The sequence below is a fragment of the Sceloporus occidentalis genome, unplaced genomic scaffold (genome assembly GCF_023333645.1).
Source record: "Sceloporus occidentalis isolate IW3139 unplaced genomic scaffold, rSceOcc1.0.p SCAF_465, whole genome shotgun sequence".
NCBI classification, from domain to species: Eukaryota; Metazoa; Chordata; class Lepidosauria; order Squamata; family Phrynosomatidae; genus Sceloporus; species Sceloporus occidentalis.
The window spans coordinates 159,186-230,908 of record NW_028317445.1 but is presented as its reverse complement, the minus strand read 5'-3'; the positions used below and the strand labels follow the sequence as shown (position 1 = coordinate 230,908).

The window sequence follows — 71,723 nt, the reverse complement described above, 5'->3', positions numbered from 1 at the left end:
AGTTACTCACCGATAGAAATTGAGCCGTTGGCTTTGTAACAAGAATCAAAGTCTTCTTGGCACGTCACCCTCTCTGCCTTCTGTACGGAGCAACCTGACTCTGTCGTGCTGATACAAGAGTAACACTCCAATGCGTTGGTTGAGCCATTCATAGCTAAAAAAAGAAATCAAACATTTCTGGGCAAAACAAGGGCAAAAAAGGAACGAGGTTCCCCGGAGGACGTACGTGTTCACCGTGACTCATAGATTTTATGGGGCGTCTTTGACAATAAATTTGTTACGGTCAGTTTTACAACTTACATACGTGCACTTCCTGAACCTTGCCTCATTAAGGATATCTGGGAACTACTTTAGTTCATTTGTTTTTCACTCTTTTGGAGCCAGGGTAAGAATTAATTTGAACAATAGAAGTAGTTGGTTTGCAGTAGACTTGCAAGAAATTGGTCATTTGTTATACCTGGAGCAGCTAGGAAAACCCTACAGGTAGGCAAACCTCATACCTCTGAGGATCAACCAAACCAAAACTGACCCCTAGCTTCTGAAAAACGTACAAACATTTAAATCAAATTTTCACCCAGGTCCTCATGTCTCATAGAGAGAGAGAGGTGGAACTTCACATTTAATGAGGAACCAAACCAAACTGTTGACTTCAACCAAACTCTAGCCAGTAGTGGTTTGCCCAGCAACCGTTCCCACCTAGATGCATCAGTGGTTCTGTTATACTGGCCACCCATAGGGTCCCTTGGAACTATATAGAATTAAGCACCTTTTCTAAAAAAATACGGACTCCTTACCAATCAAAACCTTCAGTGGACCCAGTGGTGTTATTGGACCATTTCGAACCAGAGGACCTCTCGTCCATATTAGAATATATGCTATGCCCTGTGATCCTGTCTACCTTAAGAGAGTTAATGTTTAAACCTTACAAGCATTATCTGTGGTCTTCATGGAGGAGATATTGATGCTGGAGTTATTTTGGTTGCACAGGGAAGTGTTGCAGCCCAATTTATATGAACGAGAAGCGAGACCTTCCAAAGACGTTTGAGAGACGACAAAAGTGGCCTTTCCTACTCCACAACCTTTACTCCTCACCGTCACAGACATGTTCCCTAGAGAAATAAAGAAACAAAAAGAAGGAGCATAATATAGACTTTATACATTTTAGATGTTTTATATTCAATTTATTTATCAGGTCACGTAACCTAAAAAACATAAATAAATTGTGGATGTATTAAAAATCTAAATTGTTGACATTTTTAATAATTACTCCGAATTGAATGAAGAAGGGATCTAATGAGGTTTTGAAAGCTTATATGATTCGACAGCTTATTATAGGGTTAGAACATGGATGTCTGCGGCAGTGGGATGTAGCGTTGGAAAAACATTTTTCTAATAAAAATAATTTTTCTGCAGACCTGGATGCCAATATGTTGATATTATGTGATGACATTCCCTCTTCAAACCCCAAATTAATATAGTTTATGACGAAGCTAATGTGAGTCCGCTGAAGACCTTTAAGTAATTTATCCAGTTGTCCCAACGGTCCCATAGGGTGACTAAGACCGGGGCATTCTATTTTTTACCACAAAGTAGCATGATAAGTATGGAAAGAGACAATACATATGCATATCTATCTGTAACACAAATATTAGATTCACTTATTTACCTGTACTCATAATGACAATAACTTCTGTACAGATATTCATAGGCGTTTCGCAATTCACAATGGTTTCATCGACGTATCCAGTTTTAGCACTTCCATGACTGCTGTAGCAATCCAAGCCATAGGTACCTAATATATAGATGAAGAGGACATTCCAAAAACTCTAGCAAATAATATAAGTTTCATATTTTAGGCTTGTGCAAACATCATTTACCTCCTCTTAGTACTAGAGAGGAACAATTGATGGGATTTTAATTAAAACCATTAAAATAGTTTTTATCATCATAACATCTTCTAAAAACAGCCAATGACCTGCCAATCGATCTGGATGTATGTGTATTTGACATCATTCCTACTAAAATAAAGAAGATGTGGACACCACTAAAGAGAAGACCTGGAGATCTAGATCCCAGGCTAGGGAGAAAAAACATGGGAATTGCTTTAGAGAGCCCTGAATGTAAAGTTCTTCATTTGCAATTTTTGATTCCAAAAAAATGACATCACTCCCCTTAGAATATTTTGTCACCTGTTAGAAGAAAGAATCCCACGCAAAAATAAAATAAAAGTGTAGAATATTCAATCGTCTTCATCTCTTTGCAGGTCCTGGAGCTCGCCAAAGGCTTTGCCTTAGATGGGTCTTGAAGAGTTAGGAGACTCTTGCCAGGTGGACAGTCTCCGCAGACTGAAGTGTTGACCTGTTTTGTCATAAAGGGAAGGGTTTTAAAAGAGTTGGTTACCCTTTCCATAAACATCGTAAAGTAGGAGGTTGTCTGTTGTTAAGCTGACACCTTACTGGGTGAAATGTATCATCTACCAATGTTTTATTATTCTATCCCATAACCCACGTAAGGATCAGAACTACAATACCATACAACACAACATTTTTGGTGAGTTCATCTCAAACTTTTGTTGGGATTTCACTGTTCAGGCATCTCTTAGGGGCCCACCCCATGTAAATGTTTGGGTCCAGACGTGGACCTCCTTGCTCTCTTATACCTAGACAGATACCAACTGGGCCCTACTGAAGAGGCCCATGAAGGCCGAAACGTACATCTGGTGTTTTTTCTTATGTAATGGCTCAAGTTTGAGATGTTCCCAAGTGAGGACACACCATAGGACAGACAGATGAAGTGGCTGTCCATTCTTGGGAAGCATCTCAAACTTGTTTTATGTGTTAGAACTATAATATCTTAACTAAGATGCCTGGGAGTGATAACAGAATTTCGGGTACATTTCCATAAATCATCCCCAATAAATAATTTCGTTTTACATGAAAGGTTTCTCAATTCATGATATTTCATTAAGTGGTCTTCTGCTTGGCAACTTGAAGGTTCCCTTCGTATGTAACACAGAATGTTCTCCTTTACTAATCTACGCTGTTTAGCTACTGACCTGTGTATCAAACAGTGGCGGCTCCTTGGGGATCAGAGGGGGCCATGGCCCCCCTACATAATATCATGCCCCCATGTGCACCCCCTAACTGAAATGTCGCTGGTGGCACCAAGCCATGGATGAGCAGGGCCAGTTGGGGAGATCATAGATCTCCTTCTAACTGCCCCAAAATAAAGGGAGCGGAAACAGAGGGACCTCATCCTGAAAATGCTGGAAATAAAGAAATCAGATTTTCGTTAACATTTTCTGCTAGTTTTCTATGATTAGATCTTCAGAGGAAAAACAAAATGACATATCTGCTAAGATACACATACTGTGTGTCTTATCTCATATATAGTACCTGGATTTGTTGTGAGACCTTGAAATTATTCATCATACTCAACGTGAATTTATTTTTGTTAAAATTCAATGTTATTTTTTTGATAGAGCAAAGTACTTTCTGATCAGTGTAATAATTCTGATAAAATGGCCTGCAAAATGAAATGACAAAGGGAGGAGCAGACAGGCTCGTTAGTTTATTGCCCTTTTCTGTTCACCTTCTGGGGTAACGTTCCAGCTGGGTTTAATTGGCTTTTACTGGTCCAGGCTGATAAAAACCTTTTTCCTCTGAATCATCGTACGTGGACAATAACTCGTTCTACAACCCACAAAAGCTGTAAAACGCATGCTCTGTATTTAATTTCACTGCTGCTTTTCGGGCTGAAGAGTCGGTCATTTCAAATCCATGACTGGATCCATTATGACGTGACCTGAGTATATCCATAAAGGGCTGAGTATAGTTAAAGCGAGCAGATTTCTTGAAAGTCCCCTCACTGACGTACCTATTTTTCCACAGGAGAAGCTCATTGGGATTTAGCCCTTCTTAATGCCTGATAAATCCTTCATGTGAGCTAATTTTATTAGTTAATTTACCTATTATTCTCTAATTTCATGAATAAACGTTGAGCTGAGCTGTATGGATCATTTCACATGATCTTTGATCCACATTCAGAATGTTGGTTATAGTTTATAACTTGGATTTAGCAAACATTGTTAATCTACTGTTTTTGCCAAAAAGAAGACCATAAAAGTTTAATGACATATGATCAGATCCACAATATGGCAAAACGTGTTTCCTTTTCTCACATCTTCTAAAATTAACCAGATTATTTCAATTCTATCTAATTCACCGATAGTTTTGTCGTTCATAGAAGGAGCGTGACGACCAAACAGGACACTAATGGTCAAAGCCATAAAACCTTTTGGAAACGGCAATCCTAAATTATCTTCAGAAGTTGGTCAGAGTTCAGCAAGCTTCGAGTTAAATAAGAATTAAGAAATGTTCTTCTATGTTTTGTTAACAAATGAAGAATAGAACACCTGTACGTATTGTGTATGGTTGCGGATAATGTCGGATAGATTGAATTACGAGAAGTTTGTTTTTCGCCCACTTGAGATGCACAAAAGAAAAAATCGAGCAAAAAGAAAAAAAAATTGGGGGGGATAAATGAGTATGGAAGACAGGCATGGACTGGCCATCTGGCACACTGGGCAAACACTCAATGGGCCACTATTTGAAAGCGCCCCATACTCACCCGATCCAGTGGAGATTGGGTGCTGCAGTGTGTGGCCAATAGGTGGATATGCCCACCCTATCATCACCAGTCGGGCCCTGATTGAAGGTCTATAGCGTGCTAGTGATAGTAAGAAGTCATGGTGGCTCTTGCATAGTTACCAATGTTCCTCTGGCCAGCTGTCCAAATTACCCCCCCCATGACGTATGCCATGTGGGCTGGAAGCAAAATGAACATGTACAAAGCAGGGTCATCCGTTGATGAAGCAGAACTGGTCTACTTTATACACATATGAGTCCAGTTACACCATGACGATACCCTAGATGACCAATTACCGGTTAGCTTCCGCTACTGGTCTTTAGCCATTGACTAACACATCTTATAACAGAGCAGGTTCAGTAAGCAGTGTCATTGGCGAAGGGCATTGGACTATGGTGCTTGACTATAAGTCTGAGTCTCTTTCTATTTCTAAGGAAGACTTCTTGTTGGTCAGTCGTCCAAATTAAAAAAGGAAGGAGCTAAAGGTTTTTGTCTCTTCTAGCGACAATGTCAAGTATTCTGAAGTATTCCTAAGAAAACAATGTCATGATGTCAGATTATGCTTAAATATACTGCATTCATTTTAATTCTAAACTAGCATCTCTTCCAAACCTCTCCCCACCTTGATCTTCAACCCCAACATAGATAAAAGATTAAATCCACAGTCTGATTTTTAATACTTAATATGATACTTTTATTGTCAATATTGAAGTGGACCGGCCACCACCATACTTTGTTATTCAACTGAGATCACACGGCTATTACATGCTTTCATTCTTCTATTATCTCATTATGCGTTTATATAGATGACATAATCTAATCGACTGGAACAGTATTTTTGGTCAATACATGAAGTTTAACATAGATTTCTCACCTTGGATATGGATACAAAATTTGAAGACCATGTAACTAACCAAAACATTTATTGGAGAATCATGAACAATTTACAGGTTTGATGTATAATAATTTAAAAAAAAATGTTTTTGAAGTTTACAGCAATGGCATACAAACTTGCCGAAAAACCCCTCTTCCTTATATAATACATTAATATCCAAAAGCAATGACATTTATTATATTCTGCTAAGTATGTTGACCAACATGGCACATGCAAGAATGGTGAAGCTGGCAGCAGAGAGTCCGGGGGTGTTACTTTGAGTGTTGACCGTGGTAAGTCCTGGGATGGAGCCGGTAGAACCCCCACCAGTGGTCATGTTGTTGTTTGAGCCTCCCAAAGTGGAACCATTATTGCTGACGATCCCATTGTTCCAAGAGCCATCAGTGTTGCTTCCATTTCCATTAGCAGATCCATTACCGCTTCCGCCAGGGGCAGACAGGTTTGGGTTACTGGCATTGCTGACTCCCCATGCGCTGTCAGAGCTGCTTCCATTGCCAGCATTGGTGTTGTTGGTTGATGACCCATTACCCCCAGGAACATTGTTGTAGCTGCCTAATAAAGTGTTGTTGCTTGTATTTGACCCATTATTGTTTAAAACACCGCCATTCCCAGTAGTGGAGTTAGGGCTTCCAGATCCGTTGTTGGAACCTGGCACGCTCCCATTATAATTACTGCTGTTGAATCCTGAGCTATAAATGGCACTGTTGTTTCCAGAACTGGAATTCCCTGATGAGTAAGGGGGTGAGTTGGCTCCATTACCAGTACTATTACTGCTGTTACCTGCATTATTGTATCCGGTAGAGGAGTTGGCACCTCCAGATCCATTGGTGTGACCTGGTAAAGCAAAGCTTGGATTATAAACATTACTAGAATTTCCTGAATTATTAATTACACTGCCATTGCCAGAAGAACCAGGGGGCACACTATAGACACTGGAATTATTTCCATTGGTAATAATTTCACTGCCATTCCAACCAGTGGATGAGTTGCCAGTGACAGAGCCATTGATGTGCCCTGGGAAAGTCAAGTTTGAATTGGTATTGTTATAGATTGAGTTATAACTAGAGCTGCCATTGTTTGAAGCCGGGTTCCCAGCTGTGCCAGGGGGCATGATATATATACCAGAATTGCTACTGTTTCGAATAATGTCACTGCCATTCCCAGGCATGTTATAACCAGTGGATGAGTTGCCGGTGACAGAGCCATTGGTATAGCCCGGTAAAGTCCCGTTTGGATTTGAAACAGAATTGTTATGGGCTGTGTTATAACTGGCACTGGTATTACCAGGACCAGAGGTCACATTATGAGCACTGGAACCATTACTACCCAGGCCAGTACCATTTCCTGGCAAGTAGTAGCCAGTGGATGAGCTGCCGGTAACAGAACCATTGGTATAGCCTGGTGATGACATGTTTGGGTTAGAAACAGAATTGTTATAACTTGTGTTATGATAATTGGTGCCATTTCCAGAAGCCGGGTACCCAGCTGTGCCAGGGGGCATGATATATATACCAGAATTGCTACTGTTTCGAATAATGTCACTGCCATTCCCATGCATGTTATAACCAGTGGATGAGTTGCCGGTAACAGAGCCATTGGTATAACCTGGTAAAGTCCCGTTTGGATTTGAAACAGAATTGTTATGGGCTGTGTTATAACTGGCACTGCTATTACCAGGACCAGAGGTCACATTATGAGCACTGGAACCATTACTACCCACACCAGTACCATTTCCTGGCAAGTAGTAGCCAGTGGATGAGCTGCCGGTAACAGAACCATTGGTATAGCCTGGTGATGACATATTTGGGTTAGAAACAGAATTGTTATAACTTGTGTTATGATAATTGGTGCCATTTCCAGAAGCCGGGTACCCAGCTGCTCCAGGGGGCATGTAATATACCCCAGAATTGCTACTGTTTCGAATAATGTCACTGCCGTTCCCAGGCATGTTATAACCAGTGGATGAGTTGCCGGTAACAGAGCCGTTGGTATAATCTGGCAAATACATGTTTGAGTTAGAAACAGAATTGTTATAGCTTGTGTTATAAATGTTGCTGCTGTTTCCAGAAGCCGGGTACCCTGATGGCCCAGGGGGGAAGCTATAGACACTGGAACCATTAGTAATGACACCACTGCCATTCCCGGGCAAATTGTAACCGGTTAAAGAGCCGTTCATGGAACCCGGTGCAGAAACATTTGGGTTCAAAATATTGCTGTAATTTCCTGAGTTATAACTGGCACTGCCGTTACCAGAACCAGGATAACCTAGGAAGCCAGGGGGGACATTATAGGCACTGGAATTATTTCCATTAGTTATATTAACATTGCTATTCCCCGGTATGTGGTATCCAGAAGACGAATTGCCATAACTATGACCAGAGGTTACATTATAAGCACTAGAGCCATTAATGCCATGGCCAGTACTGTTTCCTGGCAAGTTGTAGCCAATAGATGAGTTGCCGGTAACAGAGCCGTTGGTATAACCTGGCAAATACATGTTTGAGTTAGAAACAGAATTGTTATAGCTTGTGTTATAAATGTTGCTGCCGTTTCCAGAAGCCGGGTACCCTGATGGCCCAGGGGGGATGCTATAGACACTGGAACCATTAGTAATGACACCACTGCCATTCCCGGGCAAATTGTAACCGGTTAGAGAGCCGTTCATGGAACCCAGAGCAGAGTTATAACTGGCACTACCATTACTGGAACCAGAATAAGGGGGGACACTATAGATGCTGGAATTATTTCCATTAGTAGTAACGGCACTCCCATTCCCAGGGATGTGGTAACCAGTGGATGAATTTCCGGTCACAGAGCCATGGGTATAACCTGGTAAAGTCACGTTTGGATTGGAAACAGAATTGTTGTAGCTGTGTGAGCTATGAGCGGAGCTGCCATTGCCAGAAGATGGGTACCCGGCTATGCCAGGGGGCATATAATATACACCAGAATTGCTACTGTTACTAATGATGTTACTGTTGTTCCCAGATATGTTGTACCCAGTGGTGGAGCTGCCAGAGACGTTATAATTTGTTGAACCCGGTAAAGCCGAATTATTGTTATTGTTGGAGCTACCGTTTCCAAAACTTTGGTACCCAGGAGAGCCAGGGGGTAAATTATAGGCACTGGAGCTGTTTCCATAATTCTGGTGCCCAGGAGAGCCAGGAGGAACATTATAAACACTGGAACCATTGGTGATAGTATAATTTCCATTCCCTGGCACGCCGTAGCCAAAAGGTGGGGTTGCAGTTGTAGAACCATTGGTGAAACCTGGTAAAGGCACGTTTTGGTAGGAAACAGTATTGTTGTAGACTGTGCTACCATTTCCAAAATTTTGATATATTGGCGAGCCAGAGTTTGCACTATAGGTGATGTTATTGCTTCCATTGCTGGCATGGCCAGCGTGGTTTCCTGGCTTGTTATAGCCATTATATGAACTGCCAGACATAGAGCCATTGTTAGTATTTGGATTAGAAATCGAATTTTGATTGTATTGACTAGAACTATCATTGACACAGCCACCACCGGAGCCAGGGGGTATATTATAGTCAATGGATGAGCCCACAGTATTAATGTTATTGTTGAAATATTCTGAAGAAGGTGTGGAAGCACCATCATTTTCATAACTTTGACTGTTCTGCCAATTGTATTGCGTTTTAATCGACTGATCAGAATACCCTCCCTTTGGGAGTTCTACTTGGTTCCCACCATAAGATGCTTCATAAGAACCACCTCTGAATGTACCTGAGGCGGGTACTCCACTTCCTGGTGGGAGGTAGCCATCCAGGTTGACATCAGCTTCGGTAAGTTTATTGTTGCACAAGCTTCCATTGCAGCACTGTATGGTCGCGTTGGCCAACATTTGCAAGAGCGGAAGGACATTGCTGTGACACATGGTGGGAGTGGCACAACCTTTAATCACAGAAGGTTTTGGAGTTCCATCTGGGTAAAGACAAAGTGGAAGTTGAGACAGGAATAATAGGTATTAACTAAATACAAATTCACATCATCCATGAGAAGAAGAAAAACCAATGATAACACCGTGAAAAATGGTGAAACCCAAGCTAGTCTACCTAAATCAAACGTTTAATTTGTTATACCTTCCTGCATTAAAATTCTATAGATTTCCATTTAATTTTTTAAGCATTAATATAAAATTATATAAAAAAAAAAAAAGATGGGTTGAACATTGTGTGGGGATTACCTTTTATACTGATGCCTGTCATCTCCAGACATGAAGTCAAAGGTCCATAGCATTTGGTTTTGTCGACGTCTTCAGAGCAGCTGCTGCCCTCTGCTGAGTTGCAACTGTAGCACTCAATGTCATTGGGAGTTTTATCTATTTGTACACCCTCTGCAAAGAAGAAGAAGAAAATGTTATTGACCCAACACAATTAGAACACTAACTCAACTAAAGATCTAGAATGTGGTTGGAGTCCTCAATTTCAACGCACTTCATCTATAAATGAGATGATTTTCCATAAACCAAATGAAATGAAAGAAAGAATGGAGTTCTATGTTGTATCTCGTTGTTCCTCTTACCTATACCGATGTTGCAGAAGTTTTCATTACAGCATGTTACGGCCATCGAGCTTGTCTCACTGGAGAAGGCCAAATTTCCAGAACAACCTGGGATTGCCCCACATCCTTTTAGATTGACTTCTGTCCTACCAGTTGCTGCAAGATAGAAGAGAACATTGTTAGTCATTCATTATCTTCATGTTTCTTGTTTCTCTATCTTGACTTTTATGTTGAGCTAGAAGTTTGGAAAGTCTTTTTTGTTCTTGTCTGCCATTGCCAATTTTTAAAAGATCCTTAAAAACCTATGGCTTCAGAACGTCATTGATGCACCCAAGTTCACCCTGTTCACCCTATTAAAAATCCTTTATGTGCGACATTTTGATAGTCTTACCAAACATTCCGGTGACTTTCATGTCCACGCATTGCCTCTGGTTGCCTTTACATTGCATTTGTCTCATCAGTTCGCTGTCACAATTTTTTCCAGGTGACACACACCCTTGACAGTAAAGATCATTGTTTCCTGCCTCAGGAGCTGAAAAAAAGAATTTGTTACATTATACGAAATATTTGTAAATAGTAGAGTTAACTGTCTACTCATAAAATTAGTCCTAAATACTAATCATATTTACTAAAATAATTGCCTAAAAAGAAAGTTTGAAGCACTTCTGGCCAGAAGGAACAGTTATTGTATCTATTGGCCTTCTAGGACCTAGTGCTGGTCCCATGTACCATTATCCTACTATGCAGGTCTTTTTTTCCTTATGTTTTTTTTAACATCATTTGATGTCCAAACGGCTACAACATCCATGTGGGGCACCTGAGAAGTTACTTGCCCACCTGTCTCAACTCTATGCCACCTATACAAATTGCTAAGATATTAACCCAGTCTTTGTCCTTCACCAGTACGTGTTTTAACTCCAGTACTAAGATTTAAATAATCTCATTATATTTTCTAATTACCATATATGGAGTGATGACATAGTAGGATGAGCTCACAGCTACTAATAACATCTTAAATGTGGCTAATTATGCAATAGTTGACATAGAATTCATAAAAAAAAAGCAAAGTAATGACTTACTGGAGTTGGACTGGCTGTTGCAGAGATCAGTATTGCATACAGTTTCCTCGAGAGAGAGTTGGAACAATGCGTTCGGGGAGAAGGAAGTCGTCTCCGAGACAGCGTTACTACTTAAGCAGCTCTTCGAAATACTCTCTTGCGCAAGTAAAACTGTGATCAGAAAACATAAGGATAGATTAAGACTTTATGGGACTCTACTTTATCTACTTTAACCTTCTATTATTGTACCCAGTTTTATTTCCTTTTTTTCGATTCAAACCTTGACCTTGACCAAGTATGGTCAAATTATCCTAATGGTAAAGATTTTCGAATTTATGTTTAATGCTTATTTGCCCCCCCCCCCTCTATTCATATAAATAAAATACTTTCCTTAAATTAAAGATGCTTGGATAAGAATGTCTAGCAGCACAACGTTACTATTTAAATACTCACCAGAGGAGATTTTCATGACTGACGTTCTGCACTTGCTGCCTTGGCCGGGGCAATCCACCTCTTTTTGCGTGCAGTTTCTTTTACCCAAACATTTATAGCATCGAAGAGACACAGCTTAACAGAGAAAAAAAATACATGTTTAATATGTTATCCATAGTTGTCTTATCATATCAGTGCTTCTAAACCAAAATTCCCAAGACCAGGTTACAAGTTTATCGCTGCTTGAGCATAGGTGAATAATCCCAATGGAGGGCTAGCCCATTGTGTATCTGGTGGTGGAAGCCTCTGACCGTACGAGTCTTTCTTCACACAATTGTCATGGCAATCAGGGGGCATTGACGTCATGAGTTAGTCTATTGGACGTCCATCAACAGGGGGAAAAAGAACAATGAGGGGAAAAAAGCTATCGGGAATTTGTATTGGCAGTGAGATCACTTTGGAATCGGCCAATCAGAGAACAGTCACACTGTATCCTTTTAGCAATACATGGGGCTGAGAGTAGAGCTCTCAAAGATCTTTTCTGAACAATGTTATCTAATTATATGTTAAAGCTGCGACTCTTTATCCAAAGTGTTGTTGAATATATTTGGATAAGACTAATTAAAATGTCTTTGTCGGAACTCGCCCTTTTCAAGGTGATTTCAACATACTTGGAACAAAATTAGACTTTTATTAGGAGTGGCCGCCTCAGTACTGAAAGAGTTTATTTATTATTTAAGAAAACCTAGACCAGCCCAACATACACCTAGCAATAACATTAATTATGTTCCGAGATAATGATCACTTTCCCTTTTTCAAAAAAAGTGCTGCTTTTTTAGGAGGACGCCTAGCCCTGAACACTTCTTGAGTTCCATAGTTGGCACCCAATGTCTTCATAACCCATCCTTTTTATTAGAGATTTTACAATCATATGAATTACATTAATTATTAGTTGGCACCGATATCTGAGTGCAATGGGTTGGCACCGTCAGTAGAGTTGGGTTTACTTAAATATTGCATATATTAGGAAAAAATGCAAACTTTTTTTTATGTGGGCAAATAAAACTTTTTGTTTTTTGAATATTTAGAAATAAGTTGCATGTAGTTTTCTACGCAGGTTAAAATGTTGGAGGAGATTATCGTCTATCTTCAGGGCACAGTGCCAGATGCCTACAAGGGACAACTTGGTCTACACAGATACTTTTGTTGCAAGCCAAAGAAAACCACCAAACTGATGAAAAGCCACGAAAACAACGCCGAGCAAAGAGACAGACATAAGAGTGCTGGTAACTTTCTTTAGGAAACTCTCCCCTGAAAATCCCACTAGTGTCGCGATGATCTCTTTACCCTGAAGATACATGTTTTCACTCTTGACACCTTCGATTAGTCCTTTGATGACTACCTGGTGTAGAGTGATCACCCAAACAGGATTCGATACGATCTCTAATAAACATTGTTTAACTTCTTCTGCGGTTTCCTTTAAGAACCTGACATACCTCACCATTCCGTACAAGTAGAAATCGATAAACCTTTAATTGCCTAGGTACTGTTGACATCTAATAAGCCTTAAACAAGGTTCTCCGTTCTGAAGGCGGAGGTTAACAGGCTTCAACACCTAACGATTACAGCAAAGGAACGGTGAATATAAGAATTAAGATCCCTTATTCTTTGCACTTTCAAGTCCATTGCTTTGACTTAAGACGAGGACTACCTAAATCATCTAATCTAGAGCCGCTCAATGGTTCAATGCTGAAGGAAAGTCCATCACAAGCAACTGGATTACAATAAAATTAGATTAAATAATCAGTGATTTTATCTCAGATAATAAACTTTGGTCAACATATCTGTTTTTTTTAAATTCTTCTTTATTTAGCCCAAAACCAATCAAATATAATCAAATTCCATCATATTACCAAAGATGTCTCCTAGTGCCCAGTAGATACCAGACCATTCATGTTTCCGTTCCCTTCTCAGCTCTACTATTCTACCGATTCTACCAATTTTTATAATTGACCTATTTTACAACTTGACCTTCTTGTATATAAACTTTGCAAAAAAACAAAAAGTCCTCCCTTACCTGGCACAATGCAAACCAGCAGACACAACAGCAAGATGGTCTTCTCCATCTTTAATGGAGAGTTCGTCTAGAATACTGGCTCACTCACTTACTAGACTCTAAAATATATAGCTTTACGCCCATAATTTCCCACTCCCTTTTTCTTCCGATGAGTAACACTTGCAGAAAATAGCACAAGTGATAATTAATATTTGGATAACTATCTACAAGAGAGAAAGGGGGGGGGGCTTGTCTGATAAACTGTTTCCAAAATATTAAGGAAATTCCTTAGGAGCCACGCATTGTGCTTAATTATCACTTATTGCCGAGACTCTGATATGAGGAAACTTTTTAACCGTAACCTTTTTTTTTTCTTTAAACTTTTTTTGGTGTAATTTTAGGTTTTTGGAGAATAAATCTAAAATAAAATCTGTCTAGGGTTAGAACAGGCAGGTGTCGTAATAAGATAAAAACGTATTATTAACAGAATTCAAGGAGAAATCGTATGTGCTGTGGTTGGCGCAAAGCAACCGTTTCTGCCTGCTTCCACGTTTGGGAGGACTGGTGCAAAAGTAGACAGAAAATGCTACTTTTTGCCCCGAAATAGAGACGGCATTTATGTGTTAACGCCTAAGGACATGTTTTAGCAATGGCTGAAAGCAGACGTCGTATCCCAGTGCTCAGTGACTTAAAGACCCCAACTCTGGACAGCCTCCATCATGTACATGGGCCGTTGGGGAGCCCAAGAGAGTGATCTCAGCGGAGGGACTGCCTTCCATCAATTTCTCATGTTTTGACCTTGACCTTTCCATAATACGAGCATTTTTATAGCAGATACCTTACAGCGCGTAGAACTCTCCTTCAATGTTCCACCACAATATTACCCTATCACACACTATTACTCTAAGACCTCATACAATATTTTTGTATGCATAAGTTGGGGAACAAAGAGAATTTTAGGGACATTATGAACAGTAACATTTTTAATGGATATATTGAAGGCATCCCCAGGAAATCATGGCCCAACAGAGCTCTAGGATGGATCCTGACAGGTTTTTCTGCGGACCAATGGGTCCAAGAACCCAAAGGACCTTTGATATCTCCCCATCGGCAATTAAATCTTCTGAGTAACAGAAACCAGTAGGAATTCCCCCCGGTGAGAATGTGAAATCTTAAGATTTATGACTAATTATCCTGCAGGGAAAAAGATACTAGATTTGCTACCTTGCATTCGGTCTAACGTTGGGCGTGACGATGCCAATCCACATCCATCTCAACTAACGTTGGGCGTGACGGTATTCCAATCCTGTGTTAGCAACAGAGTCCCGAAGTTACGAGATCCATAGATTTGTTTTGTTGTGTTGCTTAGAGTAACTCTTCATGGGAACGAGACTATTATTCACTTTGAACGTTTATTTCCATCATGGGTTGCCCCGGATGTACATCCGTCTAACCACCAAACTGAAATAAGTTCTGGCTCAGAATGTTAAAATCTGAATCGGCCGTTATATAGAAGGTGCAGAAAGTTGAAAATGACCGAAATTACTCAAAACTCACAAAATTAAGCAGGCCAGCTAGTATTTGGCTAATCTTAAAAAATGTGGCCTTTAATGCAAATATTTAAAGGAACACTCCAGCCATCATGATGCATATGATAGTTGAGAGGTCCCATTAAATTTTCATGGTGTCTCTTTTGTAAATGCATGGGGGGGATTCTGCCCCTTTCCCCACCCCCGGAGAAAAATGTGGTGCATGTCCTGGCTTATGAACACCGTACGTGAGGGTCTCAGACCCCCCTCAACATGTGTGGAAAGTGCTCCAATCCATCTCAATAGGAGCACTTTCCTGCCATTGGCTGCTTGAAGCAAGCAATCAGTGCTTACATGTTTTTTAGAAGAATGCATATGAAAGTACTTATGGGGGGGGGTTAGGGCACTTTAATACTCATTCATCTATAGTGGGGTTGTCAGGGACATTAAACTGGAAGAGAGGACACGGTGAAACCCTAGACTGGCGCTGATGGGTCTCATAATACTTGCTTTTATCTTTCCCACCCTGCGTGGTTAAACATGGCATTTAAACTCTCACACACTCACACACCACCCTGACATAACAAGTATGCGCACGTCTTTCTACATTCCTCATGTCTATTTCTCCAACAATGGTTTCCCCATCTTGAATTCTTTTTAATTCGTTAATTCTATGTTTAATCTGGGTTCGAAATTTCTAATGGTATCGTGTCGAGCGCCGTATGAGATCTATAAAATAATAATAGCCATGATTACAGGTTGCGGGCTACGCGTTGACTCATAGATCCGAGGGAACCTATAATAGCTAGCTGCCTATGACGAGAGTCACACCCTGAGTATCAGAAGCGCTGGACCTGTGATTAACTGAAAACGAAAGATGGGTTCTGACATTTAGAATACATCTAGATCCAGTAAAAGGTATCACTCCACAACCTTCACCATCTCACAAGGCGAGAGGGTGGTAATAAGTGGAACAGCCTCCCTGAGAAGTGATAGAGATGGTGAGGGAATATAAACATGCATGGGATGGGCATATGGCTCCTAAATCTAAGACGAGACCAACGACTGATTAAGGTTTGAGTCTTTACGGCAGGAGAAACGGGCAGACTAGACAGGGGCCGAATTGGGCCGATCTGCTGGCAGATTCTAGGTTTGCAACAGATCTTGTCTTCTCAATTATAACGCCATCTTAGAAAAACCAATCCTCTTGTATTCGCGAAGTCTCCAGCTAATACCACATCTATCACCACATTCTCCACAAGATATATGGTTAGAATCCAGAGGATTTATCTCTTAGATGCAACAGAGCCAGAAAAAAATTTATTGATCATCTACGGAGTCATTGATCCCCGGACCAACTGGTAGACTGTTGACTGCCCATCTGTTGACGTTGGTTGGGGCCCAAGCAGTTGTCCTGTTTGCCCAGTGGAATAAATTATCGCACCCATGAAATATTAACTATTTGCAATCACCGCAACTGGAACATTCTAATGAAGTCTACAACTGATAGTTCCCAATAGCTTTTGGGTCTTTTCTTTCGACTACCCCGTCCCCGGGGCCATTTATCTGCAGCCATATCGAAGGCAATAGCTTCCTACCTCGGAAGAGCTCAGCATAAACTATAGATAAACAGCTCATATATGGCAATTAGGCAACCGTGTAATACATATAATGTAATACTTGTTAACCAATTTATTTAATAACTTTATAATTACCAGCAACACATGACCAATACCGAAGGTTCTAGCGCAATTATGAGGCGCATATATAAGTCGTAGGTAATTACGCTTGGTCTGTACAAACTTTAGAGGAGGAACGCTAATGTCCAAGCAGCAAAAAGTTTAATGCGTTTGGGGAGCCAAAATGTGAGAGTGGAGCAAAGTAACTTTCTTTTGGTTGCTATGACAACCGCTCCACATTCAAGAGACTGCCTTAGAATTAACCTTCATACATAACCCTTATATTTTTAACATGGGGTATATAGAAAGGGGCCTTTTAAATACATGTATTATTTTTTTTTTTAAATGCTATTAAGTATCTAATTTAAGAGAATCAAGGTTTTTTTCACGTTTGTATAAATGCATTTGATAAAAAAATGTGCAGAAACAAAAGGGGTGGAATTAATTAAATGTAGGGGTCTACTGTATAAGAGTTTATTAAATATTATAATAACTGGGAGGAATTATTTGATCCAAGATGTCATGTTGAAATCATAATTATCGTGTTGTGGATTTAATCATGACGAACCTTGCTATGATGTCATATCGTGGCGTTAGCGTTAATTTCCATGGGTACAAATGCTTTGACCTCCAGAACATTTATAAATCTCTTAGAAATAATAAAAAAAAATATAGACAATATACATAAATTGTAAGCTCCTAAGATCAGCCCCCTTCTCCTTCTGTAATAAAATGTTTTATTATATCGTGTGTTTAATTTCAGGCTGAAACATCTCCACCCAATTTTTATTTGCCACATAGTGTTACATCATAGCCATCACAAGGTCAAGACATACGATACAAACTAACCTTAAGCAACTACAATTACATATTCTCTTCTCTAGCTATATATACAGCCAGCCACACCTCATCATCTATGAGAGTACAGAGTACGTAATGTTCCGACCACATGACGATAATATAATTTATGATATAGAACCTTCATCTTAAGTCTCTGATCACCCAATGGCAAGCTGCTTCTTAGATTTTATTATTTTATTAAATATTTAATATTTTTAATTGGATAATTTAATACAATTTCCTTAGTTTGGTCACTGACCAATATTGTATGTATTGTATGGTTGGGAATGTCAGTATCAATGAGAAGACCAACGTGTGAGGCTGGAGGTTCGCTACACTAAATATATGAATTGTGACTTTGTTAGCTGACTGCTGATCATTGCATTTTGGGATCAAATTTTGCGAAATTCTTATCTACTAGTTACAAGAGAAAGTCAAATTAGAGAAAAACAAGACCGTGATTTTAGAACCGATGTTTTATGAGTCACATAGTTTGCACCAAAACAATTTAAGTACAAGACATTCTTCTATCAAGGTCGTACTACTTGCAAAAGAAGGCACGTGATGGCCCATCATGGAGACCTCGTCCATTCGTCCCATGGAGCTGTTGGTGGCTTAAAGGGAGCGTAGACCTCAGAAGTAACTTGGTTGATATTTTTGGTGGTTATACAAATGTACAAAGGATATAGATTTTTAGTGATATAGAATGTGGAAGAAAGGATATAATAAAGATAGACAGGGAGAAGTGGCAGCCAGTGTCACTGTGTGTGATGAGTCAGGACAGAGCCCTGACTTGGCTTGATGAGCTTTCTGTAAGAGGGACCTACGGGGGTTAGGTGGCCAGATGGTATCTAAGGAGACCTCATTATTACATTACATGTATTTTTATAGCGCCAGCAGATTCTGTAGAGTTGTTACAATCCTAGGAAAACATTAAAGTCACACACAATAACAAACTGGAACAGAAGGAGAAAAGGGCCCTGATCTTGTGAGCTGACAATCTAGTCAGTGGTTGAGGGGGAAGTGAAACAGTAGGAGAGGAACGGCTTGGATGGGGATGAGTTCATAGGCTCTGGATGATCTGTTAAGGCTGTTGATTGTTCAGATGGTTTCATTACGATGTTGGCTGAGAGTGTTTGGTGAGAAAGTTGTACGCTTCTTGAAAAAAGTGGGTTTTGAGAGATCTTTTGAAAGTTACGTATGGAGGAGGAAGTCTGACGGAACGGGGAAGGGAATCCCAGAGAAGGGGTGCAGCACCTGAATACGGGAGTGAGAAGAGGCAATGATGGAAGAAGAGGGACGCAGGTCATGAGAGGAACGCAGAGCGCGGTTAGGGGTGGATTTGGATAGGAGGGTAGAGGTATAGGGGGTGCAGAGTCAATAAAGACGCTCTGACCACCCTTTGTGATTATTGTGCTTCAGGCTCTTCTGTCAACGCTCCAACCTTTAATCACACTATTGCAACATAATATCAGTGCACAGTTTATTATGGTTTGCGATGAATCACACAAAGGACATCACCACGCAGTGTTTGTGATATCTCACCGAGGTGCCGTAGCAAGCCTCATAAAAGACGGCACCGTCGAAACTGGGAGACGAAGAACTAGGTCAATTTCACTCTTGCTCATCTCTTTCTTGCTCTCCGACACCTCAGGGCTTTAACGCAGATCGGTGCAGTAAGTTATACATCAACAAAAGGGCTTCATTAACCCACTTACTTAAAAGATTTGAGGTCTCTCTGACGGCAAACAGATCACTTAAGAGAGCATATAGTCTCTACGACTTTAGAATCAAAAACATTCCAGTATTAAAATCATCTCATTTTATTATTACTTAAGGTTTAAACCCCTGATCTTGGCTCCTTATTAGCCAAGGATGACTGTAAGAAAAATGTATCATGCTGGGTAATAAACATTTCTGGCATCAACATTTTCCATTAGAGTCCTTAAGACAAAATGGTAGTCCCACCAGCAAGGTGGTGACCATTGATGAATAGTTCGAGGTCTACACACTGTCATTGAAAAGGCTTTGGATCTAACATATAGAGAAGTATATTTTTAGCTTGGTTTTGACTCGGTTTTGACTCTTTGTGCCACAACGTTACCTGTTGACCTTCTTCTGTTTTTATTCCAATGATGATTGCAGGTCAACGACCTCACTTCATGGCTCCAATTCTGTAGAGGTTCTACACAGATGTTCCAGAGTCAGGAGATCATTCATAAAGTGCAGCAAATATCTACTAACTTTGCTTATAAAATGTTTGCCTACTTTACCTACTCATCTGTATAAACTCCCTTCCTCCAACTTGGTGTTCTTGAAGGTCATTTTCATCCATTATGGAATGATCCTCAATATACAAAAATTTAGGCAAAAATGCTGAAACTTGAAGATAGAATGAACAACCACCTATGGGCCCCGATGTGGAAAAACCCAATTTTTTTGTTGATCCCCCTCATGTAAACCAAAGACGATAAGTCATCGGATCAATTAACTCGTTTCCCTACCTCTCTTCTTTGAAAATCGCTTGTATTCACTTACTGCTTGTATCTCTGTCCATCACCGGGCAAGATATACTTCTTCAAGCATCTAAATCATTGATTGCATCGATCTCAAAAACCAAACACGGCATCTTTTATATACATTGTTTATTGCTACATAATGAGAGGGTTTTAATGGCACATGGGCTATAGATTTTCTTATAGACATATTTATTTATTTTTAAACAGGTTAGTAAAAGAATGTGAGTCTATTGTGTTTATATATGATGGAACCTACATTTTATTTGGTGCTATGACCTGCAAAATATTCTATCTTTCAGGACCCTTTTATTCGCATAATGAAAGGCGTTGAGTTTTAGAGAGCAGAATACAAAAGGAGCGTATGTGTTCCATACGCACACAGCAGAAAGTGTTGGGAGCACGATGTTTAGAGATATAATTCCTTTTTGGTGAGTGGTCAAAGTGGACGGTACGGGAGGCACATAGGGAGAGAAGCATCTTATGTTGAAAAGAGCTAACGTAATAGAGTATGACCTATGGTGGGCTATAACCTAACTTCTGCAGTGCACGGGGAAGGAAGGTGCTCTGATGGCAGCTTCCTTTATTGGCGCATATATGGCTAGTCGACTTCTTCAATAGTTGGTCCAGAAGAGCCACCAGCACCACTACCGCCCGCTCCAGGGAAGCCCCCAGGCATCCCTCCTGGCATTCCTGCCCCTCCTGCCCCCTGGTACAGCTTGGTAATGATGGGATTGCACAAGTTCTGCAGCTCCTTCTGTTGGTGTTCATATTCTTCCTTTTCGGCCATCTAACGAGACAAAAAAAGACACAAGGAGATTAGTAAATGGGCAATGACGATACAGACATGGGGCAGATGCAAAAGGTTTTAGATCCCGGATGAACTGCATCGATAGATTTAATGAGGATTAGTAAAAGAACACTGTTTAAAGTATTTATTAAAACATTTTTGAGATATTTTAACAACAGGAAATTCAAAACTTGGTCATCACATTTGTTGTAGGCTAGACTTCCTTCTCAGACGGAACAGTTTAAATAACAATGAGGAAAGCAACAATGGATGCAACAGTGGATCCCATTACCTGGTTCCTATCGAGCCACGCTATGACCTCATTGCACTTGTCTAAGATCTTCTGTGTATCCTCTGGGCTTATCTTGTCCTTCAACTTCTCATCCTCAACCGTGCTCTTCATATTAAAAGCCAACGATTCAAGGGAGTTCTTGGCCGTGATCTTCTCCCTCTGAGACTCATCTTCCGCCTTGTATCTGTCGGCCTCTTGTACCATGCGCTCAATCTCTTCCTTGCTCAGACGGCCTTTAAGAAGAAGAAAAAAAGAAATGAGTGTGGAGCAAGTTCCGGGTGGAAATATCATACATTTACACTATGGTTCTTATTTACAGTAGCATCGTTTGTGGGGTTGGGTGGAAAGTTTTTTAGGTCTTATTGGCCTCCACTAGACCACCGAGGACATCTGCCCCACAAGTAATGGCAAGAGAGAAGGGAATTAACAGTACTTACATATGCCGCTTGTTACTAAACAGTTATTAACCCGCTACAAGAATAAATAAACAAAAATACATCTCTTCCTCATTAAAGTTGTAACCAGGAAGTTTAAGGAAGACTTGAGTAAGCAGTAGCCAATTATACCTGACCTCATATTTATACACTTTAATAAGGAAATAAGATGTAGTCTAAGGTGCCTCAATTAATTTGAAAGTCAAAGAATTCCTATCTTTGTAAAGTCTCCTGGAATGGTCACGTTTGGTGGATGTCGGTTCCTGCACTCACCCTTGTCATTGGTAATAGTGATCTTATTTTCCTTTCCGGTGCTTTTGTCCACAGCAGACACGTTCATGATTCCGTTGGCGTCAATGTCGAAGGTCACCTCGATCTGGGGGACGCCACGAGGAGCCGGTGGGATGCCCGTCAGCTCAAATTTGCCAAGTAGATTATTGTCCTTAGTCATGGCTCTTTCACCCTCAAATACCTACGAGCAAATCCAAAAGTTCTATCGTATTGTTAAGTATATTAAAATGTCTCAGTAAATAATCTGTCTGTGTAAAGTGTCCTCCTGTACCTGGATAAGGACTCCTGGTTGATTGTCGGAGTACGTGGTAAAGGTCTGAGTCTGCTTGGTGGGGATGGTGGTGTTGCGTTTGATGAGAACAGTCATGACGCCTCCAGCGGTCTCTATGCCTAATGACAGTGGGGTCACGTCAAGCAGTAGAAGGTCCTGAACATTTTCAGATTTATCTCCGGACAAGATTGCAGCCTGAACAGCTGGAAGAAAGGAAGTTCTAATTTAGGTTTGAGTTTTTGGGTACATTTACCCACAGTAATGCTCCCAAGGAGTGATTTTTTTTTAAGATGGGTGGCACTAGGCCCAAATATCCCATATGTTCTCTTCCTATGCAATGCGTATATTGATGGAAACCTTTACATTTATCAATGTCAAAATGAAGGCAAATCCCAGATTACCAACATTCTCTTTTTTATTACTCTAAAGTTAAATTACCCAACATTTAACCATCTACCAAACTGAACCTTGAGGTTATGAGCAAGCATTCTGAATGGTGGTGGAGTAAAAAAAACTCAAATTAAGGTCAGAATTTTACCCCATTTCACATATGGCTAAACCCTTTATCCACAAACACATACACACACTAACCTTCAGTCGCACCACCAAAATACTAGGCCTACTGGGTCAATTTTGCTATCTGTTTTATGTCCACTAACCTGCCCCATAGGCCACAGCCTCATCAGGGTTAATACTTTTGTTTAGTTCTCTCCCATTGAAAAAGTCCTGGAGGAGCTTCTGGATCTTGGGAATACGTGTGGATCCACCAACCAGAACAATATCGTGGACCTGTGCCTTATCCAGCTTGGCGTCCCGTAGGGCTTTCTCAACTGGCTCCAGGGTTCCACGGAAGAGATCCGCATTGAGCTCCTCGAAGCGCGCTCTAGTTAACGAAGTATAGAAGTCAATGCCCTCATAGAGGGAGTCTATTTCAATGCTGGCCTGCGTGCTGGAGGACAAGGTACGTTTAGCTCGTTCACATGCCGTACGTAGCCGTCGGATGGCACGTTTGTTCTCTGTGATGTCTTTTTTGTGCTTGCGCTTGAACTCTCCGACAAAATGGTTGACCATGCGATTGTCAAAGTCCTCTCCACCAAGGTGGGTGTCACCAGCTGTGGATTTCACTTCAAATATACCATCTTCAATAGTAAGAATAGACACATCAAAGGTTCCTCCACCAAGATCAAAAATTAAGACATTCCTCTCACTACCCACCTAGACGAGTTGCATGGAAACAAAGAAGTAAGAGGAATACGTCATCTGCACTTTCTCTAGCCTGTCACCAAAGTTTACATACGTTTATGTTCAACATTGTTTTCTTTGCAGACATATACCATAATTCTCTGCTTGACTCTTGCACTTACCTTCTTGTCCAACCCATATGCTATGGCGGCCGCAGTCGGTTCATTAATGATACGCAAGACATTAAGTCCTGATATAGTGCCGGCATCTTTAGTAGCCTGTCTCTGAGAATCATTGAAATATGCGGGGACCGTGATCACTGCGTTATTGATCGGCTAAAACGTCAGGAGAAGAAGAAAAACAATTTAGTTAATGCTCCTGTATCTCTATCTTTAGAGTCACTGGACAACTTCTTCTGCATTAAGGTCTTTGTTACTAGCTGCTCTATATCTGATGCGTATATGTATTTGTTATTCAAACGATTGCTATCTCACATTTAATATAAAGGTTCTTTTAACCTATTTGATTTCCTCTCCCATCTCACCTTTCCTAAGTAAGCTTCGGAGATCTCCTTCATCTTGGTGAGGACCATGGATGATATTTCTTCTGGATAGAATGTCTTAGTCTCTCCTTTGTAGTCAACCTGAACCTTGGGCCTCCCGCCATCATTAATGACGGTGAAAGGCCAGTGCTTCATGTCTGACTGCACAACATGGTCATCGAATCGTCGACCAATCAGACGCTTAGCATCTGCAGTAAGAAAATATTAGGTTATGCGAGGTATCTCAAGTCTCAAAAGAGGGGTATCTTCCAAAACAAGGTACGTTTAGCTCGTTCACATGCATGCTGTATTGTGCATTAAAGGGATTTTATGACTTCTGTAACTCAACTTGGGGAAAACTTGAAGGGCAAGTTGGATATTAGTTTCGTCCCTCAAAGTGGAGCTAATTCTCTCCACGTTTCACAGCATTTACTGCAGCATTTGTAATCTTTAACGTTGGTAGCATCAACTATTTGAGCTTAAGTCGGGTCCAGGAGTATTTAAGTATATAATTATTGGGTTTTACTTGAAAATAAAAACATATCTGACCGGTTTGAGGTCTAGTAGATAAGTTCCATGGTTTATGTAGAAAACACCTCTTGGACAGGGTTAATTCTCACCAAAAACTGTGTTGGTCGGATTCATGGCCACCTGGTTCTTCGCAGCATCGCCGATGAGTCTCTCGGTGTCGGTGAAGGCCACATAACTGGGTGTTGTGCGGTTTCCTTGGTCATTAGCAATTATCTCTACCTTGCCGTGCTGGAAGACACCCACGCATGAGTATGTGGTGCCCAGGTCAATGCCAACTGCTGGACCCTTGGACATTTTGCCTGTTGGGTACAAAATCCGAAACACAATCTCATTTTATCTGTTTTCATACCATTTAGACGCGTTTCTAAGCACATTTTTGCAAGCCCTGGGTGGAAGGGCTGGACAAGTGACCTGGTCGACTTGCTGGGTAGTTTCAAGATAAAAACTTGTTGGTATTTTTTTAATTAATAAATTAAAATCTACCTGGCTTGACCTAGAAGGTAACTAAATAATTCCCAAAGCAGACAATCTGCATCGAGAAGGCTTTCCACTTTCTTCCGCAAGGCTTGAGACTCGACTCTACTTTAATTCAGTTTTGTTTTTATTTTTTTTCTTGGTAAGGAACTACAAATTAGAATGTATTGCTAAATCTTAACATGATGACACGTATCTATAGAAAAAGAACAAAGGCAACTCAACCCATAACACATTTGGAAAATTCTGTCGTAATGAAAATATTATTATGTCCAAATCATGGGTTCATATGTGGTCACGTTCTGACTGACTCGACATCCATCGGCTTTGTAATGTTACAAACTCCACAGCCAACCACCCCCCCAAAAAATAGACCAATGAAATGTCTCCGTTGAAACTTTTTGGGACATCGCCACGCTCCTTTATTCATGTGACTTATTGCAAATACTGCCTGATACAATATTGTTTAACAGATCTCCTGTTCTGGATCTTTCTCTTGGTAGAACAAACATTAATCTGGCAGGGGAGGCAATAAAAAAGAGAACCTGCTGGGGTATTTGGCCTGAAGGGGCAGTTTACATTTGGCTGAGTTCCACGTCATGAGGAATAGGACAGAGCGAGCTCCAACGTTCTAGAAAGAGCGATTGTTTGGCTGTTATTCAAAGGGTAGGGCTGGGAGCGGGGCCGATCTGATGGGAGAGGAGGTACAGGAAGGACGGTAAGTTTCGTAACTGCAAAGGCTCCCAGCCGTGTTACGTTTTGGGGGGGAAAAAAAAAGTATTATGGTGACAGCTAGAGGCAGAATTAAAAAGTCACCAACTTTTGGCCCCAGAGTCCATTTGTCCTCGGGCAGCCTCACTCATACGTTTTGTAATATAGTCTTATATAAATATACTGAAAGGGATAGTAAAAGGCTTAGAAGATTAGCCGCTAATTTTGAGTCCAAAAATCACTTTTTTTTGTCTGTAATACTTTCCTTTCTCATGTAATAAGGATTTGCCCTTCTGGATGAAAAAGCCACCCAAATTATTCAGTATGCATGATCTTGTAAGCTTTTTTTTTGGTATTGTAGTAAATTACATAGAGCCCTATTTTTTCGGGGCTCTCATGAACTGGCTGGGGTGGTCTAAAGTCCAGAGTTGGGTTTGAAAGTTAGATAAACGTCATCACAGGCCCTTTAGGACCTTCCACCAAATAAATGGTCCTACAGATCCATGCACAGCTGTAGGACAGGTTGGGGGGGCATTACCGATGACGTAAGGGTAAGCCTTACAACCTGCGGGTGGGCTTCAGACATGTTAAGGACTTTATTGACCGGCTCGGGGGATACCGGCCACCACAGTTATGGTGGTCCTGTCCTGGTGAGTCTTTAAAGCGGGAAGAACGGGCAGGCTGGATGTGCCAAATGAGTCTGATCTACGCATGCCCATGTCTCTACTCAACAATCAGGTGGGTCCACTAAGAAGGCTTGCAACCCGGTGGCAAAGATTAACCCTCTGCGGACCCCCTTGCGATTTGTGTTATGATGTATGCAGTTAATACAGCCGTTCCCTGCCTATGCCAGTGCCGGCTTGTCAACTCCGTTCCCTCTAACCAAATGGGTTAGGTATCCACCCCCTTCGACTCTCGCCCACAAAGTTCTAGAAGGTGACACATTAACCCCTCGTCTGCCAGCGCCCCACAGTCATTTCAAAATTTTCCAGATGCCAAGATGCACCCCCCCCAAAACAGGACATTGATGGTGATGTCATAATTTAAAATAAACAGGAAATCTCTCGATTGGCAATTAAGCTTACGTGTTATTATTGTTAACCACTCTAATAGCCTCATATCAACCCAAAACCCGTGTCTAATCCTCATAGCTGCAAGTCCGTCAACGAGTTATGGTTTTTGATGCATCCATTAAATGGTTAACCTTGTAACATATTACAGAACCGTTCGGCAGGTCTTAACCCTTCCAGCGCCAGATTACAGGGAGGACGATGCAATAGTTAAAACAAAAAGCGGAACCCCATACATCGACTTCTCAACCTATTTACAACCAAGTTGCATATTATTCTATATTCTGTTGATGCTTAAAGAATATAAAATGTAGCAATAATCATTAATAATAATCATCATATTAATAACTTCTAACCAAGTAGCCCTTGTCTTAACATTTTAATCAAGAAATGTCAAGGAGCAAATAGCATTAACTTCTCAAATGTGAAAGATATTTATCACCGTCCCGAACAAAATCAAGCACAACAGGTTAAACGCCGTGGTCTCCGTTATTTTGGAAGGGCGCATGCACTGTTACTAAGTATTCTCGCCAGATTCTCTGCAGGTCTCTGTCTTTCTCACCTGTGTGAGCTGCCTCAGAGTACGCTCTCTCTCTCTTTTCTGGATTCTCTCTCTATCCCTCAACCCACTCTGACTCTCTAAATACGCTCTCTCTCTCTCATAGCCCTGCACAGCCGTGACGCTGTCAGAACGTTCTGGACTTCCCTGCGTTACTCCCAACCCTCCCCTTTCTCCCCCCCTAAATGGTTGGCAGCTACGCAGGCACAGAGAGACAGAGATAGAGGGAGGGAAGGGGAGGCCGAGAGACGGCGGGGTAGAGAGACGTAAGGCCTGAGGTAGATGTTTTAACCCTCTGGATCTTGATAGAAACACAAACGACCTGGTACGCCAACGGCTATAGTCTAAAAACATCAACAGTCTTGGGACTCTCATGCCCGATCCATTCAGTACTCAGACACAGTACTACGTGTACCAGTTGAATACAATGTATCATGCAGTAACAAAAATGCATGCGTGTCATCGGAGGACGCCCATCGATGTCCAGCGACGTTGGCTCGGGAACGTTGAGGAACGTTATCCTCTGCCCGGCTCCTACATTTAAAACTAATTTCATGGTGAAGTAACCGCGTCAGTAATAGCGACATAGAATTTGGAAGTCCACCTCGTGTTCAACCATCCCCGAAATTGCAAAGGGTCCGCAGAATCGGTTACTTAATACAAACCAGGGTTAGTGGATTGTATAAAGCAATGGTTCTAAATGTAGTCCTCAAGCCACTCCAGTGGTCCAGGTATTTTAAATCGCCCTATTGGAACAGAATGGGGCAATTACTAAATCTTGCCCCGTGTCTTGAGGACTGGGTCAGAAGCCGCTGGTATAAAGTGAAATTCACCAGGCCATGAACAGCTCAGATTTTCTTTACATTAGAACTGGCTTTTTCTCTTGTCCCAATGGAGCAGCGTAGCTGTCACTCTGCGCCATCTACAATGTTTTGCCTAGAGGTGAATGAATGAAAACTACGGCATGAATTGGCCAAGTCATTCGTTCGTAAATGCGGCGGGTTTATGGTTAACTGGTTTGTTGCTGTAGTTTCCTTTGAATCTCCCAAACTGAATGAGTGAAACAAATGTAAGAGCATGTAGGAAGCATGTAGAAGTAGCGGTCCGTTATCTTATAGGCGTTGTTATCTTATGATCGCTTTACTCTGCCCGGCTTAGTGCTTCAGCTGCTCCGTGTATCATGTTTACAGCGTCTCTTCGATGCCCTTGATGGGGGGTTTTCTTAAGTGGGAAACGACTCCTTCGACCCAGTTGGCCACTTAATCCATGCATAGGGGCCGCCGTCAAGAAGGAAATCAGTGTCCTATCCCTTTCTGGGGAAGGTGGTCCTAGTATTAGGTAAGAACATCAGTCAGTTCCACACTCAGTCCTTTTGGCGAGGAGGGATTGTTTTTTTTTATTCTTAAAAATGATTTTTATTCTTAGAAAAGGCAACCACATTTTAACTCCAGTTTACATGCTTTAGAGGACGTTTGTCCCTAAAAACAAGGGTGTTGGTTTGGAGCTTACTGAGCAACAAGAAGTCCTTAAACCCCAGGACATCCTCCCAGGACATATCTTCAACTATACAATAAAGGTCTCTTCTTAAGGTCCATGCCAGGGCTTTTCTTAGCTCCCTTTGCCCAGGTATGGGCGCTGGTAAGAGTAGTCGGCCAAACTGGTATATCTACATGGTGCGAATCAGCTGATACGATGTATCTTGATCTTGGATTTACATGGTCAGAGTCGGCTCCAAGTATGATGCAGAGTTTAATTTAGGAGGCTGACGGTATCGGAAGGAGCCTGTACTTTACATGTAGCTAAATGTCAAAGTTCAGAAGGAAACGTCTTGAGGACCGCATGAGGGATTCCTTAATCCTATGATCTGAGTGTCTGTTGTAACTCTAATACAACTGCACTTAGTTACGGTCTCTTTTCTGGATCTCTCGCATTGCTTCTCTTGGCCAATAATTAACCTTGAGTTGCTGTCACACAGCCGCTGAGTCGCAAAAGGCGAGTTCAAGTTCCGACATGACAATATCAACATACGCCATGATAAAGCCTTGTAGTAAGTGTTAAAGGGGTCTTGTAGTAAGTGTTAAAGGGGTCACCAGAACCCCCTAAAAAAGGAGCAGGGGTTGGCTCTTAGCTCATTTCCCACTCGCTAAAAGTCAGATTTGAGTATTGATCAGCCTTTGGTTCCAGAGATCAGGACCAGGGTTGGGATTGCCTGCTTTTGGGACTATACCAATTATAAAATGGCAGATGGCAACTATGACTTACCATGAAAAGCGAACAAAACTTAAATTAATTCAGAATTTCTATGAGGCCCAAAGCTGGAAGAAAATCTTGAGATATTCATATTTAACACACCATTTTTAAAAGGGAACCCAAACCTACTGCCCATTTTTCCCTCCCCTGACGTTTCTAGGGCCAGAATTATCCAATCCACATCCTTTGCCGTAGTTCTCTCCCTTCTGCTCCCCCCATCCTTACAAAGACTCCCTGAAGCAATCAACAACAATCAGCAACTTTTCCTCCCCATTAAGATAACTTCCCTGCCGTATTCATGTAGGGCGGACTTCTAATCCACATATTTTGCCTATTTTATTTTAATGCATAGAACTGAACTGTCTTTTTATTAAATGAATATATTTTGCTTAATTCTTGATATACAGAAAGAAAACCACCAGCAACATACATACAAGTTATTATTTATTATTATTATTTCTTTTTTTATGAAATTAAACATATACATACTTCCAAATTTTCACGAGAACGTTGACAATAAAACAAAAATTGTTCTTGTACGCGAGAACTGCAGCATTAGCCTATGGCTGTACTGGTCCATATCCAGCGGTAGCTGTGGCTGCGTCACATTATAGCGGACAGAGATTCACAGCATCCCCGATGTTCCTCTTCAATAACCAAACTCCATTGAGGTTGGAGTCTTCTGCAAAGCATCGCCTAAACAGGCCACCTGAGATCTCCTGATATTGTAGGGGGGATGCGGACCGCCACAACATCTGGATTCCTGCTTCCTCTTGTCCTCATTCCATCCCTGCCGGCCTTCGATGGCCGATCTCGGTCCATACGCCCCTAGACCACGGTAGATATCCCCACGTACGCCACACATTAACCAAGTAATCTGCTGTACTCAGACAGCGCCGATGACTTTTTCACCGCATCCCAAATCCGAGCCGCGTAGTGGAACCTGGAACAAAAAAATAAAACGAGCTTGAGTGTAAGAATGAAAGAAAGGAGAGGTGGAGACATGTTAGTGAATGGGGTAAAGTCAACACAAAAAGCAGTGTAGTTATGAATAAGGTTCCCACCAGTTTTTTTCAGTCAGGATAGTGTGTGAAAGCTGAGGTCGGGACATGGACGTGATCTGGCTTCGGAGTCGGCTGATTAGGGAGTGGAAACTGGGGTGTCCTTTGTAACCCGGAAGCAGAGAAAAGAGGGGATTCCCTCCTGAGCCTGTAAGACACACGGAACAGAAGATATGGTTACATATTTCAAATAACAAAGGGTGTCTGTCTTCTGATTAGATCCCTCAAGCAAGAAAAATTGGGGAGACACAAATGCTCAAGGGACTTCTTGCTCAATATGACTGGGGTTCTACAAGGATATGGACATGTTATCACTACCGTATCGTAACCATCATGTTTATATGTTACAGACATATAACGCTGAGGATTCTCATGGCCTTAGCAACGGTGGTAGACTGCAGAAGGTGTCAAGACTCCAAGGACCAACAGAAGCAGAAAATGGCTACACTTCTTGGCCCAAAGCAGAAGGTCGCAACCCTTAATGGACCAACAGAAGCAGAACATGGAAACACTCCATGGATATATATATATATATATATATATATATATATATATATATATATATATATATTCCCATAGCTCAACCACCAGTTGAAGGTAAACGCTCATCAGGGACATCGAGGTAGTCTGTCTATATCACCTGTGCTTCCTTGGCAGATTTCCTTGGGGCATTGGATTTAGCCAGGCGTCAAAAGTTTCCTTTCTGCTTGACGTTCATTTTAAGATCCACATTTTCAGTAACTGCACAAGTCACTTTCTGAAACCCCCTGCTGCGTTTAGCTCCATTCGTGGGCCTAGTAGAAGACAAGTACCTGCTCTGGTGATGTCATCGGTATCGGTATCCATTGTCGGAATGAGAAATAAATTAACTTCGGATTCCAGGAAGTCATAAGGAAGGCCAGGGAAGATGTTGCAGTCCACCATGGAGAGCGCGCCTGGAAAGTGCAAAAGCAAACTGTAACACATACCCTATGCTTCCTCATTGCTCCTTTTCTTAACAGAATTATCCCTAAAATATTTGGAAACCATGTTTTATTGCCGGCATTGCTATTCCTCTCGCTTTTATCATGGCATGAGTGACTGTAAACTATTAAATATGCAGCATCCCGGGCACATTACTGTGCGGTTTCCCAATTATATGGTTAGGTAATCATTCCCTTATTGTTATAAATTGTTATAAACGTACCTTTGTATCGAAGCCTGGAATGCATCATGATTTTGTCTATCACCGTGTGCATTTGCTTGAGGTTGAGGGGGCAGAAATCTTCCCGCTTGGACTTATTCTGCAAAAAAACTTCATAGACAAAGGGCGATATATGTTATTCATAGCGCTGGATGATGATAAACATGCATATTGTCTGATAATTGATCCCTATGGCTGTAAACCTTCAGATGGACGACTGAAGAGCGGGGGGTGCTTCTACTTACCCACGTGGGGGTAATACTCGATCCCTTCATCAGACCCACAGGAGCTGCCGGACTCGTGGCTGGGCGATGGAGTCGATGGTTTAAGCATTTCGGCTGTCTGAAGAAACCTGATAGGAAGCTCGTGTTAGAAAAGTCTAACAGACTTGAGGCTATATGGTTTTCAGTTTTAGGAAACACGTTGGACGTGTAGCTGCCGGTACCGGCGGTTCTTTCTTAACGATGCCACGGGAAAAAAATTAGACCGACAGAGTTCATCCACAATCCCTCCCCATTTAGCAGCGTTATTGGAGAGATTGCCTACATTTATATACCAGACTCACACAACACCAACTCACCGGTATAAATTGAAGTCGGTGAACCAGTCCTGGACAACGATGACTACATGACAAACCGTGAAGAGGAAAGCAGCGATCTGCAGGGACTACGCGCAAAGGAGACGAGAGAGAGACGGTAAAACAAAATTTCCAGACTCCTATTGGTATAAGACACGGCCATAAAATGATCGTGTCTTACGACGACACGTCTGGTAGATTGCCCCATACGCTTCCACTCGTAAGTAGTAAGGCAGCCGGGACAGGGACCTAATTCCCAAAGCTTGACGCTAAGAGGCCAACATCCAAGCGACTGATTTCATGTGATTTAAAGGGATAATAAGAATTCCTTTTTTTTTTTAGGATGTGGGTAAAACTTTTAGTTTTTGTATCATGCCTGTAAGCCCAACACTTGCTTAATTCTCTTTCATACAACCAGGACCTGCCTGACCAAGCCGGGATGGGAATATGAATGGAAAACCACATGACATAATAAAACAATTATTTACAAGCAGAAATTGTACGTAAAAGGGACTGGTTTATTTTTCCACCCCGGCTTTTTAATTAAAACAGTAAAGAGGAGCCGTATTTTCCGGAATCAGAAAGTGGGGCGAAACTTATCTCTGTACTGAAGTCTCACGTGCCTCGAGTACGTCTATATTAGTGGAAAGCTCATGTCTAACACCGGACGTGTCTGTTCTCCGGGCCGATCTCATACCTGCATCTCCACGTAAGTATGGGGAAGGTTATATTCCGGAGGGAGCTTCCTGTCATTATTAATCAAATGATCCAGTATCGCTGGACTAAGAATAGGCTGAAAACAGGAGAAAAAAAATCTATATTATCAATAGTAATAAATATATTAGCATGGAAAGTTTATGCCATAGTATCGTATAATGTACAAAAAGTTAAACCAAAAGGGTGGTACGGGTGGGCTGGGGGTGAATAATATAATTAGAATAAATACCTGTGTATCCAGGAAAATGATTCGCTCCTGACTGATGAAGAAGTCGATGCCGCTTGTCTGGTTCCCGGCTCTCTCCCTCACTTCCTGACTTTGCATCCTGAACACAAACGACCTGGAACCCAAGGGATGGAAATTAATAATTAATCAATCTCTAATAAAACAATAAAAGAAAAGCCCGAGGTCTGTACTACAGCAGGGGTGTCAAATCAGTCTGTAATTCTTACAAAGGGGAAAAACCAGTCACTCAAGTTTGAAAATAGCATTTGTAGGGATTTCCAGGCCCCCTACCAGCTGATCATGCGACTGGGACATCATCAGCATGCGCCAACAGCCCCTTTCCAGCTGATCAGACTGATATGAAATCACAAACATGGGCCAACAGCTTGCTTTGCTTCTTACCAACTCATCAGGGAGTATGGACAATACAAGCGAAAGCCTTATGCGCAGGCAGAACATACAAGCAATCATGAAGGTTGCCATAAACCCGAAATCGAACAAACTCTAGGGCGCCATAGATAAGCAATCCAAGCATCTCACAGGTACCTTTGGTCATCATCTGGCGAGTTGGAAGAAAGAAGAGACATCACTGTGGACTTCCCGGTGCCTTGTAACCCAAGGACGCCAACAACAAGAACGTCTGTCTGATCCAAGAGGAACTGGAACAAGGGTAGTTAAAGCACATTAGATTACTACCCAAAACTGGTTTATTTGGGGAGAGGAACATGCTTCATGATTAATGTATACATCTCTTTTAATATACCTTTTATATGTTTTTTATTTGCAATATATTTTATCTGTGAAGGAAAAGCACGGGTGACTACTTTACCTCGATGGCGCTGTCACACCAGTTCATGTACTCATCCACCAGCTTGATGCAGTGCTTCATCTTCTGAGGTGGCATCAACTTTGCCTGACCCACCACAGCTGCCAGGAAAGAAGAAATGGGGTGAGACCTACTGCTAGCAAAACTCAACTTACCCCAATGGATTGTAAGCCTGCAAGGGCCGGTCGCTCTCCCCCTTCTGTACCATATGTCACTGGATATTGTCCGTTTTAACTCATTTAAGTTGTTTTTATAATTTGACTCTCCTCTATTTATAAAACGCCATGTGCCTTTCAAGACTTACGGTCCACGCTGCCGCTGGCCGCCGAGCCCATGCCTCTGTTCTGGATCTGATATACCGGTTGAGTGGGGCGCTGTCCTTCCTTCTCCACCTTTGCTGCAGCAGCGGCTGGCGGTAGAGAGGGGCTCTCCGTGGTGGCTGAAGCTTTACCTTCTTCTCTGGCCTTCATCAGGACAATAGGCTTTTCTATGGCAGCAGGGGCTGGTGCAGGAGCCGGCTTCCCCTTAATAGAGCAAATATATATATATATATTATACACACACATAGATCATAAAAACTATTACTTTATTCTGGATTAAGATAAAAAAGTAAAATAGAACATTTAGCTGAAGGAGAAGATGCAGATGTTAAAAAAAAATGTGCTAAGGGGGGCCGTTCACTTACACGCTCGGTGGTCGGCTTGGCCAGGATGATGGGAGTTTTCTGCATAGTGTAGCCACTGCTTTCTTCATTCCCGTCCTGAAGGAGGAATAACACACGAGATGTCAAACTTCAAAAAGACTCCGGCTGCATCAGTGGATATACGGGAACCGTCCGCTCCATACTGGTCGCTTCATACCAAATAACAGAAAAAAACAAAAACAAAGGGGCAGCAAACAACCCCCCCCCCCAAATTTCACTATAAAATCAACCACTTTTTTAACACATGCTAATCTCGTGGGACGTCTGACGACACAAGATTTGCTACCACTTGTTTTTTTATATACTTAAAACATGAGGGGTGCAAGGTCTCAGATGGAACCCATGTGCCGCGGCTGCCCCTATCTTTCCCCTTTCTCATTATTTTCCCCTCTTTCTTTCTATCTCTTCATTCTCTTACTCTCTCTCCTCTTTCTCCCCACATCTTACCTTGCTGAATTTCTGTAGTGGGAGCTCAAGGTCTGCTCCTTGAGTCCTCTGTTTCAGTACTCCATGAAGGTGAGCACGGCTTTTTAGTCATTGTGAGAATTTACTCACCCATCTGTCTTGATCGCGGTCGCGCAGAACGGGGTCTCTATCCCGCCCCGGCTCCGAGAGATTGAGATTCCCGGCGGGGCCCTGGTCCATCCACCTTCGTCTCCTGTTCCGCCCTGGGATATACGTGCTGGGCTGGCTGTGTCCGGAGTCAGACATGGTTCTGTTGGGCGAAAGTCAAATCAAATAAAGAATCTATTATATTTTCAACTAAGATTTCAAGTCAATAACAACAAATCCCGTTTCACGCTCAGGAGACGCTCTGGTTTGTTTTTTTTTAATCTTATTATTGCTGGGACAGAACGGGCACCTACCCCTGTGTGGCATACAAATGCCACATACCCCTGCCAGGCACACACACGCCATATACCCCTCCGAGTCTCATATATGCCATGTATCCCTGTCTATCACACAGCTGACATGTAACCCTCTATTATAGATGCCACGTTTGCCACATATACCCCTGTCTGGCACATGTATGCCATATACCCCTGCCAGAAACATGTATGTCATACACCCCTGCCTGGCACATGTATGCCATATACCCCTGTCTGGCACATGTATGCCATATACCCCTGTCTGGCATACTGCTGTCATGTATCCCTGCCTAGCACAAATATGCTGCCATGTACACCCCAGGGTCTCCCCTCTGCCCTTTACCCCAGGTGGGTGCCCACTCACCCGCTCTGTTCTGATTCCCTTCCCTTCTGCCAGCTTAAACTACCTCAGTCCGTCACTAAAACACAGCCGCCTACTGGCAGAAACCGACGAGTGTAGAATGGTTCCGGGGGAGGTGAGTTCCTACCCCTGGAAAAGCAGTAACAGTGATAAGAGGGGGGGGGGCAACGAGAAAAAAAAGAATGCGGCATTACTGATTAGAAAATGAATGAAAGGATGAAGCTGTGTGTATATATGTGTATAATAATAATAATAATAATGCTTTATAAATAAATATGAATATCTAATCCCAGTTACTGTATGGGTATAAAATGCTGCACATGACATGCGCTTTCCCTTTAAATAACTTCACCCCTTCCTCGTTTGCATGCCGGGTACTGTAGTGTTACCGCTATCCGTCCTTAAATCCATAACTACGATTCCCAGCATGCTGTGCGGTGCTTGTTATTACTTCCTGTCATATCTGCAGCCTGGTTCCTTCCAGGAAGGAGCTTGATACATTGTATACAAAGTTTGAGAGGCTTTCTTTTTTGGGGGGGGGGGGACGACGACATTAATCTGCTCTGTGATTGGCCTATTTGCTGAGCACCTGGGTCACATGATCACCATAGAAGGTTCCCTGACTATAAAAAGGTGAACGCTTAATTATATATTGATACAGATTTAGAAGGTCAGAGAAGGTGATTCAGTTTGTCCTTAGAATTATCATTTCAAGCTGAAAGTTATACCCAATTAGGAGTAAATAATATTCTAGAATTATTATATAATATAATGATGTAATTAATCATTTAAGCAACGCTAGCCGATCAGTAGAGGATTGGAAATCTAGGAAGTATGGGAATTTTTAGATGTCTTTCGAGAGTCTTTGGGAATCCCGGGGGCCGATCATCGCATGGAGTAAAAATACTCTTACTTACTGTACTTCTAAGGGAATCCCGAAAGGACAGGTTACTAAAAGTGACCTTTATGGGGTTTTTTTTGTTACAGGTGATCGGAATTCCTGATTTCTAGGTATGGACGCCACCCTTGGCTTTGAAGTTGGTGCTGAAATCGAACTCAAGGAGGGTGTTCTGGAGGAGCCCTCACCGTTGAAAGTGGTGTGTACAGATCGCCGGTCCCTCAGACTGCATATATATATATATATATATACCGAACAATATAAATTTCAAAGGGAAGGTCCTAGTGAAAAGATTTACTTTTACATATTAAACACTACATGGGACAGGGCAGGGCATTGTAGGTTTCAGAGGATATCATGTTTTCATGAGCATGAAAGCATTACATGGACCAGTAGAATTACCCCCCCCCATGTAAGTAGTCATGACATATTCGAGACCTGACTCTTCTTTCTGTTCTGGATCTTCAACTAGGAGAATACGCCGAACCTGTCAGGTTGGCACGATATGCATTTCCTGGACGAATTGAGTAGCGATGATGATTTGGAACAGAAGCCTGTTCTTATCTCTGTTGGTGGAAGTGAAAACATGAAGTCATACCAGTCTTCATCCACTGAAGCTATGATCCAGAACGATGAAAGAAGACAAGTAAACAGGGAGATTGACATGTTTTCAGTATCTGGTGGTCTACCCAGTGGGTTACATTTATACAGAGCCCAATTAGATGGTCAACCTGGGCTCTGGAATACCCCATACAACAATGTTTCTCGTAGACAGATGAAGGCCTATGTATTCCAGAACTCAGCCTTGGACCAGGTGCCTTCAAACTTGTGCAGTGGCTTTCCAGAAATGAACTGGCCGCAGGAGATGAAGAACTTGTTTGCTCCGAACTTCAGTTATTACAATGTCAACACCAATTTTAGAGGCTGCGTAAGGCCCTCAGTGGGAAGTCACACGTGTTCGCGATGTGGACGTCATTTCCGACGCTTGTGCAACCTAGAGAAACACTTGTGTTTGAAGAGAGCCATGGGCTTCCATTCGAAAATGGGGAAGACTCTTGTGCAAGTTACCCCTAGTGCTAAAAGCAAAATGGAAGTCAGTGGGCAACAAAAGAGTCATGAATCCAGCAATGATATCCCGGAACAAATGCATGTCCAGGCTCAGAAGGACTTTCAAGCAATACAACAGTTTTACATCACTAGACCCCAACAGGTGCCTAACATTCAACCAGTATACACCATTTTAAATACTGAACCACCGCCAGTCACTCTACTGAGGACTCAGCAGTTCCATGCTGTCTCTACGAAGTATGAACCATGGAGACTAAGAAAACCATGTAAACCCCCCAACCCTCTCCGCTTCAAATGTGACAAATGCGAGCGTTTGTTTAGACGCAAGTACAACCTAGACATACACATTTGCTTTTATAAAGACCCTAAATTCTCTATGCTAAAGACTCTAGGTGCCTCTTGTGACCCAGACAGAACAACTCAGCTGGCACCTTCCGTGAAACGAGGTCAAGATGGAAAGCAAGCAGAAGGCTGTGTTTCAATTAGGTTAGGCCAGCGATCCTGCCCAGGATTAAAACAAGGTACAAATGCGCGTAAGATGACGGCAAAAGGAACGTTGTCAAGTGGTAGTGAAGTTTGCACCAAAATGCCAATGTTATGTACCCTTGGAAGAGAAAGTGCTGCGACAGGGGCAATAGAAGAGACTAAGGATCCTTCACAGATGGAGAAATCACAAAGTAGTCATACTGAAGGAAAGAGCGATGGAAGGAGGTTCCACTCTTGCGAAGAGTGTGGCCGTACATTTCGTCTTACGGACGCTCTCATGCGACATCAAAATGGTCACAAGAAGAAGACGTTTTTCTTCAGAAGCAAGGAAGAAAAAAACGATGAAGGTTCTAAGAATAAAACCTTGTACCATCTAGATATTGCAGAGTCAGAGAGTTCAGTGGTGGCAAAGAAAGCTGAAGTCAATGCCAAAGTAGAAGGACAGTTAGGTCAACATACTTTACCTAAAGGTGATTGGGATGGTCAACTCTGTGATACGAAGAGCAAGCTTTCCGTCCGTCTCCCATTGTCCATGTCACACGCATTTTTGGAACGTGTCTCCAGACGATCGCAACTGTCGAGTTGTTGTCGAGATTGTGGTGCTTATTTCACACGATCCTGGCAGCTTAAACGGCACCAGCGCAAGAAGAAGAGCGCGCACCAAGGTGGGACATTAAAAAAGTATAAATGCAACTGCGGTCGAAACCTCATTGGACCTTTGCACTTCCTTCGCCATCAGTTACAGCACTTATGCGACACGGCATTCATATGTTCTGTGTGCGGACGCGCTCTTCGTGGTTACCGTCAGCTCCGCGCCCACAGCTGGCGTCATCCACTTGTATCACGTTTCAAGTGCAAATGTGGAGCAGCGTTCACCCGGCTACCTCGATATCTGTGGCATTCATTGGTGAACGGCAAAGCTAACAGAGCAAAAAGACTGGAAGCTTAAGCTTTTAGGTCCCTTGGATAGATGTGTGTGAAAGAGTTAAATCTGAGCACTAAAGAGCGATTCCTTTCCATTTTTATCATGGAACAGTAGAGGGCACCATATACAAGGTTTACACGATGACACAACTGGAAAACTGTTCTCTGGACACAAATTACCTTCTAGAATTTTTCTGGAATTGGATGTGAGCTATTGACGAAATAACCCAGAAAATCATAATAGCGTGTGTGGCCTTAGAACAAAAGCCCGAGGCCAGCGTTGTGGTGTGACTTGGTGCTCCTGCATGTACGGTATGGTCTGTTCTTTTTCTGTAGGATGGACGTATTTAAGCTACCGGGTATCATCATCAAACACAATTGTAAAAGTAATAAAGGATCTGGTTACTATTTCTTGAGTGTACAGTCCTGTAAATTTCAAAGGGTCCGTTTACAGAAGTAAAAAAATGGAAGGAAAAATAACACCTGATATTTCTCCTCGTTAATGGAAATGCCTAAAAAAATGTGATAAATGTTTTTATTTTTTTTATCACAATCCAAATTACAGCGTTGAAGAAAACTCTTTAGATGGTAAATACAGCGACGTGACTTGTTTTGTTAATAAATATTGTTTCCACCCTGTGTTATCTTACAATGCCCCAGCCCGGCTGCAGCACTGGCGTAATTGGGCAGTCACTGGCCTTAAAGTGGCCCTGCCGAGTTGCGGATACCGAGGATCTTCCCTGTAACTGACCCATTGAGTAGCAGGCCACCGAAAACGTCTGTCTCCCCCATGGACCTGCCACCCTTGGTCGGCATAAGCCAGGATGCCTATACGTCATGATTTGCCCATGCCAGTGGCGGATATACCCGTGTTAGCCACAAGCTCGGCACTAGATGGCAACAGTAAGACGCTTTATACTGATACAAGTCCTTTTGTAGTTCAGTATGTCACCCCCCCCCCACCTCCCCAGGACTCAAAGTGAGAAATATAAGTGCCAGTGAGACTTGTCTGTGTTTGGAAAAGTTAGAAGAAAAAAGACCACAGAAAACATTCATCATCGTCTAAGTTTTATTCTTACAAAATATACAAATTTATGTTATGTACAAAAGAGATTGTTTACAAAAGCTCTTTATTGTAGCAGTAATAAGGCACAAAAATTGGAATCACTGGCTTGTAAACTATTATCCCTAAGAAACCAAACAATCCAAAGTAAAAACCAAAAGTGGAATGGCGGAAATTGGCACCGATACTACACCCGTCCAGCCAAACCATGGCATTATTAATATTAAAGGAATGTTTTCCTCGGATTCACCTTCAAAGGGAAATCTCACACAAATTATAGACGAGGATGGACAACACTTGAGAAGTTTAACCAACATTCCCTTTGGAATCTTTAAAGTAAAAGTAAACCTGAGATCTGTCATCTCTTTGCCAAGGTGCCAGAATCAGCTTATTTCGAAAGGAAGAGGTGAACGTAACAAGGAGGAATCATTTTTAAACATTCCAACTGGAATTGTATGGATTCATCCTCTTTTGCGGTTTAAAAAAATGCTTCATTTTGGGGAAAAAAGCCATTGGGGTTCATTTACTAAACGGAGAGTTTCCAGGAGAGCTGTGGTCCATTAGTTCGACATTCACTACGAAGGGCCAACACTGGCAGGTTTTTCTAGCAAGAAGATCTGAGCTGTCCCTGTATAATGTATAATTTTATGGATGAGGAGACTTTAAAGGAATCTCACTGATATAACTATACATTATACAGGACCAGAGAAGCTATTCCTGCGATAGAAGCTCGCTAGAGTTGGACCTTCATGACGTACGTCGATGTTCAGGAGCTGAAACCATAACGCTCCAACAAGTGCTTTCTTTAGTGAATAAACCCGATTGTTAGACATTTACAGATTACAAAGGAGGTCTAAATTACGCAAGCAGCAATACAATCTTTAAGATGGTCCGTCTCAATCACCTGAGTCATCACTTTTAGAGATATGAATTACAAATCTCCTCGGAGTTTCTCTTTAAAATGAGCCAAACTCCGAGATATTCCAAGCAGCCCGTAAAAACAAGTTTAGTATTTTCACTTTGGGGAAAAAAAAAAAGAATAGATTTATACAATTTTATAAAAAATACCTATTATCCCACCTTGATTATTGCTTTTATAAGTATATACTCGCCAAGCTCAGGTCTAATCTATTACAAACACTGTCGGTGCCGTCTTCAGGAATCTTTGTAAATCGAACATTCTCAGCTTGTGCTCTCGGCAACCTTGTTTCAAAAAGAGGGCTCGCAACTCAACAAGCCTAAGCTGGCATGGTACCTTATCCTCTCGGCCATCTGTACAATGCCCTGGCGTCCGTTGATCGCCATTTCCAATGACAAACATTGTTTGCATCACGGATCTCCTGTTTTCCTTACATTACTAAGAACGTGACCTCTCTGCTCTTTGTTGAACTCAAGACGCTACCTGTACATCATCTCGATCAGTATCTGACGAATTATCCAGACATGGTGATTATCTAATGACACTGGACTAAATCAAAGCCTCGTTATCTCCAAAAAAAGGACGTCGGTAGTGGTGTAGTATAGTAGTTTAAAGGTTCAATAATCAGCAGAGGCTCCTACAAAATTTCTTAGCAGCTAACAGTGAAGGGCCATTAAAATAGAAGCTGATAACCCCAAGGTGGTGGACATCTTCCATCTCGTAATCCATGGTTCATTGTGATAGCTGTGGAGTCTCTATGGCCTTCATTATTAGTCTACTGATGTCATCCAACTTTTTGTCCAACTGGTCGATCCTTTTTTCCAAGTCTTGGTGCGAGGAGCTGAGGTTGGAGTCCAGATCGCACAGTATCATCTGCATCTGGAGAAGAAACGGAGTGATTAGAGACATTGGCTTTGACATTGGAGAAGTTTCCATGGGTCCTACAGAACATGTGCATTAACGGAGGAAGTAGAAAAGTGGAAAGTAGTAAAAAGGAACCAACTACGTAAAATAAGTAGCTCTTTCATAGTTTCGTGTTTCCTCCCCGAATTATCATACATCGCTTATCAAGAGAAGTTTGTCTTCAGATGAAAATAACATCTTTACAATAGTTTGGCTTTTGTTGAAGACACTCAAGGAGATATTAGAACTGCTGCACGTTTACGCCCAAGGCGATGTATTAATAATTCTTTTAAGAAGCATATATGTGACATAAAGCTTTGTCTAGTAGCAAAGACTCTTTCTTATAGGCTATTGAAGCTAGTGGACACTTTTTGTTCTAGACTATTGCGGCTAGTGGCCAACGCAAAGACACTGAACCCTCATTAAGTATGTGTTTTTATCTTTCTTGTTCATCTTGATTATATTACATTTTAAGGATTTATTCCAAGTGATTTCACAGCTCGGAAGCTTCATGTTATCACATTCTGAAAATAGAAGGAAGCCTATTGTTCTTCAAAATAAAAAAAGAAAAACAAAGATTCTTGACCTATTGCCCTTTATATGCTGATTACCTTGGAAATATCCACCATGGCGTTCACTTGATCCTTTAGATTTTTATGTCTTATTCGTCGACGTCGGAATCTGTAGAAGAAATCAAACAGATGAAAGAGATCACATGAGGGTCACCTCCAACCTAGTCCTTCATCGGGAATCTCTTAGATTCTCAGCCCACCGATGAACTTGTTGTAATTCAGCGGGGGTATTAAACATGCGTGGGATAGACATACGGCTCCTGAATCTAAGACGAGACCAGCGACTGATTAAGGTTTGAGTCTTTTGACTCACATGTGTATGGCTTCAAGAAGTCTTCTCTGGTGCTGCCGGATTTTGGCACTTTCCCCTCTTTTCATGTGTCTATGCAGCAGCCAAGCCTCACCCAAGACATTAGCGGCTGCGCATTTGATCTATAAGAAAGGAGACAGGTTATACTGATATGTATCGATGTACCGAATTTGGATTTTTTTTCCCAAACCCCAGTTAATCTGCCTAAAAAAAATCTCCTATGTTTATAATTTATTTATTTATTTGCTCTAGTTACTTGGTCTTTCGTGGATTTCTGTCTAATTCGAGCTGAGCATTGTGGGAGTTGACGCCAACAACAGGTGGAACAGTTGTCATCGTCAGCATTTGTTCTCAATTAAGAAACGTTCTGCTGCACATTTGGTACAATAGGATTCATAAAATTGTGTTTTCCTGCATGGAAATCTTAATTGCTTCCTATAAGGAAGTTAAGACCTTGTGACCCAACTATATAAAGAAATTTGAAGTCATAGCCTCCCCTCGCCCACGACTGCATTGTGTTAGTGTAAAAATCTATGCTCCTGTTCGGAAAGATCTGGCATTGGATAACAGTCTCTTTAGACCGTGTTCGTTTCAAGGATATAGTCGGTATTTATAGATATGCTTTTTTAACGACAATAAGTACGAGGTTACGCTACATCTTTCTCTAATTTTCTCAAATTTTTTTTATATTTGGTAATTTCTTTATCTTTCTTTTTGATTTATCTGAAGGCAAACAATATTAAGCAAGGTAAATTAAAGAATGAATTATTCTTAAAGGAACTACGGCATCATAATCTGGAAACGCTACAGGTTTGACCCAGAGTCTCCGGGTGAAGCGCTTCTTCCCTGGGTCTCCAAGTCCCTTTCTCCAATCAGGGGAATGGTGATTGGCCATGCCCACTCTCCGCCCACTTCCCCTCCTCCCTAATATATAACTGTCCTCTATGCTAGCCCCTCCCCATACACAGTTTATATTTTAGGGCTTTGCTATGCCCCCCCTCCCCCGGGGCATTTTACCTGTTTCATGTAATGTATATCCATCATGAAGTTATGCACGTGCTTCTCGGCCTTGGTAAACTCCAGCTTCTGAGCTGCTACAGCGACTATCAGAGCCGTACAGCCGACCCCCTAGAACACAGACACAGGCTGACATGAGCTACAACATACTTAGACTGTGCTAGATAAGTGGAATGGCCTGCCGGCAGAAGTGGTAGAGGTAAATAGAGTGAGGGAGTTTAAACATGCATGGGACAGGTGTATTAAGGATTAAGAAATTAGCACAGCAATTGAGATAAATGAGTCCCTTAATCTGTCTGTAATATAAAGGTTTCTAGGAAGGGTAATATGTCCATGGGGGGAATTTTTTAGGGGTCAGTATAGAGGATTGGTCTTTATATAAAACGTAATTATGTGTATGTCTATCTCCGAGTATAATGCCTTATGACATCACTTCTATCCTCCTTACACCTATGTCTGGCTGGTTCTCCTCTTTCCCTTCTCTCTCCCATTTTGTTCGTGTTCCGTGGCCTCACCATCACTCCAGTCCACAGACACACCATCTTGCCACACACAGTGTATGGTACCAGATCCCCGTATCCGATGGTCAGGAAGGTGATAGGTATGAGCCACATGGCTTTGGTCAGAGAAAAAGAGTGGTTAATGTTTTCCCTGTGAAGACAAATGGGTCGACCATTAGTACAGATGGCAAGAAAAGTAACCCTTTCCATGTAAAAAAACCCAGACTTCACCAATAAGAATTAGTCCACGGAAGCAACTAGTTAGTCTGTCTTAACCATTTGGCGCATTGAGTTAAGACACACCAGGTAACCCCACCAAATTCTATAAATTGAGATTTTAATAAATATGTTAAATCTAGTATTTTGTACATAGACCCCCTAATCAATGGAGGTGTTTTTAAGGAGCCATTGTGTAATCTGATTGGCTAGCGTGATTAGTCAAGATTTTATGGATCCAATGGTTGAAGAGTGAGAAGACCCATTCAAAACCCCATCTTTCCTGACCTTTCACATACAGACAGGACCCAGGACGATACGATCCACAAGGAAATGGTTAGAATGAGGAGGACACGACCCGGGCAGGTATTCATCAAGATCTTCATCACAAACTGATACTGGAATTTGATCTTGTTGAGGGAACCGATGCTTCTGTAAGAGGCGTCCACCAGCACCCGGCTGTGGAGAAGCACTGTCCTGGGGAGCAGATACACGCGCAGGAACATGAGAATCGACAACAAAATGTCTGCGTGGGAGAGGAAGGCCAGAGTCTTATTGTCCGTCATCTCAATCTGATCTGGATCATCGCATTGACGTTCTGAGGGAAAGGGGTGAACAGCGCATACGACAATCTCCAGGAGGATCCAGGCAAACTTCTTAGCGTTGACTGCGATGCGCCAATCCTCCAAGGAATTATCACACATGAAGAGCTGCGTCGGAAGAAAAAATTGGCAGAATTAGCGAATTACTTCCATAAAGAACCTTAAGAGAACATCTAAGCCCCAACATTCTATATCGTCCGATGCTATTCTAACAAATTGAGTTCTCGCAACTTTGTCCTACCTGGAATTCTGCAAAGAGACATCCATGAAATCTTATTTAAGCATGAAGTTCTACGCATTCAAGTCAGTTTATTATACCCTTTAGCCGTAATATAGAGCATTCTCGCACTTTTTATGTGCATTCTTGCTGTAATTGTGCATTCATAGTAAGGGCATTAAAGCTGCGGAATCTACTGATTATATACCATTAACCAGATTCATATTAGAAATGAACAGGATTTTAATTTCAAAAAAAATATTATTCTGATTGCTCATAAAATTTTAACCCAAAGTTTTTGGGGGGTTTTCTATGGATCTATGCAATTGGAGATATTGTAGAAATGTTCAAATTAATGGATTTATATTTTTTTTTTTACTATGTAACTATACAAGAAAGGCATAGTATGATACCAATCCCTCTCCAACAAATAATTATTTCATCGTGTAAAATTTTGCCGCTTTTGGTATTTTTTCAGGGAATGCTCAAACGTGCCATGTGACACAAACGCGGGCACTGATAGGTGACGGCCACAGAAACGGAAAAAAAAAAGCCATTCAACAGTTTCTTTTACTTTATGCGATTAAACATTCCGAGATAAGAATACATTTATTTCTAAAGTATCTCCAAGAGCTCAAGTGGAACAGCACCTTTAACATCTTTGCATTTAGAACCGTATTTATTTTATATAGATGCGGCCGCCGGCCGCTACCACCCCCGGTGTTTTAACCTTTGGAACGCCAAAGCGAAATGTTGCAAAGCCATCTGGCAGTTCTAGAATGGAAACAATGGCACTGCCTGTCCTCTGGGTGTGCGTCTCAAGGTTGCGGGCGGCTTTACTTGCGTTATAACTTACATACTAAGTGTGTTATGTCCCTCTCTAGAAGTTTTTTTGGCAGGGTACGTTCGGTTGCATGTGCCCCACCTATAAAACACACAGTATGAGTAGTTAATGGTTCACTTACATCCTGCTGTGTGCTGGAACGGCTCGAAGTTGGACGGATTAGTCACACGTGTCCGTCATGCAACTAATTCGCAGAAACAGACACCCAGCAGCGATGTCTTTCATACCTCCATGTGTTAGAACAGAGGTCCCGTGACCTCTAACGCGTCTGGATAGCCCGTAGGGGTTGTAGTAAAAACTGAAGCTGAAGGCATTTAAAATAGCTTAAAGCAATGCATGAAAAAGCAGGAGCATTCTCTTCTAATCTTCTAATCTTTAAGTGCACTTTACGCCTTGTGAGTTTGTGTTTTATCATACAAGCTTCTGGTGGTAGATAAGTGGAACAGCCTCCCAGCAGAGGTGGTAGAGGGTAATACAGTGAGGGGATTTAGACATGCATGGGAAAGGGCATATGGTTTCATCATGCTAAATGGGTCAATGGTTCTTGTCTGTTTCTCCATGAACCAAAATCTATAATGTTTGTGAATAGATCCAGCTCGGGACTGAAGACTTAATTGGAAGGGGTATGCAATGTGACTTTTGTCATCGGGTTAACTAAACAGTTCTGAAAGGTTACAATGTTACATTTGTACATGTCTACTGATCTGAAACTGTATTGACGTAAAGATGGGGCCCACCAACAAAGCTTTGTCTTGATAGGCTTCAAAATTAGCTCTTGGATCATTTGAAATGTACATTGTTTCCAGGTTCCTCTAACAGGACGCAAAGAACTAAACACAAGATTGATTACTTGTGATGTGAATACCTTAGACATGTCTCTAACTGTTGGAAGTTTAATTGATTGAATTGACTGAAAAAAGCGAAGTGGGGGGGGGAGACATAATAAAGTCAACAGAAAACTCAACCATTGTTGGTTAATTAAGAAGTGCCCAAATAGCAGTATAGTTAATCATGAGTCTGGCAGTGGCACCATATCAGAGCAATTCTACATCATAGGGACTTCATCATTCCTCATGCCAGGAGTAGCTCTCCACCTTGTACAACACACAAACGGTGTGTTCCGAATGGAACATTACAACCGTGCAACCATCCAGAAATAACACTGAGATATTGTCCAAGAAATATAGTTTAACGGCATATGGGGACCAACCCATTCCTTGGGTTGAGGACATTCCATCAGTTGGAAATGCAGACAGAATCATTTCTTGTCCCACCTTTCCTTACACCCACCTACTGTAGCATTGTCTGTTGGGTAGACTATGAGGTCCGTGTTCTCCTGGGTTCGACCCAATAAAAAGAATGATGTTATTTGATTAAAGCTGCAGTGTCCAGACACCCCAAGCCGAATTGTCTTGAGACATCTCTCAACCCGATAGACTATAAGAAAAACTGATCCTATCCCAAAGAGATAATGAGAAGAGTGTGTGTGAACGAGGGTCATCATCACCTTGCCTAGGTGGAATCTTCATCTGCTCGGTGTACCCACCATTATTTATGGAACAGCCCTTGTTACGTCGCACCTCGATTTTCTGTCTAACTTTTGGCTGCTGATTAATGTAAAGCGAATTGTTAACCTATGTTGGCGACTAATTACAAATACCTTTCCTAGAGAGGCAAACTTCACCCAGACAATGACCCATTCTTTATAATATCGCAAGCTGTTATTACAAAAAAAAGTCAATGAATGTATAGGGAGAAAAAGGGAGCAGGACAGAGGTTATGCAAAAGCTAAAAGACTTTAACCCCTCGCTAGCCCAATCAATTGCACAGGCTTGGAACTCTGGACCGCACAATTACAATCCTCAAGGGCCACTAGGAATTCTCTGTATCTCTGCCCGAAACAAGCACTTTCATTTTTAGTTGTGCCGTTGAAGCTGAGGTCTGCAAAAAACGGGGGTCTGTATCAATTCCCCATCTTCAGTTCACCACCCTGTGAGTATCCGACTACAATTCCCAACATCCTTACCCATTATCATGGCAACGGATAGACTTATCTCTTCTGCGTCCAACTTTATAGCTGGGGATGCTCTCACATACCTGAATCTCCTTGATGTGATAGGTGATTATGAGGACAATCAGGACGGTCGTGGATAAACTGATGCTGCATTTCAGCAAAAACAGATAGACAAACCACTGGAAGAAAAAAAAACATATACAGAAAAATGAAAGTGAAGAACAAAAGACATATAGAAATAACCATTTACGTAAATAAAATGGCCTGATGACCCAATTTAATACATCGCATTCTATTTATGTAAAGTAGAATGTTGATTCTGATTAAGCCTAATCAAATAAATCCTGCAAGCATTTGCAGCTCGCTGCCTAAATAAACCCTTCTAGCCCTATTACACATTGTAAATTAAATGTCCTATTCAAATAAATCATATTTAGTGAAAACATCTTAGCTAAAGTCAACATCAGATCCAACGGTGCCACCTGAGAAAGGTTAGCCGCCTTTAAAGGGACAGGTATATCTTCATCAATAGTGTTTAACGTAATGAGTGGATTTTTAATGATTAGTGACAATTAATTTGGTTCTACGATTCATTGTTTCATAAACAGGGTTTTTTTTTTAAGAAACTTTAGGTTTGAGATAGAGTTAAAATGTATCAGTAATGGGCAAATACGATTGTGGGCAAAGACTTCCCTAAAGCCACCCATGTCTCCCACTGTGAATAGAAAATATAATGGAGGAACACCAAATATTTTATATCGGAGGGAAGGACACCAACTATGAACTTGCCTTTATTTAGAGGAAACCTAAGTTATTAACACATTATATGAGGAAGTCTGGCAGAAGAGATACACCTGGTGCCAAACATTGTCTCCTAGACCTGTGGTCCTTCCAGGATTTGGTCAAATGAAAAGACTGAGGGCTAGTTTCTAGACATTGACCCTTTGGTGCTAATTTTGGTGACATTTTATGGTGTTGACTATGAGTCCATCATACCTGGGTCCTCAAACTCTACTTAATTCTGTCCGGTCCTTCCACAAAATACCCACAGACAAACTCTATCCCTCTACAGGTATTTATGGGACAATGCATCCCTTGTCCCTCTTATCAGGCTGTATTGATTTTCGCTTTGCGTAGCAGAGGCGTTAGTCTGTAATCCCAGACGCGGGAGGGTCGTTCCTGGTACTGACTATCAGAGCAAACATTACATTTGCTGACTTAGGGAACATCAGACCTCTGCCCTTCACCGGCTCGGTCCTATACAATGTTACCCTAGTGACACAGAGACATTCTTTTGCATCTTGCTCTAAGCTGGATCATTCATGAAACATTCGTGCATAGAGACCTTTCACGGCCAGTCACACAACGTGCTTCCTAGAATTTACCTTTTGAAGTCCACAACAACCTACCCTTTCCCTCAACCCCAACTGGTGGATGATTTACTAGAAGCCTGGACGGTTTTCGGTCAAATACAGATATGGAGTCGATCAGCTTGTTGTCAACCATGTTACACAGAGCTAGTCCCTCTGACAATGCATATCGGTGGGAGAACCCAAAGCATACAATCACCCACTATCTCCTATACACAGGACAGCAAGCAATACAAAGATAGAAGTGCAATACATCGATAAAAAGGGTGTGGAGCTACTTCTTGTTACAATACTCAAGGATATCAAAGGATCTTTGTTCCTCGGCTCTAAACGCCTATTTATGTGTAATAAATAATTAGTTTGCTTTATTGAGAAAAGGAGATAAAATAAGTTTATTATCTCAATGGTTTTTCTCTCTTCGGCAATTGTATCCGGGTCAACGACGTCTTTGAAGTTCAAGACTTTAAGCTCTAACCCAAGCATACCCCTATACATCCTCGGATTCCCCAAATATCCCGCTTCCTATGCACTTAAAGAAAGTCCACGGGCTTTGTTAAAAAATAAAAAAAAAAATCTTTATCTCATCTCAGAGGATTGAAACAATCGTGAGTTCCTGCTTCCGTCGAGGGTTAAAAACAGAAACGGTCCGAAAAAGTCGGCGAGGCGTCATGTAAACAAAACATATTTTCTCGCAACACAGCTGAGTAACATCAGTAAGTGTAAATATACGCATTTGGAGGAATCCTGGAAGCGCGACAACGGAGGGGGATAAGTATGACGGATTTGCAACAGTTAGTTTTGATTTTTTTGGGGGGGGGGTAAAATCTGTAGACATGGCAGATGTTTCATAGCAGGTACATCATGTAAGGGAGACGTAAGGGTTAAAGGTCTTGAACTATGTTTAAAGAGACAGTGTCCTGTCCTTGGAACACCAACTGAAGAAGAATGCTTATTAAAGTACTCTGTGGGTCCTGAAGAATATCTCCAGATAAGGAATTTGTAAAAAAAAAAATATATATTTTAATATAATTTCGAGTACAAAATTGGCTACATTTTCCAAAATTTTCTCTTCTTCGCAGTTCGCCGTGGGTAGCTCGACGGTTACTCGCGGCTCGTATTTTTTTAAACCAGAAATAGCTTTGGTTTGGGTTTTTGAGGATATAATGACAGACCAGGACATTAGTGTGCAGGTATTCATTAGGGTTACTCAGACTCGGAAGGATGATTTAAGGGAAAGCGACACTAATTCCAGAAGAATGTCGGAGGTTTTATTTTTGGAATGATGCGAGGGGAACTCCCGTGAAGATGTCTCATACTAGGTGTCTCCTCGTTTGGCATCATCGTGGGGCTCCACATGCAAATGACTCTGATGTAACGCAGATTAATTTGCATATGAGGGAGTGTGACGAGCCGGGGGACCCATGTGACTAGGTCCCTTTAAATCCATCATGGGGGGTGGGGGTATTTAACTATGCAGTAACAGCTGGAAGATAACCCACAGTCTAATGTTTTCATGTGTGATCTTCTGTATTGTGGTCTCTCCAATAAATGGCTTGTGCAACAGATTAACTCATTGTGGCACCATTGTTCTGCAAAGCACGTGATGTCAAGGAGATTGTGCCAGCGTGGAAGTTGGCCCCGGCGCATGGGCAAAGAGAAGAATAGGAGAAAGGAAGGAGGGAGGGAAACGGAGAGCATTAGTATGATATAAGTTACTTAACCCTTATCGTAGGCACAGATTTATGCCACACTTTCTGAATCAAAAGAGTTAACGATGTATTTTTTGGTCTTTAAAAAGGTTTACGGCTTAATTGGACTATAAACCATAAGTCATTTATAAATAAAACTGTTTCTGACTGTCAAACGCTGATCAGGTAACGTGGCAAGCTACAGATCCCATGTTAAGACGTTGCTAGTGAATGCGAGCCGGTTGTTCTGACACTTTTAAACGTTACATACAGTTAGGTACAAATTCTGGGGAAACCAAAGATAAAATGCATGTTTTTTCTCCCATATAAGTGTTTAGAGTCAGTGTTAGAACGGCCAACAAATTAAAAGAACGATTGTGTCTAAAAGGGAAACTCATGTTCTTTTTGAAGTCTGGGCAATGTGCTGTTTGCCTACTTTCCAGGTGTCTGCTGCCGGGGCAGAATGGGGCAGATCAGCCTCATTCTGCCCCGTCAAGTCTCCTGTCCTTTGTTAAATCCCTTTATGTATTTAAATATTTCTTTCTTATCTCCTCTCTCTTTTTTCTCTCCTTTCTCTTTCTTATCTCCTCTCTCTTTTTTCTCTCTTCTCTGTTTCTTATCTCCTCTCTCTTTTTTCTCTCTTCTCTCTTTCTTATCTCCTCTCTCTTTTTCTCTCCTCTCCCTTTCTTATCCCCTCTCTCTTTTTTCTCCTCTCCCTTTCTTAACCCCTCTCTCTTTTTTCTCCTCTCCCTTTCTTATCCCCTCTCTCTTTTTTCTCCTCTCCCTTTCTTATCTCCTCTCTCTTTTTTTCTCTCCCCTCTCTTTCTTATCTCCTCTCTCTTTTTTCTCTCTTCTCTCTTTCTTATCTCCTCTTTTTTTCTCTCCTCTCTCCTTCTTATCTCCTCTCTCTTTTTTCTCTCCTCTCTAAAATGTAAACCCTGGGGGAACCAGAAGCCAGGGGCGAAACAGTCCAGCTCTTTTCTAAGTGTGAAACTGGGCCAGAGTTTTATTGCTTGTAGTAATTAACTAAATGACTTTGTGTGTCATTAATCCGTGTGCCAAATATTATCCAGAAACACCACCGAGTGGCTGCGGTATCCGAGGTCTACAGAAGCGCCAACTTTAAATACATCGTTACCCAAACTACCATAATGTCCCGCAAACCCTTCGGCCAGTTTTGGACTATAATTCCCATCAACATGAAGGAGGATTGGAGATCAGAGAACTGAAACGACTTACTGGACACAACAGTCCTTTGTCTTTGTGAATTTGTGAATTCCTGAATTACCACTTCTGCCTGAAGGCGGTTCCAATTATCTACACCTTCTCCGTAAAGTAAAAGTTACCGAATTTCTACTCATTATACGATTTCACAATTTGTGAAAATTCACAAAAACTAATGGTTATTAGTCACAGAAAGTACAAATAATAGCTAATAATGCATATATTTAGCCGCTAGGTTAATGAAGGTTGAAGTTCCCCAACATCTGGATAGTATATACCACTCCAACGTTAACGGATAATTGATGAGGTCATAATGTGCAGGGAGAAAAAAAAAAAACCTTTGGAGCATGAGTCTTACGTAAAAACTTTGACATTTAACACAAATTTGGAGCGCTTTGGAATATTAGGAGTTCCAGATGGCTCGGGTGGGCTCTCCGCCTTACAAGGAGCTCAAGAAAAAGTCCAGCAGACAAGGACCACCTGCCATTAGGTATGAAACATCGCGGAGGGTTAAAGAACCAGACGCTGCGGAGCGCCAAAATACTATTCTTGAGACTAATTTAAAACAGCGTCCGTCTCTTAAAGGGCCAGGGACCTCGTTAACCCCTTTTTAGCAGTTTTAATTTAACCCCTCTAAGGTCGTTGGTGGGCAACTTTCGTGCTCCGGGGAGGTGATCAGGGCAGTGTCGGCTAACAGCGCGTCACGCCAGTAAGCGATATGGCTTGGGAGTGTGAACCATAATGCCCATGCAAACCTTGGCATTGCCGGTATCCATTTAACTCTTCGAGTACTGGAAATGCATTTATGCCTAAATACGATCTTTGTTATATATGAATATTTAGGGTTGTCCTGTATTCTTTCATGGTTTAGGTAGAATGCCCAGGCAACTTTTTTTTGGTGGGGGGGGGGATCCTGAAATAAAGTAATTGGTCAAAGTTCTAGCCCGACAACGCGTTTTACATCCCGGCAGACACCTGCCGCCGTTCTGCTTCGTACATACCTGGCAGTTTCCGAACCACAGGAGTTCCGTGTGGACGACCATGAGCAGAATTCCCAACAGCGCCAGGAACAGGGTCCAAGCCGACAGCTTCTTCTTCTGATCCACCAGCTGCTTCCTTTTCTTCAGTTTGCGCAGGTTCTCCGAGGGGGGCTGCCAAGCGATGTCCGCCTTGGATGGCGGCGAGGTGAGGATGGAGATTTCGGTGAGCTCCTTGGTCTGCATGTCGCTGTGGGCTGATTTCCCCCGGGATGCAGGAAGGCATGTTGTAAACAGAGGCCAGCCGCCCCTTCGCATGTGCTTCTTTGGCAACGTCTCCAGGGTCCCAGCCCAGCCCGGCTACCAGAGACAGCAGAGGAAACCACGGCTTCCTGTGTTCTCGTAGGCAACGGGGGGAAAGCAACGCCGCTCCTTCAATCACTCCTTACCTCACTCACTTTTTCCTTTACTTAAAAAAAAAAAACTCCAAAAAATCCTACCCTACACTTCTCCTCCTCCTCCTCCTCTATTTTCGTTTTTCTTTACTCTTTGAACCGTCATCCCTTCTCTTTTACTCCCTACTCTCCTCTCTTAACTTATCTCCTTTTTTTCTTATTCTTCCCCAAAATTTTCTTTTCCTCTTTTAACCCCTTGTGGATTCTTTTTTCCTCTAATTCTTGCCAGCATTCAGTCCGATCTCCTCTTTTTTTCTCCCCAAGCCGCTCGGTAGCGAGTTATCGTCTCTTCTGCGCTGACTCTTGCATTATCTGTTCCTCTTATCTCTCCTCTCCATTCACCCTCCTAGAATGACTTTTTATTTGTTTAACAAACGTCTGATGGGGAGGTAGGTGGAGTAGAGGCGTAACGCAAAAAAAAAAAAAGATTTATAATCCTTAGGGTGGATTTTTTATGAAATATGTTAATGTTTGCGAAGTCCTGGGGCAAATCAATCTTGGGACAGTTCCTCGTAGTTTCCTACTTGTTAATCCTGTGGGCTGTAGGTAGAGATCAAATAAAACACTTTTGCTTTACTATATTTATGATCGGTAATGGAAGAACAGTGATGTCGGCAGCATGCAGTCTTGCATTCTTTTGCACAGGGCATTCTTGCCAAAAAGCCATCATAAACGAGAAGGAGATTGGGAATCTTGACAATGGCTGATGCCCATCTTTCCTCTCCTGTGTCCCTCTTTCCTCCCCCGATGCCCCTCTTTCCTCTCCTGTGTCCCTCTTTTCTCCCCTGATGCCCCTCTTTCCTCCCCTGATGCCCCTCTTTCCTCTCCTGTGTCCCTCTTTCCTCCCCTGATGCCCCTCTTTCCTCTCCTGTGTCACCCTTTCCTCTCCTGATGCCCCTCTTTCCTCTCCTGTGTCCCTCTTTCCTCTCCTGTGTCCCTCTTTCCTCCCCTGATTCCTCTCTTTCCTCTCCTGATGCCGATCGCAGGGTTCGACAGCCCTAAAATCCCCAATAATGTGCTTATAAACACCTGAAATTGTATTTATGGATTAAAAATGGGTTAATAAAATACATTATTCCTTTTCTAAATGCCATATGTTTTATATAAAATGTCTTGTAAGGGGCCACATCAGTTAGCGCAAACCCTAAAATAAAGATGTCCCTCTTTGAGAAGTTAAAGGATATAACAGGTGTTTATTTGAATGCTTCCCACTTTCCCCGACCAGCTGCCTGCAGATGCTCCATGTCATCATATATTGGGACGGAAAAACCCCTCATTCAGGGCTCAGACCCACTAACGATAGTTCGGATTTATTGGCTTACTGAAGTATAATAGATTGCAAGCTTTTGAGACTACCGAGGTCTCTTCTTCAGGCGTATTATAATGATATATGAAAATGTTGCTCTTTTGTGGTCCACGAGGAGGTGCCAGAAGCCCTCCAGACATCGGAGACTACCGGAGACCCTTTTGGCGCTAGACGGATTGTTATCGTTCAGCATTTTCCCGCGGGGAGCCGATTGGCCCGGGTCGCCGCTCCGCGTGGCTAATTGCTGCTATTTATTATATTCCTTCGGAGCGAAACAATGACCCAAGGTCTCGTGATACGATGTAATCTTGTCTAAAACAATAGCAAACACCAAATGTACGACCTCCTTCTGAGAAAATGAATGCCTCCTGATAATTGCGCTATAAAGAGAATACATTGTATGTTAATCCTGTGTACCAATGAGCCGCTTACATACTAGTAACGTGTTCATATGAAATCTCATCTCTTCATAATTACAATAATATTAGCGTTATTACATCATATTTGCTCTTTTCAAAGTTCTAGTTTTTGCCCCATAATATAATGTTTTCAGGCAGCTGCATATCAGCCGTTTGTATGATTCTCACTCTTAATCATCAAGTCTTACTCTTTGAATAATAGAGGTCTATAGAGGAACGGACTTTATTAGCATTGGCATATACAGCACTGGGGTTATATTACTGTATACAGCGCTGGGGTTATATTACTGTATACAGCGCTGGGGTTATTACTGTATACAGCGCTGGGGGTTATATTACTGTATACAGCGCTGGGGTTATATTACTGTATACAGCGCTGGGGTTATATTACTGTATACAGCACTGGGGGGTTATATTACTGTATACAGCGCTGGGGGTTATATTACTGTATACAGCACTGGGGTTATATTACTGTATACAGCACTGGGGTTATTACTGTATACAGGGCTGGGGGTTATATTACTGTATACAGCACTGGGGGGTTATATTACTGTATACAGTGCTGGGGGTTATATTACTGTATACAGCGCTGGGGGTTATTACTGTATACAGCGCTGGGGGTTATATTACTGTATACAGCGCTGGGGGGTTATATTACTGTATACAGCACTGGGGTTATATTACTGTATACAGCACTGGGGTTATTACTGTATACAGGGCTGGGGGTTATATTACTGTATACAGCACTGGGGGGTTATATTACTGTATACAGCGCTGGGGGTTATATTACTGTATACAGCGCTGGGGGGTTATTACTGTATACAGTGCTGGGGGTTATATTACTGTATACAGCACTGGGGTTATATTACTGTATACAGCACTGGGGTTATTACTGTATACAGGGCTGGGGGTTATATTACTGTATACAGCACTGGGGGGTTATATTACTGTATACAGTGCTGGGGGTTATATTACTGTATACAGCGCTGGGGGTTATTACTGTATACAGCGCTGGGGGTTATATTACTGTATACAGCGCTGGGGGGTTATATTACTGTATACAGCACTGGGGTTATATTACTGTATACAGCACTGGGGTTATTACTGTATACTGGGCTGGGGGTTATATTACTGTATACAGCACTGGGGGGTTATATTACTGTATACAGCGCTGGGGGTTATTACTGTATACAGCGCTGGGGGTTATATTACTGTATACAGCGCTGGGGGGTTATATTACTGTATACAGCACTGGGGTTATTACTGTATACAGGGCTGGGGGTTATATTACTGTATACAGCGCTGGGGGGTTATTACTGTATACAGTGCTGGGGGTTATATTACTGTATACAGCGCTGGGGGGTTATTACTGTATACAGCGCTGGGGGGTTATTACTGTATACAGTGCTGGGGGGTTATTACTGTATACAGTGCTGGGGGGTTATTACTGTATACAGTGCTGGGGGTTATACTCAAGAAGAATAGTTTTTTTCCATGGGACCTCCCGTTGTATTCTGCTGCGGGTAATTTACATGTGATGTCGTGTATCACGTTTATAGGGAACACGCTCTTTGCATACGAGTAAATTCCTGCCAGGATAAGTAGAACGTTGGCAGCCGTACAGCTTGCCCTTTGAGCACATTGTCTGCGTGAAATTTGACGCAGATTTACATTGTTTGGGCCCCGTGTGAGCAGCGCCTGGTATTCTAGAGCGGCCTTTAGAAGTCTCTGTACCCCGTCCAGGGTACTTTTCCAAAAGGAACTGTGAGACAGGAAAGAGGTGTCAATAAATGAGAATGTCAAATGCTCCCCCAGGGGTAAACCCAGAGCCTATTATGACAAAGATTAACCCTTTCAGGGAATTCCTGCTCGTAGGTATTAACCATACCATAACTTCCAGCCATCCAAAGCTTCCCATAATCTGCCCTCTCGTGACACACCAGTCCGAGGGCGGAATACCTTTTATTGCCCCCCGTAGACTCTTTTGATTTCTCCTTTAATCATGAAAACAAGTAAAAGACCCGGCCGAGGCTCTCGTTTTCCTCGCAAGAAATGAAGTTTACGAATTTTTTCATGCAGGAACTTATCTGCCTCCAAAAAACATAGAATATCTGTCGCGTGTCCTGTGACATAGACGTCATGTGATGAGCATACGTTGGAAGTCTCCAGGTTTCACCAGGGGCCACCCCGCTCTGTCTTCGGGGCCTGCTACCATCATCCTATTCTGGGTTATCTGGGGCTAGCCACTTCTAAGCCTCTGGGACTTCAGCCATCTGAGGCAAGAGCCGTTATCTACAAATGGAGGAAGCTTGGAACAGTGGAGATCCTTCCCAGGAATGGGCGGCCGACCAAAGTTCATCGTATCGGAGACTCGTCCAGGAGAGCACAAAGACCCCAGACCAACAGGTAAAGAGTTGCAGGACTCACTTGTCTCACAATAAGAAAGAGACTGCACAAAAATGACATCTGTGGGAGAGCTGGAAGCCGAAAACCACCGATGACCAAAAAGAGCACATAGGTTCATCTCACATTTGTCCAAAGAAACATCTTGATGACTTCCAAGACTTTGGTGGACTGAAGAGTCATAAGTAGAACTTTTTGGAAGGCATGGGTCCCATTACGGCGACAATAAGAACAACGTACAACAGTGAAACATGGCGGCCGTGTGATGGTCTGGCCGACTTGCCATAACTGATGGACCCATGAAATCTGCTCTCTACCAGAACATCTTGAAGGAGAACATCCGCCCATCGGTTCCCGACCTAAAGCTCGAGCGCTGTTGGGTTCTGCAGCGGGATGATGATCTGAAACACCCAAGCAAGTCCACCTCTGAATGGCTCCAAAGAAACAAAATCAAGGTTTTTGGAGGCCGAGTCCAAGTCCTGTCTCGAATCCGGATCGAGATGCTCCGGCAGGACCTTAAAAACGTGGCTCAAGTACAACAATTCTGCCGAGAAGATTCGGCCAAAATTCCTCCCCAGCGACATTAAAAGACTCATTGGTAGTTATCGCAAAGGTTTGATTGCGGTTGTTGACACCAAGGGGGGGGCAGAACTAGTTATTAGGTTTGGGGGGGCCACGGGGGATATAGGTTTAACTCTTTACCTTCCATAATCATTTAAAAGCTGCATCCTTTGTTTACTCGAGTTTTCTTTGTCAATTGGAACGAATTGGAGGATCTGAAACATCGAAATGGGGCAAATGAGCAAAAATAGGAGAAATGGGGAAAGGGGCAAATACTTCTTTCCCAGGGCTTTATTCGCTTTGTTGTTGTCTTATCGATACTCTGCTTTCATTGTGCGTTCTGAGGCCGTCACGCCTTGGAGGATTTCTCCTCCGTGGGATCCGCTCATTGTGTTTAACCTGAGATGGGAGATAGGCAGAGCCACGAGGTGTTTACCATGCGCAGCCTCAAAGAGTCTTCAGGGCTGCAGCTTATCAGTGCAAATAGTAAATCATATATATATATATAATACCAGCAGTACCTTTGGACATATTCAAACAATAAGACGCCAGGATTTTGGGATAACTCCCATTAATCCCGACCGTCAACAGGCAAATAATATGCAATAAAGCCTGGCTTTTGATCATAATGTTAAAAAAAATCCCCAAAAATAAATAAATAACAGATTTTTTCGGGAATTTTTTTTAAATATTTTTCTTACTGGATACATTTATGATTTTTTTTTTTACGCCATGGCTTGGGGTCCTGGGATCACGTTTACCAAAAGGGAGACCCCAAACATTTAAAGGGACCCCGCAGCTATTATATGCATTAAGGTGTCCCTTTAAAAGCACTTCTCCATGTGACATCCCGGCCTCACTGTGTCGGCTTACAGTAATGGGAGTGCTCGGTGTACAGATATCCCGGTACATTTCCACGGACGCTCTCACTTTGAAGTCCAAGTAACAATCGCGCACGCTCGTGCCAGCGAGAGGTGTCTTATCTCACAAGGTTCCGTCCCTGTGCGGGGAACGAGGAACAAGCGAAACACTGGCCTTTATTCATAAAGTTCTGTTTTCACGGCCACTAGATCATTAACCCCTACGGTGCTGTTGGCAATCGATATAAGATATTATCCACCATTGCTCCCTTCTGTTGAAATATTGATTTCCCCCCCCCAATATATATATATATTCTATATTTCTAACATGCTGATGGATCCCGTTATCGGGATCTTTTTTGGAAATATTTTGATTTAAATAAATTAGTGGGGTTTTTTTAACTTTACTGAGAGGGTGGTAGATAAGTGGAGCAGCTTCCCAGCAGTAGTGGTAGAAGGTAATACAGTGAGGGAATTTAAACATACATGGGGGGGGGCTAGGCAGGAGAAACAGCTATTTGTATTTTGTTGATTTTTTTTATAACTCCGCGGCGGTGGTTTATTTTCTCCGAGTTCCTGTTAAACAATCAGCCCGGCATCTGTCCAACGCGTTTATCGCGGGAATCAGGATTAGCACAGTTGAATTTTTATTGTTTTATTGAAGTGCTCTCGGCGCGATGAGTAATTTCCTTTCCCAAGGTGCTCTCACATGCGATCCCGACTCGCAGAAATGCCGCTTCTCACACTCTGGTACATCGGTGAAAAAAAATGAAAATCACATTTAAAAAAAAAAAATGCTATTGAGCGTGAAACGCGTTGGAACAAAACACTGCATTCTGCAGTATTCGGTTACAGAGACAATGTTTCTGGGTCTGGTAACAACATAAAAAGTAAATCTAATAAATATAACTTTTTGGAATAGAAACATAGAACCCGGCGGCAGATCGGCCCCATCCGGCCCCCGTCTAGTCGCCCGTTTCTCCTGCTGTAAAGACTCAAACCTTAATCAGTCGTCGGTCTCGTCTTAGATTCAGAAGCCGTATGTCTATCCCATGCATGTTTAATACCCCTCACTGTATTACCCTCTACCACCTCCGCTGGGAGACAGATGAATGTGATAAACAACCAGATGTTGCATGTCAAATATGTTCTCACGGCACAATACATGCGCCTCCAACTACTACATTCCTAGGAATTATACCAAGGGCGTCCCGGCGTTCGGACTTTGGTTTGTTTGTTCAATTAGCTTGTTGTACATCGCTGAGGAATATGATGGTCGCTATATAAATCAATCAATAATCATAAATAATAATTATAGATAATAATCATAAAAATAACAATAAATAATTAAAAATAATAAATTATTATTATTATTATAATCATTATTATTATAAATAAGAAATAAATAACAATAAATATTATTAGTATAAATAAATAATAAATAATAACAATTATTATTATTATTATTATTATTATTATTTGAGCTGAATTCTAACCGGAACGTGAAATAAAAGGAATGTAGAGGGACAGAGAACACACATCTGTTACATGTTCTCGGTAGCAAAACACGACCGGGCCAAAGGAGGCCCCCAGCTGTTCCTTGTAATAGCGAATGGCTGCGCATTCACATGAAATCTCCGTTAATAAATGAGGCCACAGAAATTACAAAAATGTGACGAAAAACAGAAATGCCCAGTTTTGCAGGTTCTTTCAATCACGCCGGGAATAACAAAAAAGTAAGGTTTTGGTGGAGGCTGTGAACGGTAAACGCGACTTCATTTAACAAAACGCAGGAGGGGAGATTATTTCAAAGGAGGAGAAAAGTTACAACAAGAGACCGGACTCTAACACTAGAGAGTCAGGGGCTGAGACGGAGTGGAAGCAAGTATTACTTTACTGAGAGTAGTAGATGGGGGAACAGCCTCCCAGCAGAAGTGGTAGAGGGTAATCCAGTGAGGGTATTAAACACGCATGGGATAGACATACGGCTCCTGATGTTAATCTGCCCCAGTATATTATATCTGATGGGGGGGGGTTTCATTAAAAAAAAAAATATTTTCTTTTTAGCCAACTGACTGCTGCTAAACGATGCTGCCACCTAGTGGTCCGATAAGGTATAACCATTCATGCCGCAAAAGATTCTGATCATCGAAATGTTACGTCTTTAAACTCTCTGCCCTGGAACGTGTAAAATATATTATGTTTTCCTTAAAAAAAGAACAAAAAAACAAATGATATGGCAAACCCAACCTGCTAACAAAGCCGAAGCAAGGCATACATCTAAAATATAGAAACAGTCCCGGTTTTTGAGGGACAGTCCCGGTGTTTTGGGCACTTGTGCAACCGAGCTAGAAAAGGGGTCCATTGTGCTTCCAAAATGTACCATGAGGTGGCGCCATTTCTCCATTACATTCAGGCCAGTAGGATAGAGAAGTCCGCATCGCAAGGGAGACCTAGAATTTAAGAGCGGATCGGCCCCATCCGGCCCCCGTCTAGTCGCCATGGAAAAATGACAGGACCCCCCCCAGATAGAAAATTCAGGTCCTTAAAAAAACATTGCTGAGTGAATGCACTACACAGAAATCATTAGCAGTTTATTTTTTTATAATATTTAATATTTTCATACAAAAAAAGGTTATAAAGTTTTTGGAAAATATACAAAAACTTATTATTAACAATAATATATTAAATTATATATAAAAAAAGTTATTAAATACCAAAAAAATGCAAAATATTATTTTGTAATTAAACGCATCACATAAACACGATTATTGTTCATTCTTCACGTTGTTTTTTAAAACTATTTTATAACTTTTATGTATAAATAATTTTAAAAACAATTTAAATAAAATAAGGCATTTTAGCAAAAATCTATCAAACATTTTTTATGCTTCTCCAGGTAAAACAGGAAAAAAAATTGCATTTTGTTGAAGGTTGTCATAGGATTTAAATATTTAATGATTTAGATAAAATCCACCCTTAAAAATATGACTTCTGCCCCAAAAATCAGTGTTTAACAAGCTAAAAATAATTGTTAAAAAAAAAACCACATGAAATGTTGCAATATCTGTAAATTAAATAGTAATAAATTATAGTAAAAAATGAACTCACAAAAAGTTCAGACGCAGCCGTAATTTTTTCAGTGTTTTCTCTTAAATAAAAATATATATAATACATTTAATAGCATATTTAAAAATAAAAAAGTGTATTTCTATATTAGGGGGAAATAAACTAAATTAGTATACAGAGGTTATATGGGGTTACACAGAATATATTGTTAACTCTTTGTGCGCTACAATAACAAAAAAAGATAAAAAAAAAAAATTAAAAGGACGGAATAAACCCATTGGGCGTTGGTCGCTGAGACGAGGTTCCATAAAACATTATGTAAGTTCTCTGTTTTTTTTCTATGATTGTTTCACTAAATGTGCTTAATTTCAGGATTTATAAAAAAAAAAATTAAATGGTGACTTCCTGCGTTGTCTCGAGGGTCTGTCTTAAGACATAGGAGTGGGGTGGGAAAGCCAGAGATACGGAGTTATGTGACAGACGAAAGGCCCGCTTTATGGGGACCGGTCTAGCCAACTGACCATTTAACCACGGAGATGTCCGGTCTGAAGAAACTGAGAAGATGGTCCCACAGCTGGAGAAACCAGGGGTCACCACTAGGTCCCTACAGCACCATTAGCTGTTGTGATGGAAAGACGAAGGTCAAATAAGTCAACGGCAGGATTGTATCCACCTCATTGACCGGGGACCTTAGTTAATACATGATGTGTGCTGATCGGTCCTCCAGAACTCATTTACACAACACGTCATTACGGACGTTGAGTTGATGCTTGGCACGGGCTTCCGGGATCATAAATTCACAGTCTGAAGGCCAATAAATAGCCTGTCCTTTGGAACCTCATGGGTTAGCGGTTTTAGACGTGGCATTGGCAGACGTGGAAGGGTCTGCTGACTTGTTGGACGCAGTCCTGGTTGACCTCCATTTCTGGTGTGTTCCTCTCGGTTTGTGATAGAATTTGGGTTGTTTGGGGATCAGGTAATACAAGGTCATGGGTTGATACGCGGGAATGAAGCTCACCGCGTTCCTAGGGTAATGGTAGTAAACAGCTGTAGACGGAGTCGGACTGTAGTAAAATTGGGTGCCCTACAAGAAAACAAAGAGGACAATCGTTAGTACATAAACTGTCATCCCACCAGGAAGAATGTTCACCCACGCTTGTAGAACATTCCTTTGGAAGCCGATGGAGACGTCCTTCCTTTGAAGCTCGGGACTTCCCAAATGATCAAGTGTATACAAACGTTACAGAAATTATAATCAATAATATGATCCAACTCTGCGTTTCTGAATGAAACCAAATAGTGATTCCCCACAGACTCTAGGAGGAAGCGACTGATTAGGAGACCTTTGAGTCGCACACATTTTTACTCCATGTGTCGTCTCACCGATGATGAAATCACCAGGCGGAGACGTGTTATGACTCATATACCCAATTCGTCCGGCCGTTATTCCTTTATGACTAATGTTATATGAATATCACTTTCTGCTTATTGACATAAAAAAGGACAACGGAGAAGACCCTTTAATGTCCTAGACTGATCTCAGTCCGCTTGGGGCAAAATTACGATGGCCCTGACAGAGCTTCCTGTCCGAAAGGAGATGGTTCCGATCGGAAAAAGGAAAGGAAGCAGCCTGTAGCGTTAACGGTGCAGGCAACTTTCTGAAGAACCATTCAAACAACGACTTCAAAGACCCCCTAAATGTGCCAATAGATGGTGAGGGTGCAAGAGCAGGACCCTTCCCCCCTTCTCTTATTTGTCTACATGTAACTTTTCATATTAACTCGAAATGACCCCTCTTTGAGTCGAATGACATATTCCACCACTAACCAGCCAACGTCCAACCCCGCCGAGTCGTTCTCGATAGGATAGTATGACTACCCCAAACATATTTGACAGATCCATGTCCCGGGGCACCTCAGCTTCCTACGCAAAGATTTGAGTTTCTGGGACGTACCATTTTCTGATTAGCCGTCACCGGTGTTAACGTTGATTCTTTCGAAGCAGCCGATTCCTCGTCTTCGCTGGAACTCTCCGATGGCGTCCCGCTGGTGTCTGAGTGATAATCGGAGGTCTCCAGGTCAGATTTATCCGAATCTAAAGATTTTTTGGTAAAAGTCGCTTCTGGAGCTTTCACTACAAAAGGGCTGCAGCTCTCCCCCAACCTTAAAAAAATTAAAAATAAATAAATAAATATTAATAAAAAATAATAAAATAAAATAAAGAAATTAATAAATTTTACATATAACAGAGAATGTCTTTTTATGCTTAATCCATTGTGCGGGGCCATATTCACGGCTAATATTTTACCAAATCCTAGGTTTTTTTTGCCAGAGAAAATAAAAGTTACTCAAAATGTACATTTTTAACAGAACAACAATTTTTTTTTTTTTTCTCATAAAAGCACCTAGTTTTCTGGAGTTTTTTTTTTTGATGATTCAGCTGACGGGAAATTTAGTGCGTCGGGAATTTTTAAAGCATTCTTTGAAAGGTGACAAGGCGGCCGCAGAAAGCACCGTTGAGAAGATCCCGGACGATGTGGATAGTCTGGTGTGTTCAGATTTTTTACGAATTTTTGTGTTATTTTTTTGTTAAATTCATGAATTCGTAAAAAATGTCTGAAAACGAGGAGGGAGCCCCAACAAAAGGAAAATGTAGGAGAAAGCTCTGAAAGTTGTAGTTTCTGCCTCACTCCAAGAGGTTACACAGCGTTGAACGGGGATCGGTTGATGACCAAATGAGATAGTCAGATAGATATTTAATGGATTTTGTTTAAATTCCAGTTTTTTTGGGTGTTTTTTTCAACATATTCGATGCCAACAGCAGCGGTGATGATTTCTATGTGATGTGCGAAGGTCCTCAGGGAGGATCGCTTGGGGAGAAGTTGGAAGTGTCAGACTTACCGGCAGGTGACCTCTTCGGGATCGATCCAAAGGTACATGTCTCTTGGAAGAGCGAGCTGCGAGCAGCGTAGACCGCTCCGAACGCAGGCCTGCAACACGGAATCATCTACCAGGAGGCTCTGCTCTATCCGGACGCACCTGTAGGGACCGGAACCAAACAAGAGCTGTAGGTATGGACAACCACACTGGGTCACTTGGCTGGTCTAGACTACGGCACAGTGAGCTGGCTCAGATTCCTCCTCGTTGGGACCTTTTCCTTAAGTTTTCTTACGGTGCAGGCGGGCTCGTCTCAGCTCGTTCCATGCCACCCACCCCCCATCACCCCTCGTTCCATGCCACCCACCATCACCCCTCGTTCCATTCATACATGTAGAACTCTAAAGCAGGAGACATCAGCGCACCCAACTACAGAGATTTCACAAAGTAAAGGAGGGAAGTTTAGTAATGTTAGAACACGAGGGCGTAGTCTAGAACCAGAAGGAATGTAAGGAAGAGTAACTTTACTGAGAGAGAGAGTGGTGGATAAGCGAAACAGCCCTCCAGCAGAAGTGGTAGAGGTTAATACAGTGATGGCAGCTGGTTATTACCTGTACGCTTGGCCCTTCTGTGGCTTGTCTGGGTACCAATGTCCTTCGAAGCGATCGCGCAGGATGGAGGTCAGGGTCTCAGTAAATGTCTTCTCCTGCTCGCTGTCCAGCCGCTGGTGACGGTTCAGCAGTCTTACAATGTAAGACGCCCCCAGTTTTATCTCCTCGTGCATCGCGGGCGTCTGCTTCGCGCAGCTCCTAGTAACTGATAAAAAAAGACAAACCCGGGGGGTGAGGACCGGTGGAGAATCGGGTGGGACGCACGCAACCCACAAAGTACCACAAGAGACAGCTTTAAAGTAGGAAGAAAAATATGGGGGGTTTTGCTCCAGGCGCCCCTTGTGGTCATCGTGGGAATCGCAAGCATTAAAACATTCCCTGTACTTAAATGTTACGACATCAGTGTGTTGTAAAAAATAGTTTTCCTGATACAACTAAATATAGAAACATATAATTAGAGGAAATTAACCGGCTCGCGGAGTCTGATGCATTTTGTTTGTTTGTTTTACTTTTTCCACCTCTGCCGGCGGGTTATTCCATGCATCAACTACCTTTCCCAACGTCATAAACTCAATCCAGGCTTCCCCATGATCATCACAGTATTCTCTCAATCCCTGCAATTAAAATGTCGGTAAACGGGCTGCGCCAACTCGGAATTTACCTGATTTCGTTCTAAAACTTTTTGGGTTTTTTTTGTTAGAAAGTCTACTTTTTGGCTCGTGGGCTCCGCCGCCTCGTTTTCCACAATAAACTCGCCAGTAATTCCATTAGAGAGCGGCCAGCGTAACAACACGGCACGTGAGAAAAGCCTTTACTGATTCTAAAAGACGCCCCGATTGTTCTGCCGAAATAAGGAACGTTTCTGCCGCTGCCCTGAAATGACCTACAGGTTATTATTATTATTATATTTTATTCATTATTATTATTATATTATTATCTTTTATTTTTCCTATTATTATTTATTATTCAGTGACCCCCGGGATCTGGTGTGACGGGGAGGTTACTCGCCCGAGGGAAAGCGTGCCCGGAATTTTGGCGACTAACGCTGTTCCTGCTGATGTGCCGCCGCTAAGCCCCCCCCCCCAGGTGCTTTCGGAATTTAGGGGAATCCTAGCGAGGACATTTTTTTTTTTTTTTTTGGTAACTTGTAGCGCTTCCTCTTCCCGGCCCTTTAACAGACGTCACTAGATGTTAACCCCGTCATAGCCATACCTGGGAACTCTCAGGGTGAAGGGGCAGATTATGGGGGTCACACAGTCCGACTCCTTCCTATTCTCCCCCCCCCGCCGCTGTGATCATATAAAATACCCCCAGTTGGTGCTTTCCCCCCCCCCAATATGTAATGGTTGATATCCCTGCTTGAATGCAGGTGACTCCATTAAGTGTATCTATAACTAATGACAAGGTTTCCATGACGACAGGTATTATAGCCATTTGAATAACAGATACAGGGAGTCACTACATAGAATCTTCATGATGGGCTATTAAAGGGTTAATATGGGGAGCTCCCTCCTGTCTCATGTGGCGCAACAGCCCCCCATCTGTGATGCTCTTGGGAATAACTGTGGAAAAAGCCAGCAATTTTCTTTACTGAGAGGGTGGTAGATAAGTGGAACAGCCTCCCAGCAGAAGTGGTGGAGGGTAATACAGTAAGCATGCATGGGATAGACATACGGCTCTAAGACAAGACCAACGACTGATTAAGGTTTGAGTCGTTACAGCAGGAGAAACGGGCGACTAGACGGGCCGGATGGGGGCCGAGGGGTTAATGCCCCGCAGCCTGCTTTGTTCCGGGCAGGGAGGGTGGATTGAGGAGGAAGCTGGGAAGATACTGGGAATTCGTCACGCGCTAGAAGGAGGGGGGTAGTCACGCGGTCGGCATTTACTGTCAGTTTCATCATCAGAGAGACACAAAGATTCCTGTGACGGGAACGCTAAACACGACTGTTACCACCTCGGCTGGTACGCACCGACCCGCTAGCTTTGTGATATCTTTTTGGAGTGAATGTCCCTGGGCCGTTTAGTAACTGGTTCCCAATTACATCCCAGTGAAGCGGGCGCTGCTCGGGGTTTCCGCTGATCAGACTCCTTGTGTACGGAGTTTCTGGGGTCCGCCGCGCTGGAAGAAGCCCCCGGGTGGCATATTTCAGGGCTAATGATCTAAACCTAGCGGGTCAGGGGCTTACGTGGAATGTAAGGAGGTTTTCGACGGTACTGAAGCCCCCCCCCAACATTCTAAACGTAGAAACCGCATCACGTTTCCAAATAAGGCAGTGATGACATCACAGCGGCTACAATGTAACAATATTTACATCACAAACCCAAAAGAAAGTGTCCGAGGGAGGGCAGATATCTGCTAACGGCGCCGTTGCTGAAAGGGTTAAGTAAACTGATTTCACCCCACGGCTACCTGACGGGAAACATCGGAAATATTTATGTAAAAAAACCTATAAAGCAGCGATTTCATCAAAATAAAAGAAGGGGGTTCTTTAAACTCCCCGCCTGAAAGGGTTAATAATGTTATACCGCCTGTGATGAACCCGGGGGGATCAGCAACGGTCACTTACCGGTCCGCGGTGCCTCGGCGTGTGCCGTGTGTCGACGAGCATGCTTTACCCCACTTCCTGAGTTTATGAGTCAGCCACGAGGGGTGGGAATCCCTGCTGATGACATCATAACCCATATATGGCCATCATCGCCCATATATGGACATCCTGAGAGAGAGGCGAAGCCGATTTCCCAACTGGTGCTTTTCTAGTTCGCACAGAGAGGTGTTTAACAACATTCAGCTGAAATCCCTGCTTGAATACAGGTGGCTTTGCTAAGTGTATCATGGGGTTTCCAATAAAGTCCTAGTTTAAGGTATTAATTGTATTATTATTTCTATTATTAATTATTAATTCAGGAATTATTTTTTTTAATATTAACTAGTTCATGCCTCCGCAGCCTGACCAGCGGCCTCACTCACCTTTATTTAAGGAGGAAACACATCTCTGATTGGTGGGCGCAACTCCCCCTCCGACACAAAAATCGTCCTTTTATCCATTTTCATCCTGAATAAAAACCTCAAATCGAGGCTTTTCTCCTTTCTAACAGATTGTAAGCTCTATAGACCAGAAGGAAGAAGGGGAAAAAGTCCCACAGATCATCTGGACTTTACTGGGAGGGTGGTAGGTATGTGGAACAGCCTCCCAGCAGAGGTGGTAGAGGGTAATTCAGTGAGGGTATTAACCACGCGTGGGATAGACATACGGCTCCTGAACCTAAGACGAGACCAACGACTGATTAAGGTCCGAGTCTTTACAGCAGGAGAAACGGGCGACTAGACGGGGGCCGAATGGGGGCCGATCTGTCTGACTCCGTTCCCTCTTTTTGTCTCTATTTTCCCGCTTCTGTAACTAACGACTTGTATATAAAAGCCCCCGGGGGGGTTATGTTGGCTGTAAACAGACTGTTTTGCCCCGGGCGGATTTCTCCGGTCAGTAAACACACGGAGGGTTCTACAGACCCCGAGGTTTCTTTCTCTGTATCCGGTGCCCCCCCCTCGTCGGGGTATAAGACCCCCATTGTATTCGTCTGGGTAGAAAACATTCACAAGTTACGCAAACTGCCGTGACGGGCGCTGCTTGCATCACGTTCTCTGCCTGGATTGTGCAACAGAACCAAATCGTGATCACAGGGAAAGCAGGTTAAACGCACACCCCTTCCGCGAACTCACGGGGAGGAAAAAACCCAACCCGTTCAAATGTAAAACGGACCCGAGGAGAGCGAGCAGCACCGGCAGAAGAAGAGGCTTTCATCTAAAACTAGAGGGTCAGAGGCTGAGATGGAATGGAAGGAAGTTTTACTGAAATGGTGGTAGTTAAGTGGAACAGCCTCCCAGCAGAGGTGGTGGAGTGTAATACAGTGAATCTAAGACGAGACCAACGACTGATTAAGGTTTGAGTCGTTACAGCAGGAGAAGCGGGTGACTAGACGGGGGCCGGATTGGGGCCGATCTGCCAGCAGGTTTTAAAAATCTTCCTAAAATAAATATTTTCTTTTTTAGGCAATAATATCGTCTCAAATACTAAATATTTGTGGGGAAAACACCAATGAACGGGGGTTAAGGCCCCGCCCCCCAGCGTGTCCGGCTCTCCCCGGCGTGTTCGCGAAGCAGTAACAGGCGGCGTGATATGACCTCGGCCGGCACGATATTACCCGACCTCGGCCGGCCGACGGATTCGGATCACGCGGATTTGTTTATTAAACATTTTTGTTGACATTTCCAAAGTATTTTCGGTCTCTGCCGTTTCCAGGTCACGCTACAACCTCGCTGATACCGCTTATCTCGCGGGTCACGTGACGCACACCGACAGAGCCTCGGTCATTTTCTCCCAAATCGAAATTTGTATCCAAATTTTAAAAAAAAAGTGTATATTCCCAAATAAAGAGATTATTCTCTTACATCACTAAGTTGTTAAAACCTATATTTATTATGGAGTTATATAGCGCCATCATATTCTATAGTGCGCTATAGCCTATGGGATACATTGTATGGTAAGAGACGTATAAATAAAGTTTTTGTTGTTATTTCCTCCTGCACAGGAAGAGAAGCAGTTAATATATGTTTCAATAAAGACACAGAAGCCAGGAGTACCCGTGTGTTTTGCCTCCATCTTTATAGATGTACCAATGAGCAGCAAGTACTCAGAAACAACGTACCGGCCACCACCGAAAGGCCTAGACCCAGGCGGGCCGACACACCGGGCAAATACCCGACGGGCCTCTGGTCGCCAGGGCCCTGTCCTCTCTCTACATCAGGCGGCGGCTTGACTTAAAGCACCTCACGATTGCCTGTCCGGCCCCTGACCGTACGCGCTTCTTTGTGCCAGTCCCACCTCATCGGGCAGGTCGCCCAGCTTAAACGACTAATTGTCCTTGAATTTAAATTCTCGACTCAAGATGGCTACGAACCGCTTACTGGTTTTGGCCGGTTGTCCTCCGTTACCTAGAGGCTTCCCGCTGGTACAGAGCACCGTGCCGGTAAACACAGGCGAAGACCATCCCGTGGCACCTGGTAACCAATAGTAACCAATGTGGGGCTTCTTCAAATGACAAGCCCCCCTTAGACGTCGCCTCGGCACTTGGACTCCTAACGCGGCATCGAGGTATCCGCTGGCCAGCTTTACTTAATTCCATTCAAGTTCCTGTGTGTGCGCGTGTGTGTGTGTGTGTGTGTGTTGTGTCACATGACTGGAAGTCACCTAATGTTATGAC

At 42.4% G+C, this 71,723-nt stretch overlaps 4 protein-coding genes across 4 annotated transcripts; all 4 read right to left on the bottom strand.

The window, feature by feature from the left end:
- Nucleotides 1-20,736: 20,736 nt before the first annotated feature.
- LOC149271748 (heat shock cognate 71 kDa protein-like) lies at nt 20,737-24,799 on the bottom strand. The gene is made up of 8 exons (XM_089507160.1): nt 24,595-24,799; nt 23,978-24,183; nt 23,616-23,768; nt 22,911-23,466; nt 22,252-22,454; nt 21,963-22,161; nt 21,256-21,488; nt 20,737-20,963 (listed from the first exon to the last, which is right to left on the bottom strand). The coding sequence occupies exons 1-8, from the start codon at nt 24,797-24,799 to the stop codon at nt 20,775-20,777; spliced, it is 1,944 nt and encodes a 647-aa protein (XP_089363286.1). The 3' UTR covers nt 20,737-20,774.
- A 5,634-nt stretch (nt 24,800-30,433) lies between these two features.
- On the bottom strand, nt 30,434-35,573 carry LOC149271747 (nonsense-mediated mRNA decay factor SMG9). Its single transcript, XM_089507162.1, has 13 exons — nt 35,418-35,573; nt 34,845-34,919; nt 34,464-34,683; nt 34,163-34,260; nt 33,880-33,992; nt 33,337-33,448; nt 33,088-33,183; nt 32,394-32,479; nt 32,059-32,165; nt 31,817-31,924; nt 31,443-31,565; nt 30,634-30,778; nt 30,434-30,512 (listed from the first exon to the last, which is right to left on the bottom strand). The coding sequence occupies exons 1-13, from the start codon at nt 35,571-35,573 to the stop codon at nt 30,434-30,436; spliced, it is 1,518 nt and encodes a 505-aa protein (XP_089363288.1).
- A 6,609-nt stretch (nt 35,574-42,182) lies between these two features.
- LOC149271746 (intermediate conductance calcium-activated potassium channel protein 4-like) lies at nt 42,183-54,150 on the bottom strand. Its single transcript, XM_089507159.1, has 8 exons — nt 53,929-54,150; nt 48,729-48,824; nt 45,257-45,678; nt 44,768-44,903; nt 44,253-44,363; nt 43,239-43,357; nt 42,965-43,034; nt 42,183-42,329 (listed from the first exon to the last, which is right to left on the bottom strand). The coding sequence occupies exons 1-8, from the start codon at nt 54,148-54,150 to the stop codon at nt 42,183-42,185; spliced, it is 1,323 nt and encodes a 440-aa protein (XP_089363285.1).
- Nucleotides 54,151-63,815: 9,665 nt separating this feature from the next.
- On the bottom strand, nt 63,816-66,637 carry LOC149271745 (protein BTG3-like). Its single transcript, XM_089507158.1, has 4 exons — nt 66,465-66,637; nt 65,878-66,015; nt 64,932-65,139; nt 63,816-64,061 (listed from the first exon to the last, which is right to left on the bottom strand). The coding sequence occupies exons 1-4, from the start codon at nt 66,635-66,637 to the stop codon at nt 63,816-63,818; spliced, it is 765 nt and encodes a 254-aa protein (XP_089363284.1).
- Nucleotides 66,638-71,723: the final 5,086 nt, after the last annotated feature.

Excerpts from the sequence above, each read along its gene's own strand:
- LOC149271748 (XM_089507160.1), bottom strand. The coding sequence starts at position 24,799 with ATGTCCAAGGGTCCAGCAGTTGGCATTGACCTGGGCACCACATACTCA. Across the intron at positions 23,769-23,977 it reads CCGAAGCTTACTTAGGAAAG|CCGATCAATAACGCAGTGAT; the intron begins GTGAGATGGGAG and ends CTGACGTTTTAG. Across the intron at positions 20,964-21,255 it reads CGTGGCTCGATAGGAACCAG|ATGGCCGAAAAGGAAGAATA; the intron begins GTAATGGGATCC and ends TTGTCTCGTTAG.
- LOC149271746 (XM_089507159.1), bottom strand. The coding sequence starts at position 54,150 with ATGCAGACCAAGGAGCTCACCGAAATCTCCATCCTCACCTCGCCGCCA. Across the intron at positions 45,679-48,728 it reads ATCACATCAAGGAGATTCAG|CTCTTCATGTGTGATAATTC; the intron begins GTATGTGAGAGC and ends CTTCCGACGCAG. Across the intron at positions 44,904-45,256 it reads GTCCTGTCTGTATGTGAAAG|GGAAAACATTAACCACTCTT; the intron begins GTCAGGAAAGAT and ends TTGTCTTCACAG.
- LOC149271745 (XM_089507158.1), bottom strand. The coding sequence starts at position 66,637 with ATGCACGAGGAGATAAAACTGGGGGCGTCTTACATTGTAAGACTGCTG. Across the intron at positions 65,140-65,877 it reads CCCGAAGAGGTCACCTGCCG|GTTGGGGGAGAGCTGCAGCC; the intron begins GTAAGTCTGACA and ends AATTTTTTTAAG. Across the intron at positions 64,062-64,931 it reads TGACGGCTAATCAGAAAATG|GGCACCCAATTTTACTACAG; the intron begins GTACGTCCCAGA and ends GTTTTCTTGTAG.
- LOC149271747 (XM_089507162.1), bottom strand. The coding sequence starts at position 35,573 with ATGTCTGACTCCGGACACAGCCAGCCCAGCACGTATATCCCAGGGCGG. Across the intron at positions 34,684-34,844 it reads CCAAGCCGACCACCGAGCGT|GGGAAGCCGGCTCCTGCACC; the intron begins GTAAGTGAACGG and ends TGCTCTATTAAG. Across the intron at positions 32,480-33,087 it reads ATACTTACGTGGAGATGCAG|TCCCTGCAGATCGCTGCTTT; the intron begins GTATGAGATCGG and ends CTTTGCGCGTAG.